Raw genomic sequence first — 72,089 nt, forward strand, 5'->3', positions numbered from 1 at the left:
CAAGTGAAAGACCTGTATGACAAGAACTTTAAGTCTTTGAAGAAAAAAAACTGAAGAAGATATCAGAAAATGGAAAGATCTTCCATGCTCATGAATAGGTAGGATTAGCATAGCGAAAATGACAATCTTACCAAAAACAATCTACAGATTCAGTGCAATCCCCAACAAAATCCCAAGAAAATTCTTCACAGACCTGGAAAGAAAAATACTCAACTTCATATGGAAAAAAAAAGGATAGCTTTAAAAAATCCTGTACAATAAAGCAGCTTCTGTAGGCATCACCATCCCCAAATTCAAGCTATACTATCGGGCTCTAGTAATAAAAAAAAAGCTTAGTATTGGCAAAAAAATCATCATGAGTACCAATGGAATTGCATTGAAGTACTTGACATTAATCCACACACCTATGAACACCTGATTTTTAAAAAGAAGCAAAAACTGCACAATGGGAAAAAAGAAAGCATCTTCAACAAATGGTGCTGGCATAAATGGATGTCAACATGTAGAAGATTACAAATAGATCCACACCTATCTCCATGCATAAAATTCAAGTCCAGTTGGATCAAAGACCTCAACATAAATCCAGTTACACTGAACCTGATATAAGAGAAAGTAGGAAGTAGCCTTGAATGCCAATGCACAGGAGACCACTTCCTAAATATAACAACAGTAGCACAGGCACTGAGCGCAACACTTAATAAAAGGGACCTCCTGAAACTGAGAAGCTTTCATAGGGCAAAAGACACATTCAATAAGACAAGACGACAGCTTACAGAATGGGAAAAGATCTTCACCAACCCCACATCTGACAGAGGGCTGATCTCCAAAATATATAAAGAATTCAAGAAACTATACAGCAGAACACCAAACAATCCAATTTAAAAATGGGATATGGAGCTAAACAGAATTCTCAACAGAAGAATATCAAATGGCCAAAAGACATTTAAATTATTGCTCAACATCCTTAGTCATCAGGGAAATGCAAATCAAAATTACACTGAGATACCATCTTACACCTGTCAGAATGTCTACGATCTTAAACACTGATAACAACTTTTGTTGGAGAGAGTGTGGAGAAAGGGGAAAACTCCTCCACTCTTGGTGGGAGTGCAAACTAGTACAGCCACTGTGGAAATCAGTATGGTGGTTTCTCAGAAAATTGGGAATCAAGCTACCTCAAGACTCAGCTATACCACTCTTGGGCATATACCTAAGGAACACTCAATCTTACCTCAAGAACACATGCTCAACTATGTTCATAGTAATACCTTTCATAATAGCCAGAACCTGGAAACAACCTAGATGCCCCTAGGTAAAGAAAATGTGGCATATATACACAATGGAGTACTGCTCACCAGTAAAAAACAATGACATCATGGAATTTGCAGGCAAATGGATGGAACTAGAAAATATCATCCTGAGTGAGGTAACCCAGACTCAGAAGGACAAACATGGCAGTTTCCAAACTGACCTTTGTCGATGCTTTCTTATAACACGATGGTCCTGGCAATTCTTCTCTGAAAGAACAGTAGTAAACCCTTCATCCCAGGTAGCAGCATCACCGCAGTCACCAACACAATGAGAAGCAGCCAGCAACTCAGAGCATCAGCCTCTGCCTCCATGGTGCCACCACTGTTTGTGGCTCGGCCCTGGCCAAAGCTTCTCCTTAGAGGCTTCCTAGGCCGGCCCCAAACTCGGGATTCTCCTGCCTCTACCTCCTTCAGCAAATCCTGCCAGTGTGCCACCACAACCAGCAATGTGTAGCTTGGGTCTGAGTTGGGGCCCAAAAGGCCTCAGACAAGTAGCTTTTTGGTGAATTCATACCACAAACGTTGGCATAGGCAAGACAGTTATGTGGTTTGATCTGCTTAAGGGGGCTCCTGACTGTGGAATCAGGATGCATCCCTAGTGGATGAGCAGGCTTTTTGGAGCCCACTGCTTATGGTGGGACACCTTACACAGCCTTGTTGCAGGGCGAGTGCCTTGGTCCTTACTCAACTGAGATCAGGTGCTGCTGACTTTCTATTGGAGGCTTTGCCTTGGAGGAGGTGTGAATGGGGTATGGTGTATGGCGAGATGGCTAAAGGGTGGGATTAGGGAGGTGAGGGAGATCTGCAGTTGGTATGTAAAATGAATAGAAAATTTCTTAATAATAAAAAAATAGAGTTCCTGCCTGCAGGAACTTGCTGTCTTGAGGATTTCATAGAAGTAAGAACTTGTGGCTTGCTTGCTCTGCTTCTCTGATCTTTCAAATTTCACCCCAATGTCTGCCTCCAGGTTTTTTATTAATAAGACCTTTTAAGATTCATGTTACATGGAGACTTCCTTGTAAGCCTTGAAAGGAGCATGAGAGAGTATTCAGTGTTAAAAACACCTCTTTCTCTTTCAAAGAGTCAGAATTCAGTACCAGCACTCACAAGAGAGCTCACAACCATATGTAATTTAAGTTACATGAGATCCAACATCTCTTGGGATCTTCTTTAGCTCCTGCTCACATGTGGTGGAGTATACATGCAGGCAAAAAACTCATACAAATAAAATAAATAAATTGAAAAATATATTAAAAACCAGTTGAGCAATTTTATTAAGTGACAGGTTAAAGTGAAAATAAGAAGAAATTACCATATTGGACAGGGTGGCAAAGGTGGAGTATATATAGAGGAAACCTGGTATTGCACAGTTTTTTTTCTTGTAAAAATTATATCTTATTAACATTTTGTGGCTTTCATGATGATCTACTTATATGTGTGTGTATGTGTGTCTATGCGATTATATTTTTTAATTAAAATATAATTTTATCAGTGTCCTCCTTTAGTGAAACATGGAAAAAATTACAAGGAGGAAATTTTCATATTCTTTTGAGGGGTAATGCACACAATTATACATAATCTTGTCTATAGATTTTACATTTTGACATGGTCTGTGGAGAAACAGTATACTGGGTATGGTCATGAAATTGGAGCTGCAAATCCACTGGTGGATTCTCTGACACATAGAACTGCAGAGGAGCACAGTCTAATGTTTTATGTATTGAAACTCTAAGAGTGACAAATGTATTGTCAAGCAGACCTATGATCCAGTATTTCTGACAAAGAGAGAAAAGGTTAATTTTGAAAGATTTGTGAAACAATTTTGAGAATCCTTTGGTAGTAATTTCCTTATCAATTTCATATTCTTGTTAGGTCTGAATCACAATATAGTTTGACTGTTTGTCCTAAAAGTTAGACATTTTTTGAGACAGGGTTTCTCTTGGAGCCTGTCTTTGAACTCACTCTGTAGATCAGGCTCACCTTGAGCTCCATCAGCCTCTGTCTCAAGAGTGCTGAGATTAAAGGCATGTGCCACCACTGCCTGACCCTAAATGTAAAACTTTTAAATGTACCTTTTTTAACTCGAGAACTTAAAGACATGAAGGAAAAGACAGAGTAGACCTGGTCTGTCCCTTGCTGAAGAGATAAGGAAAGGGAAATCAATGTTGTATGGTTGCACATTAACAGTCAGTACTAGAACCTGTCTGACAAGTTAATCTTGTTTGTCTAAACACTTACTTTTCTTCCAATTTACCCAAAAACATTTGTGAGTAACAGTTTGCCATGTTCTATTTTCCTCTTGTACAGTTTTTCCTGAATCTGCATATATTATGTTTTCAGGACCATTCATTTCATACACTGAAAAAGAGATGTCAGAAAAACACTAAAATTATTTAATAATGTGTCTGCCATGTTACTAGGCCATTCCCCCAATACACACATGGTTAAGTCTAATGGGAATCCTGTAATAAAAAGTCTTGTTTGATTAGTTTATAAAAGTAAAGTCCTGCTCAGGATAGTTTCATTCAATATATTTGGTGGTAGAAGACATTTAGATGCTTTTCTGCTATTATCTTTGATGGAGGAAAGACAAGAATTTCTCACATATCCTAATGTTATAAGGAAATAGTAAATGGCAATTGAACCCAGACCTCTAGATGCATGGATAGATTATGAGACCATGGCCTTCACTGGACATTTACCAAGAATGAAAGAAGACAGGTGTGGTACACAAGCTCAGAGCTCAGATTGTAAACAGGAAGCTTGATTTCTGCTCAGAGAGTAAAGGGTTCATTTGAAAGTGAAGAATACAAAAAATATGACAGGGTCATTCATTTTCCCAAAGGGAGAAAGAAATTGAGTTGTAGGCATCATGTTGATCTGCAGATGAACCTGTATCATAGAAGGTGATTCTGAGACCCATACAGACAATAGTCAGAGAAAAGTTACATAGGTGGTCATTGGTTCTGGAGAGCCTGAATACCCAATTATTTTTGACTGTATAGGCCCAGCATGGACCTTTTCTGGCCCTTTCCCCTAGAAGGCATGCTCTGATGTAACCTGTTAGCATTAGCCATGTTGTTTAACATGAAAAATTTCTTTCTTCACACTTGTGGTCAAATCAGCCCAAGAGGATGTTGTCTTGGCTGAAATCATGGTGCCTGTGGCTACAGACTAAGATCCACAAACATATCTCACAGCTTGTTTTTCAGATAAACACAGAGCCCCAGATGCAGAGCCTAAGGGAAGAGAGAGTTTCAGAATTCTCAATGGAAGTGGAAAGATCTTGGGTTGATAATTGTGACAGCCTCACTCATGAGCAAAGTTAGAAGCACATATGCCCACAACCATATTAGCTGAGTACAAACCTGCTGGACATTGAGATCTGCATCCATCAGATTTATGACTGTGTAGACACATGTATTAGTAGAATGTTCTGGATTTTTATTCCCTGGCTTCTGCAGATTCCTAATCTTTTGTGGGCCTATAGCAGCTCTGAGTGCTATTTCAGAATCACAGAAGAATTTCACCATGAAGGAGATGTGGTGATTGGTGCATTTTTTCCTCTTCATACATTTTACACAGGCAAAAATCTTCCTGATGACACTAAGCCAAATTTTTACGTGGACTTTTACCTACAGTAAGTGCTGTTGTTCTTTATTAATTCTTAGAGTTCAAAATTCCTATTTTGTATGGTATGCATAGATTCAAACTCCCATACTCTACATTTTTTATCATAACAGTCCCATTTAATTCTGATATGCTTATTTAACTATGTATTTTTGTTGATTTTCTCTCTCAGAGGGGAAGTGAGAATTTTTTTTTAATTAATCTTTGCTTCCACATGTGGCAATTGTAATCTCATAGTCTTAATTTGTCATGTGTATTGTGCCACATGCTTTATGTTTTGAATGCTTAGAAGAAGGGCGACTTAAATAAAGCTTCACCATTACTTCAGGGCATTCAAATTGGAATTGTGCTTAAGTAAGACAAGGTAATGCCACTAAAAGCAGTGGATTCTAAATGCCTGATGTGATGCTAGAAAGACAAATCTTGTATTTTCTATGCAGCTGATACCAAATCCCAAGTGTCAAAATTAGAATTTGTGAGTACTTCTCTGCTGCAAAAACACTTCACCTGTGTCAGAGTTTGTATCTAAATGTTTGTGTCTGATATTCTTTGGTTCTCAGGCAGGTTTTCATTTTACCTGCTTGCTCCATACATTTCTAACATGTCCTTTCTCATTTTTATAAATATAGTCATAAGATTTATCAGATTGATGGTCAACACTCTGGGCTATTTGTTAGCCTGTCCTAAGTATGCGAAATTAAGGGATAGAGTCATCCAAGTCTGGTTGTATTCCTTGGTCTAGTTAACAAGAAATAATCATAGGTGTTTTTTTTTTAAGAAACAAGTCATTCTTTATTCCATTAATATGTTTCCATAGTGGTAGGGTTCCATACAATTGGAGGTGAAATAATGATATTCACAATTAATTGTGTACACAGCATGGGAACAAAGAAACACATGATCAGAGCCATGCTGAGAACCAGTGGATGAAAAATTACAATAACAAACAAGTAGTAGGATGTATTCTGGTCAGTGTGACACTGCTATGTATTTGCTAAAACCTTGGTAGGATGCTAAGTCATCAGACCATGGAAAATTTAGGAGAGAAAATGTTCAGATGTAAACAGTCACAGGATGTTATAATTGACATAGCAAAAATCCAGAATTGATGTCTTCAGCTTTGTAGTTTGCTAAATAGAAGTATGGCTCCTCTTTTTCTCTACTCTCTAATGGCACCAGCTCACTCACCAATCTGCATCAATGTGCATTGCTTTCTTGATTGTGCAGCATGGAGTATATGACTGCAAAAGTAATAATTTCTATTACGTGAGTTTGAGTAGTTTTCTTCTTCTTCATATATAAGAATACAGTGATATGTCAAATGACTTGACTTCTTATGACATCAGAGATAAAAATCAAACTATGTTTATGGAAGGAAAATTTTTTCCTACAAATATTAACATATGTTTTCAGTAACAAATTCACTAAATATATAATTTTATACAGGATGAGACTCACAAAGGCATATATACTGCAAAGTTAAAACACTTCTGCCATGTTTCTAATTAAATGTATTGTTCTTACTTTTTAAAAGGTATTGTTCTCCCCCTCACACTTCCTGTATTCTCTCACCTTTTGCTTTTTGTCATATTTTCACACACATATAAATATGTGCTTTCATCAGTGGTTTTTTGTCATATTTCCTACATGCATAAGTATGTTCATCATGATCATCATAACTTCAAAAATATATAAGCTGTGGTTTAGCATTATGCTTCACAGCACTAGGTTTTATATGGTACAATTTATGTATAGTGACTCAGATCCTTGTAAAACAAAACTGAACAGCATCTTCTTTATGTATCCATGGTAGTATTTTTCTTTCAAATTTACAGAAATAAATGTGATTAACTTGATATTTCAAAGAGGATCTAATCACCTGTATATATAGTTCTTGAGTTAAGTGATTGATTAAAAATCCATGTGTCATAAGATTATCTTTGACAATTTAGATTTTAATAGTTTGTATATTTTTCTGTAGATACATCCCCTTTACGGACATTTTATACATTAAATGACATATGTATGTGCTTTCACGTCATTCAAAAATGTTTTATAATGCAATGCCTAATATAGATACATAGAGGAGAGAGAGAGAGAGAAAGAGAGAGAGAGAGAGAGAGAGAGAGAGAGAAAGAGAGAGAGAGAGAGAGAGAGAGAGAGAGAGAGAGAGAGATTGCAATGCAATTACAATTTCTTGCTTCTCATTTCTTCCTCCAAGCCCTCCCATATAACTTGCTTGCTTTCTTTCAAATTTATAGCTTCTTTTTTTCATGAATTGTTGACAGTTTCTGTTTAAGCTGGAAAAGCAGCACCTTGTACATTGATCAAAATTCATAATTTTTTGTTCTGATAGAGATGAAAACTTAATTATTTGAGAAGTGCAAATGGTTAAGGACTAAATTTATTCACGTAAGTATATGCTATATTATTTTCAGGAATAAAAAAACAGAATAAAGCAACTACCAATTTGCTAGAACATTGTTAATGTAGATAAAGCCATCCTGGATTCCTTTCTCCATGTTTCCCTTTGTGTATGTTAGCAATGAAAATGTCTCCACCCCTAAATTATGTTGACTAGCCCTTTGCTCCGCTATTGGTCATGTCATCATAATTGTTCTCCCTCTTTTCATAAATTGCAGGCCTGTAGCCTTTTCTCTGAAAATAGACAGTATGGTCTCGAATGTGCTGTAAATCTTTTGGGAGGGTTTCCTGGCCCTTTTTTAACTTTTATTTCCTTGAAATTTTTCCTTTCATGTCTGCCCTTAGCTACCAAACTTTATGCATGTCAGTTTGTCTTTTTATTTTCTTTCTTTTTTCTCTGATAAAGTTTTCCTTTATATGGCTTAGAAAGTTGCATCTTGTGATATACATAAAGTTCTTGAAATGTATTTTTAGATACCGAGATAAAAAATATTTTCTACTCAGAGTCACATGTGCTCACACACTAAAATTCATCCCCATTGTTGCAGCAAACCAACTGCTATAGACATTTGGATATGGAAAATCCCAATAAAGCATTAGAATGAGCAACAGCATTAGGATTTAAATCACACATATTGGAAAAATAATATTTATCTGAAACTGGATCTTGCAGAGTTCTACACATCACCTTGCTGACATAATTACATGACCATTTTTTCTCTTATTGAAAATAATTTTTTTCTCACATAATATATCCTGATTACAGTTTCTCCTTCCTCTACTCCTTGCAGTACCTCTCTACCTCTTCTCCCATTTGGACTCACTGCCTTTCTGTCTGTCATTAGAAAAGAACAGACTTCTAAGAGATATTATTGAATTATGGCAAAATAAAGTATAATAAGATAAAACAAAATTATCACATAAAAATTTATCAGGACAATCCACCAGAACACAAAGACCCCACAAGGATGCAGAAGAATTAGAGATCTACTTATTTGCACACTCAGGGATCCCATAAAAACAGTTAACTGGAAGCCATAATATGTATGCTGAGGACCTTTGGTCATGTTGTTTTAGAAGGCCTGTTTACTTAGTGTCCTTCATCAGCTCTATATCTTAGAGTCTTTCTGATTCTTCCTCCACTGGATTCACAGACCTTTGAGAGGACAAATTTGATGGTGATGTCCCATTTAATGGCTGAGTATTCAAGGTCTCTCCCTCTCTGTGTAATGTCTGTCTGTGGATGTCAGTATTTATTTTGATTTGCTGAAGAGGGAAGCTTCTCTAATAATGGCTCAATATAGCATTGATCCATGAGTATAGTAGAATACCTTTAGGAGTCATTTATCATTTTTTTCTTTTTTTGATAAGCATCTCATGGTTATACCCAAGATCCAAGAATTATCTTTTTTCTGGTTCCTGGTGACCTAAACAGTGAAAAGTACATGTTCTATCTCATGGAGTGTACCTAAAATCCTATCAGTTAATGTTCAATTATGCACAGCGGCTTTGTGCCATTATTGTCCTTAGCATATCTTGCAGGCAGTACACCATTTTAGATAAAGGGTTGGTGTCTGGCTTGGTTGCCCACATTTTTTTGGTAGCACACAGAGTAACTTCCTGTACCAAAGATGCTAGAACACATGGATGAAGGCTCTATGTGGGCACTATGTCAACTTCTGTATGTTCAACGATAAGTATAGGTGTTGTCTTTTCAATGGGACCTTGATGTCAGCTTATGGAAAACAGTCCACTGTCTTGGCAATAGCCCAGGTGACTTGTCAGTTCCCATGGATCCCCTTTGGGCAAACTACTCAGTTAGATGTAACCCAGCCCCAGTACTGGAGTTTCACTTGGTGACAAGCGATGGCCAGTTGGGACACTGTCTTCCCTGTTATTTGGTGATTTCATGTAGACCACATTTTCATATGTATACAGTTCAGGGATTTCTATTTTATTAGGCTTCTATACTTCTCTTCAATATTTTGCTGTAATTCACTATATTTCCTCCCTTACACCCCTGTCTCCTCCCCCTTCCTGCTTGATCTCCCATTCTAATGTCCCCATACATTCGTAATTATCTATTCTATTTCCCTTCCCTAATTCTATATGTTTTCTCTAAACCTTTACTCTGTACCTACTCTCTGTAATTCTGCAGATTATGGTTTGGTTATCATTGACTTAACTCCTAATATCAACATGTGAATACATACCATATTTGTCTTTCTGAATCTGGGTTACCTCACTCTAACTGATTTTTTTCTAGTTCCATCCATTTGCCTACAAAATTTCATGATGTCATTTTTAAAACCACATTGTGTAAATGTACCATATTTGATTTATTTATTCTTGTGCTGAGTGATGTATAGACTGTTTCCAGTTTCTAGGTATTATGAATAAAACCACAACGAACAACACTGTGAACATGTCTTGGTGGTAGCATGCAGTGTCTTTGTGGCATATATCTAAGACTGGTATAGCAGGATCTTAAGGTAGATTGACTCTGATCCTCCTGAGGAACTGCCATACTGCTTTCCATAGCAGTTGTACCATTTTTACTCCCACCAGCAATGGAGGAGTGGTCCTCTTATGCCACATCCTGGCCAGCATGTGCTGTCACTTGTTTTCTTGGTTTTAACCATTCTGACAAGCGTAAGATAAATTCTCAAAGTAGTTTTGATTTGAATTTCCCTTGATGACTAAGAATGCTGAACATATCAATCATTTCTCAGCATTCTGAGTTTTCTCTTTTGAGAATATGCTATTTAGACTGATAGCTAAACATTTTGTAGATAGAGATAGACCTTAGAACACACAGTTCTAAATGGGCTGTCTCCACCAAATCTCTCCCATTGGAGCTCATGGAACACTATGGAAAAAGAGACAGAAAGAGTCTAAGAGCCAGAGAGAATGGAGGACATCAAAAGAAAAAGGCCCTCTGAATCAACTGAGCAAGGCTCAAATGAAATCACAAATACTGCAGCAACATAAACTGAGGCTACATGGATCTGAACCAGGTCTTCTGTATAAATACTATAACTTCCAGCTTACTATTTCTTATACTCCTGATTGTGGGAATGAATGGGTATCTGATTCTTGTGACTACTCCTGGGTCTCTTTTCCTTCTGTTTGGTAACCTTGTCCAGTGTCAATGTGATGGTTTTTATTTCATCTTACCATATTTCAGTTTCTCATTTTTGTTGTTATCTCCTAGAAGTCTATGTTTGTTTTCTAATGAGAGACAGAATAGGAGTGAATCCTGAGGGGAGAGCAGGAGAGTAAGGGCTAGGGTGGGTAGAGAGAAGGTAGCCTATAATCAAGATATGTTATATGAGAAAATTATCCATTTTCATTAAATTAAAATGAAAAACTCAAAATGAGAGAGAATTCCCTGTTAGATTCTTATGACAATTTGTAATTGGATTGTTTCTTTGATATCCAGTTATTTTGAGTTTCTACCTCATGTGTAGTTGATAAAAATATTTCACATTGTATTTGCTGCTTCTTTGTCCAAATGATGGTTTCCTCTGCCTTGTAGAGGTTTTCAGTTTTATTACATACCATTTTATTAATTGCTCAGGTCTTCTCCTGTACTAAAGAGTTGAAGACTGTTCCTCACTTTCTCTTCTATATGGATCAGATCAGTGTATCTAATTTTAGATTGAAGCCCCTGGTCTCTTCTGAGTTGAATTTTGTAAATGGTGGTAAATGTGGATCTATTTGGATTCTTCAACATGCAGTCAGCCAGTATTACCCACATCATTGCAGTACTTTTTCCAGTGTGTATGTCTGTCCTTTATATCCAAAGCAGGTGTCCATACATGTGTAGAATTATGACTGAATGCTCAATTTTATTCAATTTATTATTGTGTCATTTTTGTTCCAATGCCATGTTGTTTTTATTACTATAGCTTTTAAGGCACTTTAAAATCTGGACAGTGACTATTCTTTTATTATTCAGAATTGTTTTAGCTATCCTGCTTTCATTTGTTTGTTTTCCCACATAAATCTTAGAATCATCCTTTCAAGTTCTCTAAAGACTTGTGTTGGACTTCTGTTGGATATTTCATTCAATATGTAGATTTCTTTTGACAGGATGTGCATTTTTACTATGTTAGTCCTACTGGTTAACAATCAGAGATGGGATATCTCTCCATCTATTGATATCGTCTTCATTTTCTTTCTTCAAGTGTCTTTAAGTTTCTACTATACACATCTTTCCCTTCCTTGGTTGCAGTTACCCCAAGATGTTTTGTGTGATTTGAGACGATCGTAAAAGATGGTAGTTCTCTGGTTTCCTTCTTATATCATTTGTCAATTGTTTATAGGATGGCTACTAAATTTTCTGTTAATTTTGTATGCATTTACTTTGATGAAAGAGTTTGTCAGCTGTAGGAAAAATTTCCATTTTAATTTTTAGGGTCCCTTTAATATACTGGCATATTGTCTGCAGGTAAGATAATTTGACTTCTTCCCTTCCCATTTATACCCCCTCAATGTACTTCTTATATCTTATTGGTCTAGCTAAGACTTCAAGTACTATATTGAGTAGGTCTGGAGGAAGTGAACAGCCATGTGTTGTTCTTCATTTTAGCAGAGTTCCTTTGAGTTTCACTCCATTTAGGTTGATGTTGGATCTGTGTTTGCTGTAAACTGCTTTTATTGTGTTTATGCTTGTTCCTTTTATTACTAATATCTCTGGGACTTTTGTTATGAAAGGATGTTGCATTTTGTAACAGGAGTGTTCTGCATCTAATAAATGATCTGCTGAATATTTGCTTGAGGGGTCTATGGGTCACAAAGTAAATGTGTAGAATTGGGTAGGAGAAGAGATTCACTCAATCTGAGGGTGAATCAGGATGGCTTCCAGCAGCATTTAATTGAGAAAAGAATACACCCTTTATGCTCTACATTTGCACATAGAATTAAATGGGATAAAAGGGGCATGTGAGCTAGGGTGTGGCTTGAGATCAGGGGTTGAGGTATCTAGCATTGATTGTAACAATAAGCACCAGTCATAAGTTAATGAAAGAGCTACATGTCCCCCTTACCAGAGGTAAGAGAATGACTGTTTTAGCAAGCAGAAATTTTCCTCAGGTGCCCAGAGAAATGTAGACCCTTATCCAAACTCCTGACTTTGGAAGAAGGGCTTGTGGGTACCAGATGCTATACTAAAATTGCTTAGTCTTACTCAATGGTCCTGTTATCCTCATAATATCCCATGGGGGAAGGTCCTGGTGTCTTACTCTTTTTCCAATATATGGTGCCATTCTGATTTTCTTATATTTATTAGCTGAACTCTTGCCTGTAATAGTCTCAGGGTCTGGACCTGAATTGTAGACATTTCATCCTTGCAAACAGGTGTGTCTAGTGAATCTCTAACTTTCCTGTTCTTGGTGTAATTAGGAGAGGTTTCTGGTTCTGAGGTTGTGGGGATTTTTTCCAAATAATTATTTTGTTTAGAGAGCTACCATTGTAAACATTTCCATCCTTTACCACAGTTTGCACAAAATGGAAAGGCATTAATAATGAGGATCATTAAAGGTGAAAGTAAAAAGGTGTTGGAGAAGTGTGGTCTACATTGTTGAAATGCTGGAACTTGGTCAAGCAACAATACTTTGCCATGGGTTCCATGCCAATGATCATGTGCTATTTTTCTGTTTATATGGTTCATTATATTTATCAGCTAATGTTTGTTGAACCATTTCTGAATCAAGTTTACTTGATCATGGTGAATGATCTTTTTGACATATACCTGAATTCTTTTTGCAAATATTTTATTGAAACTATGCGCCTCAATATTCGTAAGGGAAATGGTCTGTAATTCTCTTTCCTATTGGGTCCTTACATTGTTAATCACACCAATTAAATATAAAGCTACTACCACAGTTTAAAGCCAAATTTGAAGCAAGATTTAATACCCAGGTGGAAGGGCTCTGGCCAGGTCCATACCCATGTTCCTGGAAAATGGACCAGAATAAAGTATGGCAAGGGCTTCAGAATGAAAACCCATAATACATTTCATTTCCCAACAGGTCCAACTATAGGTAAACATATATCCTGACTATTTCTTGCCTATGTACCTCCCACCCACATGTGATCAAGCACATCCAGAGTTTATGGGTCAAAGAAACTTATTTAGGGGAGTGAAAATAAGAGGCTTGTAATCTTCCATAAAAAACAGCCTCTAGCATTTCAGGAATTATCTGCGCTTGGGCAAGGGGCTTGAAGATCAGAGGCACTTTTTGTTTAGTGTATCTCTAAAGCATAGTAAATAAAACTTAAAATGTAACTTTAGCTCTCACATTTCTGCTTGAGTTGTTTCTTGAGTCAAATCCTTGACTCTGTGATGGGTACCTGTCTATATTGTGATCTAGTAACCATCAGCTTAATGGTACCCAAACAGGAATTATCATTTAGTTAAAATATCACTGATGCAAGAGCAAATGGCAATCAGCAGAAGCAGAATGGCCAAAGGGCCTTGTGATGGCTGACAGAGAATGGGGACCAGTTATTTACTTCATCTCAGGTCCCCTTTTTAAAAATGATTTTATTTTAGCAAACTCAGGTTATTTCTAATGATCTCTGAGTAGTTTGTATAGAAACAATGATTTTCTCTTAAAGCTATATAATAACCTCTCTGTTTTAAGTAGAGCATGTTGGGTGCCCTATCATAACCCTACACAACTATTGAAACTAATGAATCCTCCTATTGACAGATCTGAGTCTACTTGGTTCTAACATATACCCTTTCTGTACACCAATGGGCACTATAGGTAGCTATTTTGTCCTTTATGCCAGGGAGTTTTCTTTTGATCTAACATTACAGCCTTTTGGGGCACAAGGGTTGATGTATTCTTTCTTGTAACTACTTCCTGCTGAAACTAGGACATTGTCATCAAGGCCCAGGAAGGCTGAAATGCTACTCAAAGCAAAGAGAGAATTCAAGCAATGGAGCATTTATCAGAAATATCAGCTTTTCTGACCCATCTGGAACAGGGAGCATTCACATCAGCTGGATTGGACCACATCAGATTTCAGCAAGTCCAGGGCTTGCAGTCATTTGGAGCAGGTTGCAGTCAGCATCTGATGTTTGGATGTATCTATCACCCAAGTGGAAATCTGTTGGAACACATATAGACTAGAGACAGAAGTTAAAATTTAGGAAATTAAAGGAAAATCTTATATTTGGAATTTTCTGGGCAATTAATCCTAGTAGTTGGAAAATGGGAGGCACCCCAGGACTAGGAGAGAGAGGGAGAAAAAGAGAGAGATTCCATCTTTGTGAATAGACAGGTAGGGAAAGTTAGACTTTGTTTATCTGGGGTTCCTTTGAACTGTGAAAGGTGTATGTAAGTCTTATCACTCCCCATATTCTCTGAAGCTTACATGATGTTTTCTTAGTTTACCAAAAGCCATACCAGTTTTAGACATATTAGCATTAACAATCTGTACTGAAATCCATATTGTAGAAAAAGCATGTATACCAATCTGTACTGAAATCCACTGTAGGCATATGGCTGTCTCTCAATTGACAATTCACCAATAACCACTCAGAGGCTTAATACTACTTACAAATGCTCAGCCCATAATTCAGTCTTATTAGTAACTAGTTCTTACACTTAAATTAACCCATAATTCTTAGCTCTGTTTAGCCAAATGGCTTGATACGTTTTCTCAGTATGACATTCTCATCTTGCCTCCTCTATTTGGCTGGTGACTCTTGACTCTACTCTTCTCCTTCCCAGCATTCTCAGTTTGGCCACCTCACTTATACTTCCTGCCTGGCTACTGGCATTTCAATATTTTATTAAACCAATTCAAATGACAAAACTTTCAGTGTACTAGAGGTTTATTCCACAGCAATCCACATTGTAGAAAAAGCTGGTAACTGGTGTCTGTAAAGCAGCTGGAGCAGACTCACACATTTGACTTCTAGCAAGAGCTATAAATTTGGGATAAAAAGCATGAACACTTATGCTCTGTCCAGAGAGCCAGATACAGATTGGAAAAAAAATGTCATTAGCCCAATAAAAAGCACCTTTAAGTTTATACTTACAAGACATCAAAAAGAAATCTAAAATCTTTTTTTTGGTTGCATATGTGTCTGCTTGAGTGACTTTATTATCAATTGCTGATGAATTACAGCTTTCATGGGATCATCCAAACAGACTGTCTTACTCTATGACTCTTTTTTTCTTGGCATATAGGTCCTTTGCTTATTTAGTTAGAGTTACCACAAGGTATTATATATCATTTGTGGCTAATGTAAAGGGTGATGTATCTCTGATTTCCTTCTCAGCCTGTTTGTCAGTTGTATATAGGAGGGTTACTGATTTTTTTAGTTAATCTTGTATCCTGCTACATTGCTGAAGGTGTTTATAATCTGTATGAGTTCCTTAGTCAAATTTTTGGGTCACTTATGTATACTATCATGTCATCTGCAAAAAGTGAAACCTTGACTTCTTCCTTTCCAATTTGTATCCCCTTAATCTCCTTATGTTGTCTTATTACTTTGGCTAGAACTTCAAGTACTATATTGAATAAGTATGGGGAAAGTGGACAGCCTTGTCTTGTTCCTGATTTTGGTGGAATTGCTTTGTGTTTTTCTCCATTTACTTTGATGTTGGCTGTTTTCTTGCTGTAAATTGCCTTTACTATGTTTAGGTATGTTCCCTGTATTCCTGATCGCTCCAAGACCTTTATCATGAAGGGGTGTTGGATTTTGTCAAATGCCTTTTCAGCATCTAATGAGATGGTCATGTGGTTTTTTTTTTCTTTCAGTTTGTTTATATGGTGTATTACATTGACAGACTTTCGTATGTTGAACCACTCTTACATGCCTGGGATGAAGCCCACTTCATCATGATGAATAATTGTTTTGATGTGTTCTTGGAGTCTGTTTGCCAGTATTTTTGAATATTTTTGCATCAATGTTCATGAGGGAGATTGGTCTGTAGTTCTCTTTCTTTGTTGAATCTTTGTGTGGCTTGGGAATCAGGGTAATTGTAGCCTCATAGAAGAAGTTTGGTAATGTTCCTTCTGTTTCAAATAGTGACATAACTGGATGTCAACATGTAGATGGCTACAAATAGATCCATATCTGTCACCATGCACAATACTTAAGTCCAACTGGATCAAAGACCTCAACATAAATCCAGTTACTCTGAACCTGCCAGTTCTGCAGCCACTCAGACCCAAATAAACACCCACATAGGCTAATACACCATTTGTAGCTGAAGTTTTTCTGTGTCCCACTCGGTCTGCAGCTGCTCATACTGAAGAAAACACACACAGGCTTATATTAATTAAAACTTCATGGCAATTAGCTCAGGCTTGCCATTGACTAGCTCTTATATTTAAACTCAGCCAATTTCTGCTAATCTGTATGTTGCCACGTGTTCTGTGGCTTTACCTGTGTGCCATTACATGCTGCTCCCTGGACAGCAGGCTGGCATCTCCTCATCTTGAAATCTAAAATCTTTAGCTTGGAACTGAACAATAAGTAGTCTCTGTGCTCTGTCAGCTTATCGGAACTTCAATGACCAATGTTCAAACTGTGAACTTTTGAAATTTTAGTCTAACAAAAGCCTAAAAGGAGAAAGAAATCTGAAACCTTTTGCATTTTACCATAACTTAAATCATGTACTTATACCCTTACATCTTGCATTTAAATCTTAAATCACTTTCTGTAACCCTCAGAACTTATTTAAGCTTTCAGATCCTCAGACCTTCATGCACCTTAGAACATTTTCTTAGACCATCCAAACTTGCATAGACTTTAACATTTTTTCTTTCCATCTAATTATTTATCAGAGACACAATAGTTATTACTTAGATCAGTCATTGCAAATCGTGTTACTTTATTAGAAAGTTCCATCTGAAACCTGTTTATCTTTTAATATGAAGCCTGTTAGTATGGCAAATATATCTGTCTTTTCTCTACAAGTTAACTAACAGCTTTAGAAAAAGCAAAGCTTGATTTTTGCATATGAAATTAACTAACATGATGGCTGTAGACTTTGGAAAGTACTGGCTTGCCTGCTACTGCAAAGCTGACAAAGCTGTAGTTAGCCTACCTGGCAATATCATCCGAGATCTGAGAAGAATAAATTATAGCAGGAAGTGTAATCCAAATGGCCCATGTATCACTTAAAATAACAGAGACAAGTCCATTAACTAGATTGTTATGTCAGGCTCCTGTGATCTCCATGACATTGGTGGCAGAGGTAGCAGGACAGAATCAGTCTTTGGCTGCCAGGTCCAGCAGGTGAGAGGTTTTCTTGTGGAGGCAAGATATGGGGAATGCTAATTACTTTGTCCAGGTATGGTGAGACAATCAACTCTTTAGTTTCCTACATGCCCACAGTTTGCCTGGGTACTGGCAGCAGATGCTGCTTTGGTGCAGTCTTTCCCAGTGCTTAACATTACCACAATCCAGGTGGAGACATATTGGTGTCCTGTCATTTTCTTTAGAGACCTCAGAGTAACTGCCAGGATCTGGGAGTCTCTGTCATAGTAAACCTTTTCCATTAAACTACCCTAATTTTCATCAGAGAGCCTTCATCCAGCAAGTGATGGAAGTAGACACAGAGATCCACAGAGATCCATAGCCAAGCACTGGGTCAAGCCCTGGGAGTCCAGTTGTAGATAGGGAGGAGGGATTTTATGAGCAAGTGGGTCAAGATAATGATGGAGAAACCCACAGAGACAGCTGACCTGAGCTAGTGGAACCTCATAGACTCTGGACTGACAGCTAGGGACCCTGCATGGGACTTACTGAGGCCCTCTGCATGTGATTGACAGTCTATAGCTTGGTCTATTTGTTGGGCCCCTAGCAGTGGGTTTAGGACCTTCCTCTGGCACTTGAGCTGGCTGTTTGGAACCTATTTCCCATGCTGCCTCATCTTGATATGCCATGTTTTGTGGACTCCCATGGGAGGCATGATTGTTTCTAAATGAAGGAGTGGATGGGAGGTGGAGGGAGGAATTGGAAAGAGAGGAGAGAATGGAAATTGGTATAAAAACATTTTAAATTCCATAGTCAACAGATCTCTGGCAAATATAAGGACCATAATCTATTAAGTAAATCTGAGCTAAACAAAACCAGGCTTAACCTTGAAAACATATCTAATATGACTACAAGTTTGATTATTATAGATAATTAACTACAAATCTGTATTTCTTAACTATACATTACATTTTTAAATGAGCTGCACAGGTATAATACCCAAAACAATATAGTATAACAAAAATAACCTTGAATTTGTATCAATATACAAAAATCTATACCAATGGGAAATATTTGAGACTAGTAGTTGTTCGTTTAGTTTAAAAGTAGATTCAATAATCTGTCCTTTCCTATACCCCCACTTTCTTAGAAAAAGATCCCTGAATCTAATCTCCTTTGTTTATTTTCCTCCCAGACCATGACCAATAACATCTTATAACCAAACCCCCTAAACAATGACAAACATCCACCAAATGTCCAAAAACCAGCCACCCTACCTCTTGGTAATGTGGGCTTCATGTTTTCTAGACTGCTTCCAGTTATCTGGGGGTGACAGCATCTCTAGGCAACCCTTAAATAATTAGACTAATGATCAAATCCTGGGAGAGTTAATCATAACAAAACTCTTATGAGGACTCTGTAACCAGCAAGATGGGTACCAAATATAGACACATTTTTCTTAATTATACTTACAGTTTATAATAAGTTATTAGCTTTCATAAAACTAGGACACGTGGGGTAGGAAATGAGGTAGCCTAGAGGCTAGCATTGCCCTTGACAAGTTAATAACACCACAGCCATGTGTTCATTGAAGGGCCATACGTTTTTCTTTTGCCAGAATTAAGGAGAATGACTCCCTTTATATAAAGTAGAAAATTTCCTCAAACCCCTGAGGGAACGGAGGCTTTTGTCTAAATGCCTGAATTTGGGGAAAGGAATTTATAACTTTATTTCTGTTAAGTTTGAGCTTTAAAAAATAGCATTTTCTGAAACTGAAGCTCTTTTTAGTATCAAAATAAAATTCTTAACGCATAGACAGAGTCCACAGTGAGGGAGAAATTTCCTGGTCCTTTTAAAGTACACCATTACAGAATACAACACTTTATTTTATGACTCAGTTTATCAAAAATAACTTAAGCTTAACAAAGTTAGAAAAAACAAGGAAGCTAGACATATATTCTTAAGCATAAATAGACCTTACGCAAGAAAGACATTCTCTGAGCCAGTGGTTCAACTTTCCCAATACTTTAACCAATCAATACAGTTGCCCAAGTTGTGGTGACTCCTCAACTACAAAATCCTTCCTGTTACTATTTCACAAATGCAATTTTGTCAGCATAATGACTCATAGGCTGAGAAGCTGCTCCAAGCACTTTGCCAGACTGCTTAGGTCATTGTTTTGGTGCATCATAAGATAAAAATATCACAGTTTCTGGTGGTTAGAATTTGATACTCCTACCTTTGGCCTTAATTTTAACATTTTATTTATTTTAAGTTCAAATATTACTGATATAAATTTTTACAAACTTAAAATATGCCATAGCCTTACAAATTTAAATATTTTTAAATCTGTTCCTTAAAAAATGTCCATTTTTAATTTAAATTTTTTGTAAAACTCTTGAATTTCTTCTTAAAAAAAGTTTGAAACCTTTCAATTGTGTGTTCCCACAACATCAGAAATAAAGTACCCTTTTTACCTCAAGAATGTGAAAACAGGGCATAACCACAATCTGCATAAAGCCAAATCCTACTCCAATAGGGTGAATATTCTATAACTCAATACCTGAGATTCACTCACAATTCTTTGAGTTTTCCCTCTTTGGTCCCATCCTCATCAACATATACATAACCTGCCTTCTAGATCTCTGTCTACTCCATTTCATTGCGTTTGTTGATTCTGGTGAATGTCACTTGGCATCAGCATTTCCAAAACTGCTTAGGTACACCATTGCAACTGGGCTCTCTTTAAGAACTCTAACCCTGCCTAATATTTGCAAAATTATTTTCCCATGATCCCCTCATGTATTTAAAACCATCACCTGCATGACTCATAAACTGTAAAGTTTCCAGAGCAAGGTACATTCTTGCATATGAAAACATGGAGGTGCAGTTTTAATACCTTATTAAACAAACATTATTTTTAAATCCTATCTTTCATAAACCTTGTTTTCAAGATAGGACAAGAATTATCATACAAAAATTCACTCTATTCCAAAATATCTCGGAGACTTGTTGGCTCCTTGATAGGCTCATACCACATAGTCACCTTTAATCAAGATAGCAGGGAATTGCCGGGCGGTGGTGGCACACGCCTTTAATCCCAGCACTCGGGAGGCAGAGGCAGGCGGATCTCTGTGAGTTCGAGGCCAGCCTGGGCTACAGAGCGAGATCCAGGAAAGGCGCAAAGCTACACAGAGAAACCTTGTCTCGAAAAACAAAAAAAAAAAAAAAAAAAAAAAGATAGCAGGGAAGTAAAATAACATCTGTCTTCCTAATCCCATCAAAGACAACTGACAATCATGTGGCTGCCCAAAGATGGTGAACTCACATGACATTTGCCCTCTCCAACCACAGCACAGATGGCTGCTAGACACTTGGCTGCCCAAAGATGGTGAAGTCACATGACATTTGCCCTCTCCAACCACAGCAGAGATCGCTGCTACACACTTGGCTGCCCAAAGATTGTGAAGTTGCATGATATCTACTCTCTCCAACACTAGCCAAGATGGCTGCCAGACACAAGACTGACCAATGAAGGTGCAACCACCTGAAATCCACCTCCAACACTACCAAAGATGGCAATCTGCCTTGAAGCGGCCAAACTATGGGAGTAATCTAAGATGGAATCATGCCCAAGTTTCCTTTAAAATTACCCATGCATAGATTTTTTTAACTATCAACTCCCAGTGTCACTAGTTTTAAGTTTTTTCCAGATTTTACAAATGTTTAACCATAACCAACAAAATAAACTTACAAATCTCGATGTACATAAAGTTCACACAAACCCAGTCAATTTTTTTTTGCTATTCTGCTTTTTTTTCTTTTCCCTGTCACTGTGACAAGCAGACTGACATAGGACATAGATGAAACTTTTAAATATGCTTGGGTCTAGAGAAGGTAGAGCTATAAACCAGCTCTAGAGCCAACTTTCAAATAAAACAGAATAGCACAAAACAATTTTAATGTTATCTACACCAAAAAAGTCCTGAATCCAGTGGTCAGAGGACTCAGAGACAAATTCTGAGCCCCAGCCATAAAAATAGCCATGACAGCAGTGGTGACTGGTTGCTGTTGGCAGCACAGAAAAAAAAACTATCAAATCTATTTCTATCTCAGCTTTATACTGACAATAAAACTTATAGACACACCAGAAAACACAGACAAAACTTTCCAACAACACATGAAGACACAACTCCTGAGAGAAATAGCTAAACTTTCCAACAAAACTTACAGACACACCAGAAAACAGAGAGACAAAACTTTCCAAAGAGACAAACAAAACTCTCCCCAGGAACTAAAACTTTCCAACCAGAGCCAGAACCAGAACCATATGGGCAGGTGGCATCTAGCTACATGCCCTGGATGGGAGAATATTGGAGTATTGGGGTATGGGGTATTGGGGTCCCATTGAATCCCTTCCATGTCCCAGATAGGGTTCCCACAAAACAGGACCAAACTATGATTCACCAGGAGGCATCCATGGATGTTTGCTGCTTTTCTCAGCATAGCAGTTCACATTGATAATCTGCAAATGGAAGGCAGCCTTGGAGCCTTAGAACATCTCAAGGCACATGCCTCCTGAAGCAGCCCCTTTAGCCCGGAGTTCTGGAGTGAAAGTCCAGCTTTAAAATTTGGGTGGGTAGTCTGAATCTAGCTGGTAGCCTCCAGAAAATGTTAACCCCACCGATAGAGAATAAGAGCATGACTTATGCCAAATTAGAAGCAAGCTTTAATTAAATGCTATCCAGGTAGATGGGCTTTGGCCAGGTCCATACCCAGGTTCCTGGAAAATAACCCAAAATCAAGTATGGCAAGGGTTTCAGAAGGAAAACCCGTACTTCCATGCATTTCCCATCAGGTCCAATCAGGGCTAAGTACATATCAGGATTATTTCTTATCTATGTACCTCCCACCCACGTGTGATCAAGAATATCCAGTGTTGCTGGGACAAACAAACTTGTTTAGGGGAGTGAAAATGTGTGGCTTGTTTTTTCCCATAGACAATAGCCCCAGCTCAATTTCTAGGACTTTCCATTCAGGTTTGTCCTCTCTCTTGTGCCCATACCCATAACATCTATGCAACTGCACACACACACACACACACACACACACACACACACACACACACACATGCACAAAAAGGCACACAACACATGCAAGCACTCTTGATACACACAAATCCCTTATATACCCAGAAAGATTTAAAAAAAAATAGTTTAGAAAAGACAAGTTGAGGAGATTATTTGAATATATTTGATGTTATTCTATAAAATATTATCTTAGAAAATGGGTGGCTAAAACAAGACTACTGTCTTTGGGGCTGGAGAGATGAAGTGGTTAAAAGACTTTCTGCCATCAGAACACTGGGTTTCAATTCGCTGTTTCTATAAGGCAGCTCACATTTCCAGGAGCCCAGCATCCTCTTCTGTCTTTCACTAACATAGCATATATGTGGTGTACATCACTCATGCAGTCAAAAAAAATTGACATATTAAATAAATCTTAAATCTGAAAGAAATATAGGGTTTTCATAATTGAAGTGGCTGAAAGACCATCCAACCAAAAGGAGATTTAATAACTCTAAGGGCCTGTTTCCTGATTTAGAGTAGAATTTTATTACTTCAAGTAATACATGGAAGACAAATAAAGTAAGCTCCTTGGAGCATTTTATTGAGATCGTTGGTGCTGGAGAGAGGGTTCAGAAAACCCAGGTTCAGTTGTCAGCATCCTTGAGACAGCTTACAACCATTTCTAGCTCCAGTTTCAAGGAATATACATTGTTTTTGCCTGCTGCTAGCAGGTATGTACATGTTACAGAGGCATACATGTCGATAAAACTCCTGTATATGTAAAACAAACAAAAATAAATTCATGAAAATAAAACAATAATGGGTATTATACCAAAAGCTCTTACTTAGTCTACATTATGTAGAATGCCTATTCTAATTCCAGGTATTCATGGGAATATACTAAAACATGATTTAGAAACACAGGCAATTTTGCATGAGAGATTTGTCTTTATTATTTTTTTTAAAAAATTATTCTTCTATCATATATTATGTCCTGACTGCAGTCATCTCCTCTCCTCCAGTCCCACCTCCTGTCTCCCTCCTTCTACTCCTCCTCTGTTTTCCTTCAGAAAAGAGCAGGTCTCCTGAGGATATTAACCAAAAATGGCATATCAAATTACAGTAAGACTAGGCACATTGTTTCTACTAAGTCTGGACAAGGCAACCTAGTAAGAGGAAAAGGGGCCCCCAACATAGGCAAAAGAGTCAGGCAGCCTGCTTCCACTGTTTGGAGTCTGACAAGAAGATTAAGCTATGAAACCATAACATACAAGAAGAGGACCTAGGTCAGACTCATGCAGGCTTCATGATTGTCAGGCCAGGTTAGTTGATTTTGGGGTTTTTGTTGTGTGTGGTGTCTTTGATCCCCTCATTCCTACAATCCTTCTTCCCTCTCTTCTGCAGGATTTCTCAAGCCCTGCTTCATGTTTGACTGTGGGTGTCTGCATTTGTTTCCATCGCTTGCTGGATAAAGCATATCTGATGACAACTGGGCTAGACACCACTCTATGAGTACAGAAGAATATCTTTAGGATCATTGCATTGACTTTTTTGACAGTCTTGTCTGGTTCTGTCCTACGTCTCTGGGCTATACAGCCTCTAGGTCCTGCCACTCCAGGCAGTATATTGGTTCTCTTTCATGTTATGGGTCACAACTGGACCAGCCATTGGTTGGTCATTCCCACAATTTCTGTGCCACATTTACCACAGCACATCTTGTAGGTAGGACAAATTGTAGGCTGAAGGTTTTGTAGTTGGATTGGTACCTTTGTCAGTCCAATGGAGGCTCAGACTCTATATCTCACTTACTACGTGTTTTAGCTTGGGTCAAACTCACAAATTTTGGGGGTCTCCATTGCACTTGGTTTCTACCTTGCACTCCAAATGCCTCCCAATTCCAGTTTTCTCTCCCAGTATTCTCTTCATCCATCTTCGTTTCACCTGATTCCTCCTGTTTCTGTCCCCACCCACCCCCAGTCAACCCATAATATCTATTTTATTTTCACTTCCCAGAGAGATTTATCGATTCCCCTGAGCTCTCCTTGTTATTTGGTCCTTCTGGGTCATGGATTGTTACATGATTATTCTTTACTTTACACTAATGTCCACATGTAAGTGAGTACATCCTAGAAACACAGACATTTAAACTAGAAAAACAATTGCATTAAATCCACACATGTGTGATATATGTATTCCTCCTGTATTTTTTTATGCCATCTATTCAGGTATAATTTTAAGAACTACCAGTTTGTTCTGGCCCTGATTTTTGCCATTGAGGAGATCAACAGGAACCCCCATCTTTTACCCAACACATCTCTAGGATTTGATTTTCGTAATGTACCATATGCTGAAAGGGACATACTTGAGAATGCCTTTATTTGGATAACAGGTCTAAAAGACTACATTGTTAATTACAACTGTAGAAAGAAGAGCAAGTCAGCTGCTGTACTTACAGGAACAACATTGGCAGCATCTGCACAAGTTGGGACACTGTTGCAACTCTACAAAACACCACAGGTGAGGGAGGGTGTTGTGTGGAACAGGGATCTTCGCATGCCTTGTAAACATTTCAGAAATCTCAAAGGTAAAGGAAAGACACTCATAGCATTCAGCTACCAAGGTACCCATTGATATATACATATTTTTATTGCTCAGAATGGAAAGGAAAGTGTGGTCCAGACAAGGAGGCTTATCAAAGCTGTTAACTTGTCAGTAATTTTCTAGAAACCTTACTCAGAGATATGCCACTAAAGCAGAATGCATCCATCTTCACACTGATCATCCCATCTGTTACCTCAGGACTGAGATAGTTTCTATTCCAGCATTCTTCCTATTGTGTCCAATTCTGTTTTCTCTTCAGCTTACTTTTGGACCTTTTGATCCTATCTTGGGTGACCGAAGACAGTTTTCCTCTCTCTACCAGATGGCCCCAAAGGACACATCTATATCACTTGCTGTTCTTGCTTTGATGCTTCATTTCAAGTGGTCCTGGGTTGGTCTGATTCTCCCAGATGACCATAAAGGGACTCATTTTGTGTCAGAATTGAGAGGAGAATTGGAGAGTAATAGAGTCTGCATAGCTTTTGTGGAAATGATTCCAGGCACCTGGACTTCATTTTCCAATAAATTCTGGAAAAATCTGGGGAAGATCCAAAATTCATCAGCAAATGTGATAATCATTTATGGAGATACTTATTCTCTACAAGGTTTAATGAGAAACATTGGGCAACTGTTAATGACAGGGAAAGTGTGGGTCTTGAATGCTCAGTGGGATTATACCAACCATGCTGATTATTTCCTTCTAGACTCATTCCATGGCAGTTTTATTTTTTCACACCACCTTGAGGAGAGTTTTGAGTTTACAAATTTTATCAGAATAGTTAATCCTTACAAATACCCAAAAGACAATTACCTTCCTAAGCTATGGTTTTTGTTCTTTAAATGTGCATTTTCTGAGCTTGATTGTCATCTTTTGGAGAACTGCCATCCCAATGCTTCCATGGATTTATTGCCTAGACACATTTTTGACATTGTAATGAGTGAAGAGAGCTACAATATATACAATGCTGTGTATTCTGTGGCCCATAGTCTTCATAAGATGAGTCTTCAGCAAGCAGAAATACAACAATACACAAGTAGGAAACAACAAATGGAATTTTTCCCCTGGCAGGTAACATCACTTCCATTGTTTTAGAGATTCTCAGATATGTTGTCAATAGCCACAGGGGATTTTGTCTGCCTATAAATTGATGCTGACCATTAGGATAGTATCCCTGATGCATTTGGTGCAAGTGGAAAGGAGGAAATGAGCTTAGTCAATTTTAAGTTTGTATCATAAAGAGCCTGATCATCTTCTCATGGCAAGAGATTTAATGAGAAAGAATATGAATTCCCTCAAATATTTCACAAAGTGAAATAGAGAAAATTACAGATTCTTAATGGTTTGGTAGCAATGATAACTACCACAATGATTTTATATCTAATGACCACATTTACTTAATCATTGCATCTAAATGTCCTCAATTTCCACACTGAAGTTCTGAATATATTTTGGAAGTAAATAGGTGTGACTAGTTTTCAAGTAAGTCTACAATTGACTCAATAAACACACACTGATCACTTACCTGACCTTGGTTCAGCATTTTCTCTTAAAGCTGACTGACCTTCATGAGCTAATCATAAAGTGATTCCTGTACCAGTAAGGGTCAATACCCAATCACTTCAATCAAAAATTCAAAGCACATTCAACTACAGCTGGAATTCCTCTAACCCTGCTTAAAAGGAGCCTGCGAGCTTCTCTTTGGGTCACTATTTGAAAATTTGTCATATGGTTTGACCTCAGAATGCTAGAATTTTTATTCTTGAGAAATTAAACATTTCTAATTTTTAAAAAAGCTGACTGTCTTATACACATAAATATTATATTTGTTATAGTTTATGCTCTATGTTTTATTTTTTAAATATTCATTTTATCATATATGTTTGCAAGTGCAAGAGAGTGAGACCTTACCAAGAAAGACAATAAACTTTAAAGAAATTAAAATAAAAAAAAGTTGACTGGCCTTTTGAGGCAGAATAGCATCTGACTCACCCAAGTGTTCATTGGCTCAACCTCACTAATATCCACATTGGTATCTGTCTTAGTTAGGATTTTTATTGGTGTAAAAAGACACTATGGCCATGGCAACTCCAATAATGGAAAATATTTGATTGAGGCTGGCTTGTAATTTCAGAGGTTTAGTCCGTTATCATCATGGCAAGAGGCATGGTAGCATGAAGGCAAAGAGTACTGGAGAAGGAGCTGAGAGTTTTAACATCTTGATCCTCAAGCAGCAGCAGGAAACTGCCACACTAGGTCTATTGAGTATGTGAGACCTCAAAGCTCACCTCCACAGTGACAAACTTCATTCAATATGGCCACCCCTACTGAAACAAGACCACATCTCCTATTAGTGCCACTCTTTGGGGGCTAAACATTCAAACTCATGAGGCTATGGGGGCCATTCCTATTCAACCATCACAGTACCACGTGTAAAATCAAAGATTTAAAACCATGAGAGGCTTTTGATAAAAACAGGTTTGTTCTACCCCTAGGATCCACTTCAACATAGATTCATGCATCTCTTTCAGTGTAGCTTTAACACGGATTCATACATCTGTTTCAATTTAACTTTAACATAGGTTCCTGCATCTCTTCCAGCTGCACCCTTTCTTGAGGAAAATTCATGCAAAAAATCATGTGGGAGGACACGTGGATGCAGACTGGAAGCAGAAATTAGGTTCAGACTATGATATATTCAATTTTTGGAATTTTCCAAAGGGTCTTGGACTAAAGGTGAAAGTAGGAACCTTTTCCTCTAATGCTCCTCAGGGACAACAGTTATCTTTAACTGAGCAGATGATAAAATGGCCTATAAGGTTTACAAAGGTGGGTTGTAATTTATCTCAATTCTTTGAACTTACCTTACTAAGAATATTATTTTTCTGGAGATAATGATTCTTTGATGGTCATTCATATCTACCACCATACAAAGGAAAAGAAGGAATGCCATGGAACCACTGCTAATATACAGAATTTTCTTACTTCCTAATTCTGATCAATGGACCCAGTCACTTTCTTTCATTTTTTCTTTTATCAGAACTAGTTTTTTTCTCATATAGTTTATCTTGATATTGATTTCCCCTCTTCTACTCCTCCCAATTCCTTCACACCTTGCAATCCATCTGGATTCACCCACGTTCAGTCTCTTATTAGAAAGTGAATAGGATTCCAAGATATAATAATGAAATAAAAAAGTCAAATGATCAAAACCAAAACTAACAGATTGTAATTGGGTAAAACAAACAGGAAAGAAAAGAGACCAAGAAAATGCACAAGAAACAGATATAGATGCAGACTCCCATTCACTCAGACACTCAGGAACCCCCTAAAATATTAAATAGAGAGCCATTATATATAATTGCAAAGTACTTAAAAGGTAAAAAGAGAAAAAATTATATATATATATATATATATAAAATCAAAAATTACAAATAAGAGTAAAAGAAGAGAAAAGCCCTGACATGACATTACATAACAAGGAACCTCCAAAAAGGTGTTTGAGTTTATTTTCTGTTGTTCATCTACTGCTGGGAATGCATACAACAATTAAGAGTAGTTTGTTTCCACCAGTGAAATTACAATAGAGAAAGCTAAGTTTTCATTGGCAAGTGGTTGTCAATTGCATATAGCTTTTGGGTTAGGGATGAGGTTATGTTTCCACTTCTCTTTTCAGTTCTAGGACTTCATCTGGTACAGGTGAATTTCCAAGGTCTGAGCATGCTATCTCAAGCCCTGTGATTTCAGATGTGTTTTGATCACCTTGATGTAGTGGGCTTTGTTTCTTTGGTGTTCCCCAACTCCTTTTGCTCTTACATTCTTTTCACTTTCTCTTCCACATGATTACCTGAGTCCCAATGGGAGGAATTTTATGGAGACATTCTATCTATACTTGATTATTGTAAGGTCTCTCTCTGAATATCATCAGGTTGTGGTTCCCTGTATTTGTTTCCATCAGCTTCAGGAAGAAACTTCTCTGAAGATGGTTGAACAAAGCACTGATTTATGGGTACAGCAGAAATTAGGGATCATTTTATTGCTAGATTGTTTTAGAACAGTAGTATTTGGTTTTACCTTAGGGCCCTATCAACCTGATCTCACATTCTTAGTCAGTCAAGAAGTATTAGGAATGACTTCCATTTCATGGTGTGGGGATTAAGTCAAATCAGATACTGGTTGGCCATTCTCACAGTTTTATGGCACCATTGTAACAGCAGATCTTGTAGGCATGACAACATTATAGATCAAAGAGGTTGCTGGCTGGTTTGATGCTTACTTTTCCTCATTTGGTAGCATACAGAGTACTTTATATACCAAAGACTAGTACCCAGGAGTGGAGTGAAAGCTGTAAAGTGGGGCACTCCCAAGATTTAAAATATTTGAAGAGTTGTGGTAGTGTTATCAGAGCAAAAGAGCCTTGCTGTCGGTTTGTACAGAGCAACCAATTGTCTTGGCAAAAGTCTAGTTTTGCAGGGGTAGGGGGGGAAATCCCATGGGATCCCTTTGGCCAACACCTCAATTTGAAGTAATCTAATCCCACTACTGGTAGCTTCATTTGGTGACAAGAGATGTTCAGTGGGGTTCTGTCTCCTCCATTAATTGATGATGTTACTTAGATCCCCTCCATATACATATATCTTTTTTAAAGCTTCTATTGTATTAGGTTTCCATACTATCCTTCACTTAATTTTAGCTGTCTCTCCTGTCTTCCCGCTCTTATTTCCCTGTTCCCTCCTCATTCCCACTTGATTACTGTTCTAGCCTCTTTCATCCCTGCATAGCTATTTATTCTATTTCCCTTTCTTAGGGAGATCTACCACTCCTAGTCCCTCACTCAATACATAAGCTTTGAGGTTCTATGGTTTCTATCTTGGATATACTTATTTAACAGCTAATATCCACATATAAGCAAATATAAACAATATTAGTCTTTCTGCACCTAGAGTCCTTCATTCAGGATAATTTTACTAATGTCATCCATATCTTTATGGTTTCCATGATTTCATTTTTTCAATGGCTTAGTAATATTACATTGCATAATTGCACCATATTTCTTTAAAAATTCATGTGTTGAGGGACATCTAGGTTGTTTCCAAATTCTGGTTATTATGAATAGAGATTCAGTAAACATGGGTGAACAAGTGTCTGTGTGGTGGGATGAAACATTCCTTGGGTTTGTACCTAAGAGTTGTATAGCTGGATCTTGAGGTAGATCAATTTTCATCATCCATAGGGACTGCCTCACTGATTTCCCTAGTGGTTGTATGAGTTTGAAGTCCCTCCATCAATGGATGAGTACTATGATTTTTCCATATCTCTGCAAGTATGAGCCATTCTGACTAGTGTAAAGACAAAATCTCAGAATAGTTTTAATTTGCATTTTCCTGGTGACTAAGGATATTGAACATTTCTTTAAGTCTTGCTCAGGCACTTGAATTTTCTCTTTTGAAAGTTCTGTTCAGATCTGTACCCATTTTTAAAAATTGGGTTATTTGTTTTGTAGATATCCAGTCTTTTGAGTTATTTATATATTTTGGATATTATCCCTTTATCTGATATGTAGGTCATACAAATATTTTTCCATTCTGTATACTGCTACTTGGTCTGAATGACCATGTTCTTTGCTGTGAAGAAACATTTCAGGTTAATTAATTGTTGATTTTACTGCCTGTGGTTATCATGTTCAGTTCACAAGGTTTTTTCCTGTGCCGATGAGTTCAAGACTATTTTCCACCTTTTATTCTCTATATATCTGGTTTTATGCTAAGATCTTGGATCCATTTGGATGTGAGATTTTTTGCAGGGGGATAAGCATGGATTTCTTTGCATTTTTTAATGCAGCCATCCAATCTGATCATAACCATTTGTTGAAGATGCTGTCTTGTTTCCAGTGTTTATATGGAAATTCTTCATCAAAAATCAGGTGTCCATCTCAGCTTTGGAAGTCATGAGTTCATGTGTGGAAACTCCACACTGGTTAAGCCACTTCCCAGTCCTTGTACACTGAGGTCACATTTTATATATTATAGCCAAGAGCAACACAGTGTATTTAGTGTTTATTTCTCAAATACTATGACATATTCCTTTGCTTTTTCTGAAAATGCTATTATTTTATAATTATTTTAATTTTGCATAAGTACTATATGTCTTGATGTTTTAAAATATTATATAGTCAAAGAATTCTTATTAGCAATTGGAGAAGTTGAGTTGAGTAAATATAAGTACCCTGCATTCTGTGTATTTCATTTAAATCCTATTAGAATTGTACCAATAAATATATTTATAATTCTCTTTCATGAAAAAAAAATCAAGTGTCCATAGGTGTATGGATTTAAGTCTGTATCTTTAATTTGAATACATTGATCAACATGTTTCATTTGTGTAAATTCCATGCTATTATTATTATTATTGCTCTGTAGTGCCTTCTGTGGTTGGTGATGTTGATGCCTCCAGCAATTCTTTTATTATTCAGAATTGTTTAGGTATATTGCATTATTTTGTATTTCTATGTGAGGCTGAAAATTGTCCTTCAATATCTTTGAAGAATTGTGTTGGAACTTTGATGCTAATTGCTTGAAATCTGTAGATTACTTTTGGTAGGATGGCCATTTTTACTTGATTAATGAGAATATGATGTCCTTTTCTTTTTTCTTTTTTTTAATTCATATTTTGGAAAAATGATTAATTTATTAATAGCGATGTCTTAAATTTTTTCTTTTTTTATTTTATAATTTAATTTAATTTTACATATCAGCTACAGATTCCCCTGTCCTCCCTCCTCCCGCGCCCCCCCCCTCACTCCCCCCAACCCACCCCATTCCCATCTCCTCCAGGGCAAGGACTCTCCTGGGGATTCAGCACAACCTGGTAGATTCAGTCCAGGCAGGTCCAGTCCCCTCCTCCCAGGCTGAACAAAGTGTCCCTGCATAGGCCCCAGGTTCCAAACAGCCAGCACGTGCACTGAGGACAGGTCCCAGTCCCACTGAGTGCCTCCCAAACAGTTCAAACTAATCAACTGTCTCACTTATCCAGAGGGCCTGATCCAGTTGGGGGCTCCTCAGCTATTGGTTCATAGTTCATGTGTTTCCACTAGTTTGGTATTTGTCCCTGTGCTTTTTCCAATCTTGGTCTCAACAATTCTCGCTCATACAATCCCTCCTCTTTCTTGCCAATTGGACTCCTTGAGCTCCACCTGGTGCCTGGCCTTGGATCTCTGCATCTGCTTCCATCAGTCATTGGATGAAATTTCTAGCACGACAATTAGGATGTTTGGCCATCTTATCACCAGAGTAGGTCAGTTTGGGCTGTCTCTCAACCATTGCCAGTAGTCTATTGTGGAGGTATCTTTGTGGATTTCTGGGGATCTCTCTAGCGCTTTGCTTCTTCCTATTCCCATGGGGTCTTCATTTATCATGGTCTCTTTTTCCTTGTTCTCCCTCTCTGTTCTTGATCCAGCTGGGATCTCCCGCTCTCCTAAGCTCTCTTTCTCTCGACCTTTGCCCTTCATTACCGCCCCTCATGTCCAGTTTGCTCATGTAGATCTCATTCATTTCTCTGTCATTGGTTGATCTTTGTGTCTTTCTTAGGGTCCTGTTTTCTAGGTAGCCTCCCTGGAGTTGTGAGTAGCAGTCTAGTCCTTTTCAATGCCTTAAAGTTTTTAATCATGCAAGCCTTTCCATTGCTTGAATAGATTTAACCCAAGAAATTTTATATTATTTGAGGTTATTGTGAAAGGTATTGGTCCCTGGTTTCTTTCTTAGTCTCTGTCATTTGTATATAGGAGGGCTACTGATTTTTGGTACTAAAGTTTGTATGAAGTTACTTTGCTCAAAACTTTTATCAGCTATAGGAAAACATTCCACTGGAATTGTCAGGATACTTTCAGTATACTGTCATATCATATGCAAATGACAATTCTTTGACTTCTTCCTTTCCCATTTTCATATCTTCTTAGTAAAATTCCTGTGTCTTATTGCTCTAGGTAATACTTCAAGTACTATATTGAATAGGTATGGAGAATGTGGACAACTTTGTCTTGTTCTTGATTTTAGTGGAGTTGCTATATATTTCTCTCCATTTAAGTTAATATTGGCTATAGGCTTTCTCTAAACTGTTATTATTATGTTGAGGAATGTCCTCTGTATCCCTAATCTTGCCAAGAAATTTATCATGAAGTCTTGGATCATGTGGATGATCTTTTCTGCGTCTAATGAGATGATTATACAGTTTTCCTCAGTCTGTGCATATGATGGATTACATTTATTGATTTATGCATGTTTACCATTTACATATATATGCTTCTCTGGTAGAAACCTTCTTGATCATAGTAGATGGTCTTTTTAATGTGTTCTTGGATTCTTTTTGCAAATATTTTATTGAGAATTTGTGGATCATCATTCATAAGGGAAATTAATTTGTAATCTCTCTTTGTTGGATCCATATATGGCATGAATATCATTGTTAAGTGTACCCTCACAAATTGAATTTGGCAAAGTATCTTCTGTTCCTATTTGGTGGAATAATTTGCAGAGCATTGGCATTAACTTTTCTATAAAAGTTTGGTATAATTTTACAGTAAAACTACCTGGTTCTGGGCTTTTTCATGTTAGGATAATTTTGATGACTGTTTCAATTTTATTATAGTTTATAGGGCTGTGTAAATGGCTTATCTGATCTTGATTTTACTTTAATAATTTTGGAGTATCAAAAATGATTAGTTCTTTTCAGATTACCAATATGATGGAATGGAGATTTTGAAAGTATGTCTTTATGTTTATCTTTATTTCCTCAGTATCTATTGTTATATCTCCCTCTTGATTTCTAATTTTGTTAATTTAGATATTCATTCACTGCCTGTGAGTTAATTTGTAAAAGTATTTCTGAATCTTCTTGATATTTTTTAAGAGACAGCTATTTCTTTCATTGCTTTTTATACTTTTTCTGTTTTGATTTCTGCTATGGGTTTGATTGTTTTTCTTGCCATTATTACTTTTGAGTGTGATTTCTTCTTTTTGGTTTAGAGCTTTCAAGTGTAATGTTAAATTACTAATGTGAATCTTTTGTGTAGATACTTAGGGTTTTGCTCTTGCTACTTTGAACTGCCTCAACTGTGTCCTATGTGATTGGATGTGTTGAATATTCATTTTTGTTCAATTATGTAAGTTGTTTGTAATTACTTTCTTGATCAGTCATTCATTCCATAGTAAGTTGTTCAATTTCCAAAAGTTCTTAAGCTTTCTGGGTTTTTTATTCTGAAAATGATCATTTATAGCTTTAATCTGTGTGGGTCAAAAAGGATGCAGTTTATTTCAGTTTCCTTGTATCTGCTGAGATTTGCTTTGTGTCAGAATAAGTGTTCATATTTTGAGAAAGTTCCATGAGGTGTTGAGAAGTCATATTCTTTTTTGTTTAAGTGAAATGTTGTGTAAATATCTGCCAGGCTCATTTAACTCGTCACAGAAGACAACTCCAGAATTTCTCTGTTAAATTTTTATTTTTTTCTTGTTCATTTGTTTTTTTGGTGAAAGAGTGTCATTGAAGTCTCCCACTATCAGGGTATGAAGGTCAGTATGTGATTTAAGTTGTTGAAGTGTTTCTTTTACAAACTTATGTGGCCTTATGTTTGGGACATAGATGTTAAGAATTGCAGTGTCTTCTTGGTGATTTTTCTATTCATGATTAAGTAGTGTCCTTTCCTATCTTGTTTAAAGATATCTTGTTCCAGTTTTGGTTTAAAATCTACTTTGACAGACATTAAAATGGGCATACCAGGCTACTTCTTCAGTCCATTTTCTTTTTTTAATTATGTAAAAAATATTTATTTTACATACCAACCCATATCCCACCTATCAACCCTCCACCTGCTCCTCCCCATCCTCCCCCAACAAATCCACCTCTCCATACCCTCCTCTAAAAAGGTAAGGCCTCCCATGGGGAGTCAGCAAAGTCTGGTACATTCAGATGAGGCAGGCTCCCTCCTACATTAAGAGTGAGCAAGGTGTGCCACCATAGGTAATGGGCTCCAGAAAGTCAGCTCATGCACCAGGGATAGATCCCAATCACACTGCCAGGGGCCCCTCAAACAGACCAAGCTTCAAAACTGTCTCCCCTATGCAGAGGGCCTAGTCTGGTCTGATGCATGTTCCACAGCTGTTGATCTAAAGTTCCTGAGTTTGGTTCATGAAAACTAGATTTCACCATCATGATCTTGACTGCTAGCTCATAATTCATCTTCCCTCTCTTTGACTGGACTTCTGGAGCTCAGCCTGGTACTTGGTTGTGGATCACCACATCTGCTTCCATCAGTTACTAGATGAAGGCTCTATGATGACAGTTAGGGTATTCACCATTGTAGGCCAATTCAGGCACACTCTCCACTATTCCTAGTAGTCTAAACTGGGGTCATCCTTGTGGAATCTTAGGAAATTCCCTAGCACCAGGTTTCTCCCTTACCCTGGAATGTCTCCCTCTATCAAGATATCTATTTCATTGCTCTTCTACTCCATGCCTCCCCCAGATCAACCATCCCATTCCCTCATGTTCTCATACTCCATCCTCTCCCCTCTCTTGCTCTCTGCATCCCCTGTTTACTGATGGAGATCTCATCTTTTTCCCCCAATCCAAGGTGATCCATGTATCCCTCTTAGGGTCATCTTTGTTTTCTAGCTTCTTCTGGAACTGTGGGTTGTAGTCTGATTATCCTTTGTTTTACCTCTAGTATCCACTTATGAGTGTAGATGTAACCAACCATCTTACTAAATAAGAAACACAGAACCAATGCAAAGAAGAAAGCCAAGAGGTCAGAGCTAAGAGCTAAAACCTTACCCTTCCTCCTGCAGTGGTCCTACCTCTCCGAAAGAGACCTACTTCCTGTGTTAAAGTCTTTATATAGACTTTCTATTCTGCCTTCTCATTGGTTGTAAACCCAACCACATACCGCCTCATCACTGCCTGTCTGTACAGACCTCCAGGTCTTCTATGGTTGGTATTGAGATTAAAGGCATGTGTCTCCAATGCTGGCTGTATCCCTGAACACACAGAGACTTACCTAGCTCTGCCTACCAAGTGCTGGGATTACAAGCGTATGCCACCACCACCTGGCTTTCTTATGGCTTGCTAATAGCTCTGACCCCCAGGAAACTTTATTTATTAACATACAAATAACATTTTAGTACAAAATAAAGTATCACCATATATGAGTGAGTGCATACCATGCTTGTTTTTCTGGGTCTGGGTTACCTCACTAAGGATGATATTTTCTAGTTCCATCTATTTATCTACAAATTTCATGATGTCCTTGTTTTTCTAGCTAGCAGAAAGGACCCTAGGAAGGACATGTGAATCACCCAGTAAAGAAGAAATAAATGAGATCTCCATGAGCAAACCTGGGGTAAGGGGTGGGGGTAATGGAGGGCAAGGGAAGGGGGCTGAGAACATAGGGGAACAGAAGGTTCAGGCTGGAACAGGGACAGAGTGGGAGAGCAAGAAAAGAGATATCATGATAAATTAAGGCATCATGGAAATAAGGAAAAACAGTGTGCTAGGTAAGTTCCCAGGAATCCACAAGGATAACCCCACCTTAGACTACTGGCAATAGTCAAAAGTGTGGCTGAAATGGCCTACTCTGGTGATCAGATGGCTGAATACCCTAACTGTCATCATGGAGCCCTCATCCAGCAACTGATGGAAGCAGATGCAGAGATCCACAGCTGGGTTCCAGGCCAAGCTCCAGGAGTCCAATCGATGAAAGAGAGGAGGGCTTCTATAAGGGACATTGAGATCATGAAGGGAAAATGTACAGAGACAGCCAGCCACACTAATGGAAATGCATGAACTGTGCACCAATAGCTGAGGAGGCCCTGTGATACTGGACTTGGCCATCTAGATAGGCAAGACAGTTATATAGCTTTAACTCTTTAGGGGGCCCTCAGGCAGTGGAATTGTGACCAGTCCCTTGTGCATGAGCTGGCTTTTTGAACCTACTACCTATTGAAGGACACTTTGCACAGCCTTGGTGCAGAGAGGAGGGGCTTAGATCTGCCTCAACTGAATGTACTGCTAGCACCCCATGGAGACCTTGCCTTAGAGAAGGTAGGGATGTGGGGTGGGTTGGGGGGAATTCTGGGGGACAGGGGGAGGGAGAAGAGGGGAATCTGTGGTTGGTATGTAAAATGAATAGAAAATTTCTTAATAATAAAAAAGAAGTTGTATTGGATTTGTCAAAGGCTTTTTCAGCATCTAATAAGATGATCATGTAGTTTTTTTTCTTGCAGTTTGTTTATATTATGAATTACATTGACAGGTTTTCATATGTTGAACCATCCCTGCATCTCTGGCATGAAGCCTACTTGATCATGGTGGACGATTTTTTTTTATGTATTCTTGGATTCGGATTGCCAGTATTTTATTGAGTATTTTTGCATCAATGTTCATGAGGGAGACTGGTCTGTAATTCTCTTTCTTTGTTGCATACCAGGGTAACTGTACCCTCATAAAAAGAGTTTGGCAATGGTCATTCTTTTTGTGTTGTAGGGAAGAATTTGAGGAGTGTTGATATTACCTCTTCTTTGAAATCCTGGTAGAATTCTGTACTGAAACCATTTAGCCATGGACTTTTTTTTGTGGGGGAGGCTTTTTTTGAGATTTGAAAAGTTTAATGAATGGTCTCTGCATCACAGAGAAGAGGAGATATACTTACAGGAAACACAAAATATATAAGACAATCTGTTAAGAGATTCAGCAATTTAAATTTAAGGAACCAAAGTCTCATTTTAATTGCAAATTACATAATTATATTTTCATGTTTTCCAATAAATGAGAGGAGATTCTTTCTAAATCACTTCTTAGAGCAGCTACTTAGTCTGAGAAAGTTCATATCCAGTTGGGAGGCTTTTAATGACTGCTTCTATTTCCTTAGGGGTTTCAGATGTACTTAAATTGTCTGATCTTGATTTAATTTTTGTATGTGATACCTATCCAGAAAATTGTCCATTACTTTCACATTTTTTGAATTTTGTGCAGGACAGGTATTTGAAGTATGACCTAATGATTCTTTGGATTTCCTCACTATCAGTTGGTATATCTCCCTTTTCATTTCTGATTTTGTTAATTTGGATGTTCTTTCTTTGCTTTTTCGTTAGTTTGGATAAGGTTTTGTCTGTCTTGTTGATTTTCTCAAAGAACCAACTCTTTGTTTCATTGATTCTTTGTATTGTTCTCTTTGTTTCTGTTTTATTCATTTCATCCCTAAATATGATTATTTCCTGCTGTCTACTCCTTCTGGGTGAGTTAGCTACTTTTGGTTCTAGAGCTTTTGGGTGTACTGTTAAATCACTAGTGTGAGATTTTGTAGTGGGTAGCCATTCCAGCTTTGATCTGGAAGTTCCAACCCCCATTGAGACTTCGGCAACTGTCATGCCTACAAGGCGGGGCCAAGGGAGGCGCCTGGGGACCCAAGATCTGGATCGGCGGGCGCTCTCTCTGTTGCAGGACCCTGGATAGTGGAGGTGGACCGAGCAGAGCTCCAGAGAACACCACTGAACACCTTCCCCAGACCCCGCGACCTACCTATCCCTTAATTTGTAAGTTATGCCATTAAATAAATCTCCCTTTAACTACATGGAGTGGCCTTAATAATTTCACCAATAAGATTTCTCCAGATTCTTTATGTAGGCAATTATTGCTGTGAACATTCCTCTCAGTAGTGCTTTCACAGTGTCCTATAAGTTTATGTATGTTGTGCATTCATTTTCCTTGAATTCTAGAAAGTCTTTAATTTCTTTCACTATTTCTTCCTTGATTCAGTGGTGATTCAGTTGAACATTGTTTAGTTTCCAAAAGTTTGTAGACTTTCTGTAATTTGTATTGATGTTGATTCTAACATTAAGCCATGGTGATCTGATAAGACACAGGGGCTTATTCCAATTTTTTGTGTCTGGTGAGATGTACTTTTTGACCAAGTATGTGGTCAGTTTTAGAGAAGGTTCAATGAAGGGCTGAGAAGAAGATATAGTCCTTTGTTTTTGGGTGAAATGTGTCTATAGATGCCTATTAAGTCCATTTGAGTCACAATATCTGCTATTTCCCATATTTCTCTGTTAAGTTTCTGTCTGGCAGACCTGTCTATTGGTGAGAGTGGGGTGTTTTAGTCTCCCAATATTAGTGTGTGCAGTTTGATGTGTGGTTTAAGCATTAGTAATATTTCTTTTACAATTTGGGTGCCCCTGTATTTGGGGCATAAGTGTTCATAATCAAGATTTTATCTTGATGCATTTTCCCTGTGATGAATACAAAATGTCCTTCTCCATTCTTTAGATTAGTTTAACTTTGAAGTCTATTTTGATAGATATTAGTGTTGTTTGAATCTTAGATGGACTTTTAATTTAAAAAAAAAGAGTCAGATATTAGGATGAAAGCTGAAAGATGAGAGAAGCTGAACAGCTGTCCACTAGATCTTAACTATGAAATCACCAGTCAAAAGAGAATGAGTTCCTGTTTTCTCATGCCTTGTATACCTTTTTCTGCCCTACCATATTACTTCCTGGGATTAAAGGTGTGTGTGCTTCCCAAGCAAAGGCATGGGATTAAAGGTGTGTGCTGGGATTAAAGGTGTGTGCCACCACTGCCTGCCCTCTATGTCTTATCCAGTGGCTGGCTCTGTCCTTTGATCCTCAGGCAAACTTTTTTTTTTAAATAGGCAAAAGATGCAAACATTTTATTAAAAATGAATATAAATGGGGCAAAAGAGTAAGGAAAAATGTTCAACATCAGTGCTCATTGAGGAAATATAAGTAAAATCCTTAATGAGATCTCTCTATGTACCCATTAAAATCAATTAAAAGGTGCAGCTGGCAATAATAAATGCTGATGAAAATCAGAGCAACTGAGACTTTTACACACAAATGATACAGCCACTCTGGAAAACTGTCATCTTATTGCAAACTATGGTATGCACTTCCTATGACATTATTATCCCACTACTGGATCTTTACCATAGAAACCTGGAAGTTTAGCACACAAAATCCAAGGCTCAAATATTTATGGCAGCTTTATTCATTACTGCCCCCAAATGGAGGCAATTCAAATGCCCTTCCAAGGATGAATGGGTAGATAATTAGTACCTCCATGCAATAAAAAGCTACCCCGCATTTACAGCTTGAATGAATCTTAGAGGACTTTGGTAAATAAGAAGCCCAACGTGGTTTTATTTTATGAGATTCTGAAAAGCTGGAACTTTAGAGACAGAAAACATATCCATGTTTAACAGGTTTTAGAATAGGCAGAAGAGGCTGTTAAAAATGGAGTAGTATAGAAGGGGACAAGTTATGGATCTGTGATTTGGTCATGGTGGTAATTACATGCATCTATAAATGCTTTAAAGTTCTTAATTGAACATTAAGAGATTAAACAGTCAATTTTTTTGCATGATGCTTAACTGTATGTATTTAAAAATGAAAAGAAGGATTCTATCTTCTATCCTCTAGTGCCTCCCCCTGTGTCATTTACATTTTGACAAGATTTCCTATTATTAGGCTCCCTTGAAATGGATCTGGTTTTTCGGTAACAAGGCACTCTTTGTGGTTATGTTCATTTCTGGCTTTGTCCCTGCAGAGTCATGTGCTTCTTTTGGTATTTTTTTCTTTCGAAATACAGTTCAGTTCTATATATCAGCCACGGATTCCCTTGTTCTCCCCACTCCCGACCCGCTCACCTTCCCCTCAACCCACCCCCTGTTCCCAACTCCTCCAGGGCAAAGCCTCCTCTGTGGACTGAGATCAACCTGGTAGACTCAGTCCAGGCAGGTCCAGTCCCCTCTTCCCAGGCCGAGCCAAGCGACCCTGCATAGGCCCCAGGTTTCAAACAGCCAACTCATGCAATGAGCACAGGACCTGGTCCCACTGCCTGGATGCCTCCCAAACAGATCAAGCCAATCAACTGTCTCACCAATTCAAAGGGCCTGATCCAGTTGGGGACCCCTCAGCCATTGGTTCATAGTTCATGTGTTTCCATTCGTTTGGCTATTTGTCCCTGTGCTTTATCCAACCTTGGTCTCAACAATTCTCACTCATATAAACCCTCCTCTTTCTCGCTAATTGGACTCCCAGAGCTCCACCCGGGGCCTAGTCATGGATCTCTGCATCCAGATCCCTCAGTCGTTGGATGGGGTTTCTAGCATGACAATTAGGGTGTTTGGCCATCCCATCACCAGAGTAGGTCAGTTCAGGCTGTCTCTCGACCATTGCCAGCAGTCTGTTGTGGGGGTATCTTTGTGGATTTCTTTGGGCCTCTCTAGCACTTTGCTTCTTCCTATTCTCATGTGGTCTTCATTTACCATGGTCACCTATTCCTTGTTCTCCCTTTCTGTTCTTGATCCAGCTGGAATCTCCTGTTCCCCCAAGCTCTCTTTCCCTTGACCCTCGCCCTTCATTATCCCCACTCATGTCCAGGCTGTTCATGTAGATCTCTTCCATTTCTCCATTATTGGGTGATCCCCGTGTCTTTCTTGGGGTCCTGTTTTCCAGGTAGCCTCCCTGGTGATGTGAGTAGCAGTCCAGTCATCCTTGTTCCACATCTAGTATCCTCCTATGAGTGAGTACGTACCATGTTTGTCTTTCTGAGTCTGGGTTATCTCACTCAGGATGATTTTTTCTAGATCCATCCATTTGCCTGCAAACCTCATGACGTCATTGGTTTTCTCTGCTAAGTAGTATTCCATTGTGTATATGTACCACATTTTGTTTATCCATTCTTCAGTTGAAGGGCATCTGGGTTGTTTCCATGTTCTGGCTATTACAAACAATGCTGATATGAACATAGCTGAACAAGTGCTCTTGTGGTATGATTGAGCATTCCTTGGGTATATGCCCAAGAGTGGTATAGCTGGATCTTGGGGGAGATTGATTCCCAATTTTCTAAGAAAGTGCTCAGGCAAACTTTTTAAAGTACACAACATATCACCGTATACTAGAATAGTTATACCAGCTTCTTTCTTAGGTCCATTTGATTGGAAAATCTTTTCCCAACCCTTTACTCTGAATGTCTGTCTTTTAAGTTGATGTGTGTTTCTTTTTTTTTCCTTTTTTTTTCCAGGTAGACCTTTTTCCCCTCTTTTACTGAAAATAGATTTTTTTCTTTTTTTAATTTTATAGTTTAATTTAACTTTACATATCAGCCACAGATTCCCCTGCTCTGCTCCCTCCTGTTCCTCCCCCTTCCCCCCAGCCCACCCCCCACTCCCATCCCCTCCAGGGCAAAGACTCCCCTGAAGATTGAGCCCAACCTGGTAGATTTAGTCCAGGCAGGTCCAGTCCCCTCCTCCCAGGCCGAGCCAAGAAGGTAGAGGTGTGTTTCTTATATGCAGCAGAATGACAGATCCTGTTTTCGTATCCATTCTGTTAGCTTGTGTCTTTTTATAGGCAAATTGATTCCACTGATATTCAGGGATATTAAGGACCAGTGACTGTTAGTTTCCGTCATTTTTTAGTGGTAGTATGTGTGTTTCCCTTCTTTGCAATTTGTTGGTGTGGGGTTATCTATTGCCTGTGTTTTTGTGGGTGCATCTAACTTCCTTAGATTGGGTTTTTTCTTCTAGTACTTTCTGTAGGTCTGGAATTGTGGATTGGTATTGTTTAAATCTGGTTTTGTCATGAATTATCTTGTTTACTCTGTCATTGGTGATTGAGGGTTTTGCTGGGTATAATAGGCTAAGCTGGCATCCATGATCTCTTAGTGTCTGTATAACATCTGTCCAGGACCTTCTGTTTTTCAGAGTCTCTACTGAGAAGTCAGATGTTATTCTGATGGGTCTGCTTTGATAAATTATTTGGCCTTTTTCCTTTGCAGCTTGTAGCTAGAGTTTTCCTGCCTGGCCCACAGTCAGGACAAATCTCTGACACCCACCAGTACCACAGCCATTCAGAACCAACCAAATAAACACAGAGACTTATATTGGTTACAAACTGTATGGCCGTGGCAGGCTTCTTGCTAACTGTTCTTACAGCTTAAATTAATCCATTTCTATTAATCTATACCTTGCCACGTGGCTTGTGGCTTACCGGTACTTTACATCTTCCTTGTCCTGATGGCGGCTGGCAGTGTCTCTCCCACCCAGCTTCCTGTTCTCTCAATTTTCCTCTCTGTTAGTCCCGCCTATACTTCCTGCCTGGCCACTGCCAATCAGTGATTTATTCATTGACCAATCAGCAACACATTTGACATACAGACCATCCCACAGCAGTAGCTCTTAATATTTTTTCTTTATTCTGTATATTTAGTGGTCTGATTATTATGTGATGAGTGGACTTTTTTTTTTTGGTCCAGTCTATTTGGTGTACTGTAAGCTTCTTGTATCTTTATAGGTGTTTCCTTCTTTAAGTTGGGCAAGATTTCTTCTATGACTTTGTTGAATATATTTTCTCTGCCTTTGAGCTTGTATTCTTTTCCTTACTCTATACTTATTTTTCTCATGTTTGGTCTTTTCATGGTGTCCTATATTTCCTGGACATTTTGTGTTATGACTTTTTGGTCTTTAATGTTTTCTTTAACCAATAAATCTATTTCTTCTATCATATCTTCAATTCCCAAGACTCTCTCTTTCATCTCTTGCATTCTGCTTGCATCTGTATTTCCTGTCTGTTTACTCAGATTTTCCATTTCTAGCATTCCCTCAGTTTGTGTCTTATTTACTGCCTCTATATCAGTTTTCAAGCCTTGAACTGTTTCCTTCACCTGTTTGGTTGTTTTTCTTGGTTTTCTTCACTTTCTTTAAGTGATTTATTAATTTCTTCCAATTTTTTGTTTGTCCTTTCCTCGGTTTCTTTAAGAAAAATTTTCATTTCCTCTTTAAAGGCCTCTATCATCTTTGTAAAGTCATTTTAAGGTCATTTTCTTGTGCTTCTTCTATGTTGGGATGTTCAGGTCTTGCTGTTGTAGACCCACTAGTTTCTTGTGGTGTCATATTGCTATTTATGTTGTTGAACGTATTCTTGCACTGGCATCTACCCATCTCTTCCTCCAACCAGTGCAAGTGGTGTTTATATCTAAGGCAGCTGTGCTTGGTCCATTTGACACTCTTGACCCAATTGGAGTGTCTGTGTCTCAGGAAGCAGTTGCAGTCTTGGGAGATGTGTGGGTTTGGGGGATGGAGTCGTGCTTGTAGATTACAGGGTCTGCTGGGCCCTAATCAGACCTGCCTTCAGGAGTCTTGGCTGTTGGCCTGCAACTGGGGCTGCCAGTGCATTTTCTTAGAATACCTTTTCTCAACGTTTTCCTGAAGTAATGTCTATCCTTGTTGTTAAGTTGTGTTTCTTGGATACAGCACAGGGGTGGAATCTGCTTTTGCATCCATTCTTTTAATCTCACTTTTTTTAAAAAAAGATTTATTTATTTACTATGTATACAGTATTCTGCCTACACATCAGAAGAGGGCACCAGATCAAATTACAGATGGTTGCAAGCCACCATGTGGTTGCTGGGAATTGAACTTAGGACCTCAGGAAGAGCTGCCAGTGCTCTTAACTTCTGAGCCATCTCTCCAGCCCCCCAATCTCTGTCTCTTTATTGGGCAAATGGGACCATGAATGTTGGATGTTATCAATGAACAATGTTTGATTATTCAAGTTATTTTTGTTTCATTTTGGGGTGCGCTTGTCCATGTGTATGTGCATATATCCCCTCTTTAGATTTTCTGTTCTGAGATTATTCACCTTTGTGTTTTCTTGGGACTAAACTTGTAGTTTTGCTTCTACCATCATCTCTAGGGTTAGATTCATAAGTAAATATTTCCTAAACTTGTTTTTATCATGGAATTCTACATTTTCTTCATCTATTGTGATTGAAATATTAGCTGGATATATGTTCTGGACTGGCATATATGATGTCCTTGTAGAATACCTGTTCAGGACTTTCTGGGTTTTAATTTTTCCACTGAGAAGTCAGGTGAATATCTAATATGTCTCATATTTTATGTTATTTAGTCCTTACCCCTGCAGTTTTTAATACTCTTTTTTACTCTATATGTTAAATGTTTTGATTATTATATGCCAAGTAGACTTTCTTTTCTCATATAGTCTATTTGATTTTCTGTATGCTCCTTGTATCTTCATTGATCTTTTTTATTAGATTAGAGAATTTTTTCAAATGGTTTGGTTGAAAATAATTTCTGTACATTTCATTCCTCTATCCCTAATATTCTTAGATTTGGTCTTTCCATGGTGGCTAAGATTTTCTGGATATTTTGTGACAGGATATTTTTAGATTTAACATTTTCTTCAATGTATCCATATTTTTTCTATTATGTCTTCAATCCCTGAGATTCTTTCTTCCATATATTGTATTCTATTGTTGAGGCTTGCCTCTGAGGTTCCTGTTTGGGTTCCAAATTTTTTTACTTCCAGATTTGCCTAAATTTGGGTTTTCTATATTGATTCTATTTCCACTTTAAGATCTTGAAATATTTTGTTCATTACTTTCCATTGTCTTATCACTTTGTGTGTTTTTATATGTTACTTTAGTTTTAGTTTGATAATTTTCTCTTTAAAGGCCTCTATTATATCAGGATACTTAAAGGATCTAAGTATAAAGGATATTTAAGTCTTTGTCCCATGCTTCACCTATATTGAAATTCTCAGGGCCTACTGTAATGAAAGTGCAAGGCTCTAATAGAGACATATTGTCCTGACTATTATTGAGAGTATTTTTATACTGAAAAATAGGCATCTCTGTTTGGGATGCTTGTAATTCTAGGTGCTGATATCTTGTCTTTATTGGCTAGGTGATTCCTTGATTTCTGTTGCTTTTTCTGGTTTTTAGCATGATGTTATGGGAACTTTGTGTTTCCTGCTAAATATTTGCTTTGGAATCCTGCTAAATGTGGCCACTGGGGCTTCAAGGCAAAATGTGTTCCTTGGTATTGGTACCTGATATTTAGAATGGGATGGACTAGGAAAGAGTGATATTGGAGGATAGCAGGATTTTCCACAAGGACTAAGCAGTCCTGGAGAATCAGGGCAGAATATGGAGAGGCTATACCAGACAATCTGCTATAAAGCTGGAGATGACCCAGGGTGGGGGTGTTATGTTAATAGGATAGGAGAGAGAGAGAAGATATGAAGTTTGCCTATCTGGTTCTGTGGCCTACTAACTTCTTAGACAGGCTTGTCTTGTAGAATTCCAGGGAACACCTGTTGAAGTGGGGGGGGGGGGGCTGGGATGACAGGGTGAGTAGGAAAGAATGTTGGAGCAGCTGATTTGTATTCTGCAGTGGACATGGGGAAAAAGAGGAGGTGTAGGCCCCTTGCGGTTTTTTGCTGAAGATTTTGGAGTGTGATGAGGGTTTTCTTTAAAGGATAGAAGGGAGAGGTGAAAATCCACAGTTAGACTATTGCTTTCCTGGCTGGAGGGACCTATAGTTTTCCAGGGAATGCCTGCTGGAGTTGGGGATTAGACTATAGCAATGACACTGAGGGAATAAAATTGAAGGGGAAGATCTATATGATCCACTTGAAGTGGATGCAAGGGAGGATAGGCCACAGCAGATGGTCTGCTCCAGAACTGAGGATGAGACTGAGGGGTTGGATTTAGAAGACAGGTGGGAGACATGAAGATCTGCAGTTTCATTACTGCATTCTTTGTCAGAGTGGCCTGGAAATACCCAGAGATTTACCATTAACTTTTCAATATGCTTTCAAATGTTCACTCTCCTGTTGGTAAGTTTTTGTCAACTTGACATAAGCTAGAGACACCTGGAAACAGAGAATCTCAATTCCAGAAATGCCACACAGATCAATCCAGTTCAGACAGTTATTCAGTTGATATTCATTTAATAAATATAATCAGAGGTATCAAATGTTGACTTTGATGAAACATTATGAGTAAAAACGACTTTTAGAAGAGGATTTGTTTCATTTTATTTTTGTTCTAATTGTTACAGGAGGATAAGAATTGATCACTGTAGGGGGATGTGAAAAAAATTGGCAGGTTTTGTGGTCGAAGCAGGAACCTGAGAAATCACATGTTCACCCACACATGAGAATCAGAGAGAGTAAACACAATGTGAATTATGCTTATAAAAACTCTCACCACAACCCTAGTGATGTCATTCTCACTCCAAAATGCCATATTCTAAAACTTTGATAGTCTCACTAAAAAGTACCTCACACTCAGCCCTAAGTATTCAGATAACCAAATCTATGGGAGACGCTTTTCATTCAATCAAGATTTCTCTTTTAGTAAGATTTGTATCATTGTCCTTCATCAGTTAGCATTTTGCTATCAGTTTATAACTAGGAGGAATAGTATGATCATGTCTGTCTGTCTGTCTGTGTGTGTGTGTGTGTGTGTGTGTGTGAGAGAGAGAGAGAGAGAGAGAGAGAGAGAGAGAGAGAGAGAGAGAGAGAATATTGTCTTCTACTACAACTAAACATACAACAAAAGAAAAGAAGGGTTCTTTTGGCTGATAGTGTGAGCAAGCAGTATAATAAAGCTGGGAAGTGGAAGGCTGAGTCAGAGAGACACTGCCAGCTGCCATGATGACAAACAGCATGTGAAGATGCCGGTAAGCCATGAGCCATGTGACAAGGTATAGATTTATAGAAATGGATTAATTTAACCTGTAAGAACAGCTAGCAAGAAGCCTGCCACGGCCATACAGTTTGTAAGCAATATAAGTCTCTGTGTTTACTTGGTCAGGTCTGAGAGGCTGTGGGACTGGCAGGTGAGAGAGATTTGTCCTGACTGTGGGCCAGGCAGGAAAACTCTAGCTACAAATGGCGTCCAACGTGGTGGCAAGAGTTTCCACCTAAAACCTGAGAAAAGATTCTAAAACAGAGCTAAAAACAGTTCCTAATTGCCTCTCTCAAATGAGGGGCAGCTGCCGGTTTGAGCTACTTGTGGGTTCCTAGTGTGCGCACTCGACCTCGGTATGGCAGGAATGAGGCCTCTGCAAGTGGCACATTAAGCTGCATGGTGGATTTGGCCTTTGCTGATACAAAACAAAAAAAAGAGGTTTCTGGCCTACACACTACTTGGATAAAAACATAGACCCACGATAGCTCCCAGAGCTGGTGGGAAACTACCACCGCCATGTTGGGAAGCTGAGGTGGGTGGAGCCAGCAGCCACAGCTGCTGCAGTTTAAAGCAATAGATTCACAATAAGACAGATTCAGATGTAATAGTTTACAATCTGTGTAAAATATATGTAGGCTTAAAAGAGACAAAAAAGGTGATATATACAGTTATAGAAACAAATACATGGTTTTAAAAAATAAAGTCTTTAAAGAGACAGTAAAATTAATATATAAAATAAGCCATGTAAAAATGAATATTACACAGAGAATCTGGATTGTGTTGTCTTTGGGATTCTTAACTTCAGAGAGATATTTGATTGTAAAGGAAGCTGAGTTAAACCAATATGCATATTTTAAAGATACCTTGACTTCAAAATTTGGATGTAAGGATATGTTACTTTGGAAAGGAGACTCTGCTTTTGTTCCCACAGAAAGGCAAAGGCTATGGATTTGTTTCAGATTAAGATACATCAGGTTTGACCAGCCAAGACCCCCTGAAGGTCTCCGATGACACCATGGCCCAGATGATCCAATATCCAGAATGGTTTGAAGGCATCTGGCTCAGATAATACAGCCTCATGGACTATTCTATAATTCTAAAATTTTCTTTGTGTCCCCATAAGATACAGCTCCCCCCTCCAGCAGGAAGCAGTAAGAGAAGCTACGCCCAAATTCCCAAATTATATGTAATTTTACTTTGTTAAGTTAAAACCTTCCTTTTTGAAAAAAAAAAAAAAGAAAAAGAAAAAAAAGGGGGAAGTGCTGTGGGATGGTCTGTATGTCAAGTGTGTTGCTGATGGGTTGGTAAATAAGTCACTGATTGGCCAGTGGCCAGGCAGGAAGTATAGTCGGGACAAGGAGGAGAATAAAGCTGGGAAGTGGAAGGCTGAGTCAGAGAGACACTGCCAGCCGCCACGATAACAAACAGCATGTGAAGATGCCGGTAAGCCACGAGCCATGTGACAAGGTAAAGATTTATAGAAATGGATTAATTTAACCTGTAAGAACAGTTAGCAAGAAGCCTGCCATGGCCATACAGTTTGTAAGCAATATAAGTCTCTGCGTTTACTTGGTCGGGTCTGAAAGGCTGTGGGACTGGCAGGTGAGAGAGATTTGCCCTGACTGTGGACCAGGCAGGAAAACTCTAGCTACAACCCTCCATTAAATTTATGTATAACACTCCCAAACAGAAATACCTAAAGAATTGTTTCCCTGATGAATCTAAATCTTGTCTAGATGGGAACAAAAATTCACAATTCTGCTGGAAGTAAAAGCTACTAAACCAGTAATTACTTCGTAGCAAGACAGGATGAATCTGGAGGGAACACTAGATTTTCTGGGATAGGTCCCCAGTGGACTAACTTCCTTATACTTGTCACAAACTTTTCAAGTTTCAAAAAACATTTCCAAACTCTGCAACATTCTTATAGTCAAGAATAAGCCAGGGATGCATGGGCCAGTGAAGTTCAAGTTCTGTCTAAATCATTTTCTGCTTTTGCAGATACTATATTTGAAAACTAATTGTTTAACATTAAAAATTCCATTTAGTCTTTCCATAAAACCCTGAACATTTTCTAACAGCTTTCATTTTTTTCAGATCCCTCATTCTGTGTGCCAAAAAAGCTGTGGGCCTGGATTCAGAAAAACTGCCCTGGAAAACAGGGTTGTCTGCTGTTATGGTTGTATTCCTTGCCCAGACAATGAGATTTCTAATGAAACAGGTAAATGTGTAGGTCTTACAGAGAACTTTTCCAACTCTCCACAGGATTCTGGAAATTTTAAAGCAACTGAGATGGTTGGAGAGAAGTCAGAGGGAAAATGTTTCTTTCCTTTGTTTAGGAATTTGGACGCTACACTTCATTCCATTTCTCCTTGGAATAACAAATTCTAAGCCTTAATAGTCACAAATATTCTCATATCCCCTTCAATAAGTCTTTATTATAAACTACAGAATTCAACAATGACTTTTCAAGTCTCAGAGAAGGATGAAAGGTAGGGGTGAGATACAGCTTAATGGTGAAACAATTGTGTAGCAACTATAAAGCTCTGAGAACAAGCCCCAGAATCAAATGGGAATGCAAAAACTGAAGAGGAATGTAAGTTGACCAAAATAATTAGGGAAAACCTAATGAATCTAGGAAAGAACTCTTACCTAATGCAAATCAAAGATTACAGACATTGTGTGATTAACTGACTTTAGAAATGTAGCATTACAAAAACTACTAAGGCATAAAAACTCACATGTGGACCAATGGAACCGAACTGAAGACCCTAATATTAATCTTCATATGTATGAACACCTAATTTTTGACAAAAAAAAAGCCAAAACTGTACAATGGAAAAAAGAAAGCATCTTCAACAAATGGTGCTGGCATAACTGGATGTCAACATGTACAATATTTCAAATAGATCCATGTCTATCACCATGCACAAAACTTAAGTCCAAATGGATCAAAGACCTCAACATAAATCTAGTTATTCTGAACCTGATAGAAGAGAAACTAAAAAGTAGTCTTGAATTCAATGACACTGGAAATCCCTACCTAAATATAACACCAGTAGCACAGACACTGAAAGCCTCAATTAATAGATGGGACCTCTTGAAACTGAGAAGCTTTTGTAGGGCAAAGGACATGGTCAATAAGACAAAATGACAGCCTACAGAATGGGAAAAGATCTTCATTAACCCCACATCTGACAGAGGGCTGATATCCAGAATATATTAAGAACTCAAGAAATTAGACAGCAAAATACCCAACAGTCCAATTAAAAAATGGGCTACAGAGCTAAACAGAGAATTCTCAACAAAAGAATCTCAAATGGCTGAAAGACATTTAAGGAATTGCTCAACATCCTTAGTCATCAAGGAAATGCAAATTAAAATACCTCTGAGATACCATCTTACACCTGTCAGAATGGCTAAGATCAAAAATACTGAAGACACCTTATGTTGGAGAGGATGTGGATCAAAAGGAACACTCGTACACTGTTGGTGGGAATGCAAACTTGTACAGCCACTGTGGAAATCAGTATGACAGTTTCTCAGAAAACTGGGAATCAACCTTCCTCAAGACCCAGCTATACTACTCTAGGGCATATACCCAAGGAATGTTCAATCATACCACAAGGACACATGCTCAACTATGTTCATATCAGCATTATTCATAATAGCCAGAACCTGGAAACAACCTAGATGCCCTTCAACTGAAGAATGGATAACTAAAATGTGGTTCATATACACAATGGAGTACTACTCAGCAAATAAAAACAATGACAACTTGAGGTTTGCAGACAAATGAATGAAACTAGAAAATATGATCCTGAGTGAGGTAACCCAGACTCATAATGACAAACATGGTATGTGCTCACTCATAAGTGGATACTAGATGTAAAGCAAAAGATAACCAGCCTGCAACCCACAGCTCCAGGGAGGCTAGCTAGTAAAGAGGACCCTAGGAAAGAGACAGGGATCGCCCAGTGATGGAGAAATGGATGAGATCTACATGAGCAAACTGGGGGTGGGGGGGTGGGTAATGGAGGGCAAGTGTTGGGGGAAAGAGAGCTTAGGGGAGAGGGAGGTCCTAGCTGGATCAGGAACAGACTGGGAGAACAAGGAAAGAGATACCATGATAAATGAAGACACCATGGGAATAGGAAGAAGCCAAGTGCAAGAGAAGTCCCCAGGAATCCACAAAGATGACTCCACTATAGACTACTGGCAAAGGTCAAGAGGGTGCCTGAACTGACCTACTCTGTTTTATCGGATGGCCAAACACCCTAACTGTCATGATAGAACCCTCATCCAGTGACTGGTGGAAGCAGACACAGAGATCCACAGCCAAGCCCCAGGTGGAATTCTAGAAGTCCAGTCAATGAGAGAGAGGAGGGATTGTATGAGCAAGAGTTATCAAGACCATGATTGGAAAAAGTACAGAGACAACCAGACAAACTAGTGGAAACACATGAACTGTGAACCATCAGCTGAGGAGCCCCCATGGAATTTGACTAGGCCCTCTGGATAAGCGAGACAGTTGTTTAGCTTGAACTGTTTATGGGGCCCCCATGCAGTGAGACCAAGACCTGTCCTTATGTTTTTGGAACCTAGTGTCTATGCTGAGACACTTTGCTCAGCCTTGGTGCAGGAAGGAGGGGATTGGACCTGCCTCAACTGAATGTACCAGGCTCTGCTGACTCGCCAGGGGACACCTTGCCTTGGGGGAGGTGGGAATGGGGGGTGGGTTGAGGAGTAAGGCTTTGGGTGGGAGGAGGGAGGACAGGGGATCTGTGGTTGATATGTGAAATGAATAGAAAATTTCTTAATGAAAAGGAAAAAAAAAGAAGAAAAAACTACTGAATTCAAAAGTGTTACAAAGAAGCACATTCTATCCCTGTTTCTATATTCTTGCCCAGCCTGCTTGTGCTCTTCTGTATACTTAACTGTGATTAGAGCTTGAGTTCACTAATGGAAGAAGAATAATCAGTCTACAAATTAAATAACTTTCTATTTTCTAGATTCCAAAATGTGTTCACTCCAGTTTTTCTTCTTCATATTATGCTTTTATTATTTAAAATAATTTTAAATTTAAATTATTTTGATCATATTCTCCCACTCCCCAAGTTTTCCCTGATTTTCTCACCCCTCTCCTCACCCAACATTAAGTTCTATCGAAAAAAAAAGACAATACAGAAATAACAGCCTCCCAATCCAAGAAAACAAATAAAACAAGACACACACACCCAAAACTCACCAAACTATAACCAAATAACAGCACACCAAAAAACTGTGGAGTCTATTACATGCTGGTCTGTCCTGGAGTGCTTGATATATTAGTATCACTCTATAGAAAAAACTGATTTTACTTCTCTCAGCAGGTATACATGGCAGTTCAGTCATTAATCGTTGCCTTAGTGGCTAAGTTTGCATTAATTCATTTTTAATTTAATTATTTTAATTCATTTTAATATACCAAAATAAGATATAATAAGAAAAAAACAATAATTACTACATCAAAGTTGGACAAGACAAGCCAACAGAAGGAAAAGAAGGCAAAAGAATTTGAAACCCACTCTTTGCACTCTGGGGAATCCCATAAAGGCGCTAAACTGAAAGCCATAATATATACAAAGAGAATGTGGCACAGATACATGTAGGCCCTGTGCATGCTCCTTCAGTCCCTGTGAGCTCATCTGAGCATTAATCATGTTGATTTTGAAGGGCTTGTTTTCTTGGTATTCTCTGTCCTCTCTGGTTCTTATGCACTTTGTGCATCCTCTTTTGTAGATTTTTGTCATTGTATCACTACATTTTTTTCATGTCTTAAATGACTATTATTTAGTTTTACCCTAGGACGCTGGGCTATCTAGTCTCAGGTTCTTGGTCACCCAAACAGTTTGGGGTTTTGGTTCTACCTCCTGGAGTGGGCCTTATTTCTTTTTTTTATTTTATTTCACAATATAATTTAATTCTACATATCAGCCACGGATTCCCTTGTTCTCCCCCCTCCCGCCCCCTCACCTTCCCCCCAGCCCACCCCCTCTTCCCACCTCCTCCAGGGCAAAGACTCCCCTGAGGATTGAGATCAACCTGGTAGACTCAGTCCAGGCAGGTCCAGTCCCCTCCTTCCAGGCCGAGCCAAGCGTCCCTGCATAAGCCCCAGGTTTCAAACAGCCAACTCATGCAATGAGCACAGGACCCGGTCCCACTGCCTGGATGCCTCCCAAACAGATCAAGCCAATCAACTGTCTCCCAATTCAGAGGGCCTGATCCAGTTGGGGACACCTCAGCCATTGGTTCATAGTTCATGTGTTTCCATTCATTTGGCTATTTGTCCCTGTGCTTTATCTAAACTTGGTCTCAACAATTCTTGCTCATATAAACCCTCCTCCTTCTTATCAACTGGACTCCCGGAGCTCCACCTGGGGCTTGACCATGGATCTCTGCATCTGGTTCCCTCAGTCATTGGACGGGGTTTTTAGCACGACAATTAGGGTGTTTGGCCATCCTATCACCAGAGTATGTCAGTTCGGGCTGTCTCTCGACCATTGCCAGCAGTCTATTGTGGGGGCATCTTTGTGGATTTCTTTGGGCCTCTCTAGCACTTTGCTTTTTCCTATTCTCATGGGGTCTTCATTTACCATGATCTCCTATTCCTTGTTCTCCCTCTCTGTTCTTGATCCAGCTGGGATCTCCCACTCCCCCAAGCTCTCTTTCCCTTGACCCTCGCCCTTCATTACCCCCACTCACATCCAGGCTGTTCATGTAGATCTCATCCATTTCTCCATCATTGGGCGATCCCCGTGTCTTTTTGGGGGTCCTGTTTTCCAGGTAGCCTCCCAGGTGTTGTGATTGGAAAGTCTTTTCCCAGTCTTTTATTCTTAGGTAGTGTCTATCTTTGAATTTGAGATGTGTTTCTTGTATGCAGCAGAAAGATGGGTCCTGCTTTTATATCCATTCTCTTAGCCTATGTCTTTTTATAGGTGAATTAAGTCCATTGATATTAAGGGATATTAGTGACCAGTGATTGTTCATTTCTGTTATTTTTTTGGTGGCAGTGTGTGTGTACTTCTCTTCTTTGGGGTAAACTGCTGTGGCTTTATCTATTGCCTGTGTTTTTGAGGGTGTATCTGACTTCCTTAGGTTGGAATTTTCCTTCTAGTACTTTCTGTAGGGCTGGGTTTGTGGATAAGTATTGTTTAAATCTGGCTTTGTCTTGGAATGTCTTGTTCTCTCCATCTATGATGATTGAAAGTTTTGCTGGGTATATTAGTCTAGGCTGGCATCCATGGTCTCTTAGTGTCTGCATTACATCTGTCAGGTCCTTCTGGCTTTCAAAGTCTCCACTGAGAAATCGGGTGTTATTCTGATGGGTTTGCCTTTATAAGTCACTTGGCCTTTTTCCTTTGCTGCTCTTAATATTCTTTCTTTATTCTGTACGTTTAGTTGTTTAATTATTATGTGGCAAGGGGATTTTTTTTTAGGGGGTCTAGTCTGTTTGGTGTTCTATAGACTTCTTGTATCTTCATAGGCATTTCCTTCTTTAAGTTGGGAAAGTTTCCTTCTACGATCTTGTTGAATATATTTTCTGTGTGTTTGAGTTGGTATTCTTCTCCTTCTTCTATCCCTATTATTCTTAGGTTTGGTCTTTTCACGGTGTCCCAAATTTCTTGGACATTTTGGGTCATGACTTTGTTGGCTTTAGTGTTTTCTTTGACTGATGAATCTATTTCTTCTACCATACCTTCAACACCAGAGATCCTCTCTTCCATCTCTTGCATTCTGTTGGTTATACTTGCATCTGAAGTTCCCGATCATTTACTCAGATTTTCTATTTCCAGCATTCCCTCTGTTTGTGTCCTCTTCATTTTTTTCTATTTCTCTTTTCAGGTCTTGGACTGTTTCCTTCATCTGTTTCATTGATTTTTCATGATTTTCTTTCAGGGCTTTATTGTTTTCTTCCAGGGCTTTATTGTTTTCTTCTACTTTATTTATCCTTTCCTCTAGTTTTTTATAGCATTCTTCCCATTTTTTGTTTGTCTTTTCTTCTATATAAGCCTCTACCTTCTTCATGACTTTATTCATAAGGCTGTTTTCTTCTGCTTCTTCCAATTTTTGATGTTCAGGTCTAGATGTTGGAGGAGGGCTAGGTTCTGGTGATGCTGTATTGCTCTTCATTTTGTTGTATGTACTTCTGCCATGATGTCTGCCCATCTCCTTGTGGTTCATTCTTGGTCTTATCAGTGCACTTGGTCCAGACAGAGCTGACAGATTCAGGAAGTCTCTCTCTCTCTCGTCCAGATGGGAGCTCTCTTGTCCAGATGGGAAGTCCGGGGCAGGATGGGAGCTCTTGTCCAGATGGGAAGTTCGGGGCAGGATAGGAGCTGGGGGCTGGTCTCTAAGTCTCAGGAAGTGGCTGGGGTCTTGGGCAATGATGGGCATGGGGGCAGTACGTGGAGATTGCAGGGTCTGCCGGGGGTCTTGGAGAAGGGGAGCTTTCCCGGTGGGGGTGGGGGTAGAAGGGATCCTGCCTGGTGGCCAGAACCTGGGGCCAAGTTGGGCAGGTCTTCCCTGGAGTGGCTGGTGCCCAGGGATGGGATCTAGCCCAGGCACTCACCTCTTGTCCAGAAGGGAAGTCCGGGGCTGTGGGCTTTATTTCTAATCAGTCATTGGGTGATTATTCCTACAAGCTTGGTGCCACCATTGCTCTAACATATTTTGCAGGCACTACACCATTCACAGTAAATGGTTTGTGGATGGCTTGGTTTTGAGTTTGTCTATTGATAACATGCAGAGTACCTTACTAGGAAAGACATAGGGATCGCCCAGCAAAGGAGAAATAGATGAGATCTACATGAGCAAATTGGGAGTGTGGGGGTAACAGAGGGTAAAGAATGGGGGATGAGAACATAAGGAAATAGGAGGGTCGAGCTGGAACAGGGACAGTGTGGGAGATCAAGGAAAGAGATGCCATGATAAAGGAAGACATCATGGGAATAGGAAGAGCCAGGGTACTGGGGAAGCTCTCAGGAATCCGCAAGGATGACCTCACTTTGGACTACTGGCAATGATCGAGAGGGTGCCTGGACTGGTCTACTCTGGTGACTGGTCATCATAGAACCTTTATCCAGTGACTGGTGGAAGCAGATGCAGAGATCCATAGCCAGGCACCAGGCTGAGCTCCCAGAATCCAATCAATGAGAGGAGGGATACTGTAGGCAGGAGATGTTGAGATCATGATGGGAAAACATGCAGAGATGACCAGCCATAGTAGTGGAAACCCATGAACTGTGTACTAACATCTATGGCATATATAGACTAGATAGGATGGGATATATAAACTAGACTAGGCCCTCTGAATATGGGAGACAGTTGTTTAGCTCTAACTGTTTAGGGAACACCCAGGCAGGGGGATTGGGATCCATCCCTGGTACATGGGCAGGCTTTTTGGAGCCCAGTGCCTATGGTGTGACACCTTGCACAGCCTTGGTGCAGCAGGGAGGGGCTTAGAACTGCCTCAGCTGAGCATGCCAGACTCTGCTGACTCCCCATGGGAGACCTTGATTTGGAAATTGTGGGGATGGGTGGTGGCTTGGGAGGGAAGGCTGATGGGTGGGAAGAAGAAAGAGGTGGGATCTATGGTTGGTATGTAAAGTGAATAGAAAATTTCTTAATAAAAAATGAAAAAAGAGAAATGCTATGAAAGAGATGATATCAAGAGTTAATGGGGACATTCATAAACAGGGAATGTATTAGAAAAATAGAAACCCACTATTCCCTAATTTCTAATAACTGTGCCAATACTCCAAGAAGTTAAGGGACATAGACATAAGGACAAGAGACAAGTAATGCCAGCTATTAAGAGTAAGTTTTTAAGTTATATTGCCTATAAGATAAAGGAAAAACCCTGATATGCCCCCCAGAGGAAATAGAATCATCCAAAATGTAGAATGGATTCATCTATCTTTGGCTGGTGAGTTGATTGCTAGAACACAGACCCAACCTCCTCTGGTAAATATTAACCAGAAGAGACAAAACTGCCTCTCAACCTGCATGATGCTGTAACTGCACTTGTTGCCAACGTAGAACACTGTTCCACCTGTAGATGTGCCTAGTTAGAAAAGTTCCTGTGTAGCTTGCAAAACTGCTTATACTTCTGATCATGAAGATATAGATCAAAAATATCATGGCTAAACATGGACAAATAGGGAGACAGAAGGGAAAACAGACAGGGAAAAATCAGTAACTATTGTAATGACTTTTAGAAACTTATGGAGTAAAAACAGTTTGTAAAACTGTTCAAGCAAGCCATTGAAATTGAATAAATAAAGATGGCTCAAGAAGTTTGTAGCCACTTGTTTGAACATCAACAAGTGTTCACAATTCTGCCTTGGCACTAAATGAAATCACTATAGAGTGCTTATTTCTTTGACTATAAGAATACAGATGAAGATGAATTAGCTAGCAACCCAATGAGCAGGCACTGAGACATGGCTTTGTATAAAAAGAAATAAAGCAGCAATGCCTCACAATTATCTTCATCTCTGACCAGATGTAGATCAATGTGTGAAGTGTCCAGAAAGTCAATATGCAAACACAGAGAAGAAACACTGCATAGAGAAATCTGTGAGTTTTCTAGCCTATGAAGACCCCTTGGGAATGGCTCTCACCACCACAGCACTGTGTTTGTCTGCACTCACAGCTATGGTTCTTGGGGTATTTGTGAAGAACAGAGACACTCCCATTGTCAAAGCCAATAACAGAGCTCTCAGTTACACCTTGCTCATCACACTCACCATCTGTTTCCTCTGTGCCTTGCTCTTCATTGGCCGTCCAAATACAACCACCTGCATCCTTCAGCAGACCATATTTGGAGTTGCATTCACTGTAGCTCTCTCCACTGTGTTAGCTAAAGCGATTACAGTGGTTATTGCCTTCAAGGTCACCTTTCCAGGGAGAATGGTAAGGTGGTTAATGATATCAAAAGCTCCAAATTTAATCATTCCCATCTGTACCCTGATTCAGCTGGTTCTTTGTGGAATATGGATGGCAACCTCTCCTCCCTTCATTGACCAAGATGCTTATGCTGAACATGGATACATCATCATTTTATGCAACAAGGGTTCAGCAGTTGCCTTCCACTGTGTCCTTGGATACCTCTGCTCCTTGGCACTTGGGAGCTACACCATGGCCTTCTTGTCCAGGAATCTGCCTGACACATTCAATGAAGCCAAGTTCCTGTCATTCAGCATGCAGGTGTTCTTCTGTGTCTGGGTCACCTTTCTACCTGTCTACCACAGCACCAAGGGGAAGAACATGGTGGCAATGGAAGTTTTCTCTATCTTGGCTTCCAGTGCAGCTCTCCTTGGCTTGATCTTTGCCCCCAAGTGCTACATTATTTTGTTAAGGCCAGATAGAAACTCTCTTAATCTCATAAAGCATAAAACACATTCTCGAAGAAATAAGCATCTTAAACATTAGTAAAATAAACTTCATTTTTATGTTAATAAATTGAAGAAAAGTATAGAAATTAGTCCTCTATCAGTATGTCCTGTAGTCTCTTTCTGAGATTGATAAGAAGACACTTTTTTTAAGCCTACCAATGTGAAAATGGTTTCAAAGTCCTTATTATCCTGAGTTATTCTGGACTTCAATGATAAAGCAAGAACACCAAGAAATTTAGCTGTGTTATTTGCTCTATATGAAAAGTAGGAGGCTATCTCTGCTACAGAGCTACAATATGAGTTTGACTTCCTCGGTTACCATTTACTTATCCAATCACATTAGAGTCTCTTTTTCAGAAACTCTCTATGGTGAGATTTTGTATGTGCTTTAACAAATAAATCTTGCCTTAAGATCAGAGTGTAAAGCTAGCCACTGGAGAAAACAGGAAGTCATATTGTTGGATGGAGAGGGGAAGTGGTAGGGCAGGCTGGAGAAAGGAGCTTGGCCTTTTCAGGCTGAGAATTTGGTAAAAGTAAGAAGTAGCTATGGCTTGCTCCTTTGTCTCTCTGATCTTTCTACATTTACCCCTATATCTGACTCTGGGCTTTCTTTATGAAGACCAATTTGGATTCATGTTACATTTGGCATCCAATTTGGGGGCCATAAATTCACAAAAAAAAAAAAAAATTTGCTTGTGACTTTGCAGCCACCAGCACAAGCTGGAGCTTCATGTGGCCAGAGTCAATACCCCACAGGCTAAGTTTTTGTTGCAGCCTCTCTGCAACAAACTCCACAGGTGCACAGGCTCAATATGCTGCCAGAGTTAATCCCTTACCACCAGCCAGCTCTGCCTTTAGGTAACTCCTGATGCATGTGTTTCTTCCCCATCACCTCCTGTGTGAATTTTTTAGACAATGGGTTCCTTCTCCTGGTGCATTGTGTGCTTTCCTTGGGTCCCTTTCTTGGGCTGCTACCACAGTAGGTAGCTGCCTTGACAACTGCTCAGACTTCTACTGTTCTACAAACTGCCATCAGCCTCACATCTTTACCATCACCTGAATCCTCATGGTTGGCAGATTTGATGAGACAAATGGGAATTTTTAAAGGGAAGAATTAGTTAAAAGAGAGTTTTTCCCACATTAAAAGTGGGAAACACTATTAGGATAGAGAGTTAGATCTCTGTAAGATAATACTCTGGAAGGTTTGAAAATGGAGTCATTAAATGAAACGATAATTAATTTAGATGGAATTGATGTAATGTCAATTATAAATAATATCTGTTTGATCATTTTTGTTTTATTATTAAAAAAGTTTTTTAATATGAGTATGAAGATAAAAGTTTTAGAAAAACTTAATAAAAGAGATGATAGAGATATTCAGAACAAGACAAAGGAACTTAAAAGAGAACCAATATCAGCATTGCATTATAAGGTTACAGAGGAGCAGCCTAAGGTTTTCAAACAGGCAACTTCAATTTATCCACAAACCTTACAGAAACTGCCAAATGATAGATAACCCCAAGACTGTGTAAGACCTGAGTGGACTACTGTGCAAATGTTAAATATGAGGAGATTCAAGGAAGTTAGTCTCATATCACAAGCATTCACCTTTTGTGAAGCAGATGTTAAACTCCTGGTCAACTTTTAATAGAATTATTCCTCAAGACTGGAGAGATTTGGTTTCAGCAGTCTGCAGTCTGGTCCTCAATTAAAATGGAGGACATAGTGGAAAGATGAGGCTAAGGCCATTGAACAGTGAAGTAGGGCTAGAGCTATGGAAATCTCCCAAAACCAACTTCTTGGAGAGGGAGATTATGCTAATGTAGAATGGCAATCGCTATGTTTTGACCACACTCTAGCTTTATGCTAGGAAGCATCCTTGAATGCTTGGGGGCAGAAGTGAAGAAGTAGAAAAGAAAATTGAGTCATTTACTGAAGTTATGCAGGCCCCAAAAGAAACTTTCACTGATTTTTTTTTACAAACATTGACTGCAGCAATAAATAGAATGGTACAAAATTCAGAAGCTAGACAAATAATAATTGAATCTCTGGCTTTTACAAATGCTAATGCACAATGCAAAAGGGTAATTAGGCCATTAAAGACAAGATCAGCACCCTTGGAGGAATGGACCAAAGATACAATAAATATTGAATCTCATAACCATGATAATGCTTAGATAGGTAATGGAATTTTCCCTGGTCCCTGCCCTGAGAAAATTCCCTCCCAGAGTCCTGGGAAACATGCTACATCCAGCATAGGATTATCTGAGGGAAAAGAATCTATGTACACCATGCTCCTATTCCATTTACTTTATTCCTCTGTGACAAAATTCTATCTATACAGCTTCAGCTGCATCTTCACATTAAGCTCCTCTCTGGGCCTATTTTTCCTGTCCTCATAATTTTAGTAAACACCTATGCCTTTGACCTCATCTTCATCCTCTGTTCCTTTGTCCTGTATCTTTCTTTCCTTGCACCTTTCTCCTGGATCTGAGAAAACTCTACAAGAGAGCTGCCTTACATCTACAGAATATCTGCCTTTCTCTCCTCTCTCTGGCCATGTAGCTCTGTCCACCCTCTACAAAATACTGCCTTCTTCTTCCTCTCCTTGCCACACAACTCTCTGTGGCTGGGAATTCTTCCACACTTTTCACTACAACTAGATATGAAAAATCTCCTTTGTTCTGAGTCAATAGCTCTGGAATGCCTCTAAGTCTGAAAGCAAGGGATGGTCTGAGCTTAATTTGCACAAGAAACAAAGTTATGCATCTACAGCTTCCTTGTCTCATAGGCTCAGTAGGGGAGTTAGTTAGTTTCCTAAAGGATAAGGAGGTTTGAGAAGCTGAACTGTTTGCCAAATGGTCTAGTAGTATATGGGCCCACAAGAATTTCATAGCCAAATACAGATGAAATGTTAAAAACTGAATAACACCAAATATTCCATAATAGATGACTTCCTCTAGAAAAATGCCTTGCAATTTCTAGGTATACCTTTAATACATAGCTGAATCTTGATAATATATTCTTGCAGCCTGCAAGAGATAGGAGAGGTGGTTTCCAGAGGTTTGGAAAAAAAAAAAGAATGTCAATTGTTTCAATTGCAGTAAACAAGGTCACCGAAAAAGTGATTGTAAACAGGGCATTCCTAGAAACAATATTTTTGCTAAGAATAATCCCAACTGATCACCCTTCCTTTCTAGAGTATGCAGAAAGTGTGGTAAAGGCAGACACTGGGCTAATGAATATAGATCAACAAGGGAGAGTCAAGGTAACTCTTTGCCATTAGGAAACACTTTGATGGGCCCCCATGTCAAATTTGGTTCAGTCATTTCCTGTCATTGTGAAGGAAACCCCTTCCAAGAGCAATTAAACAACCTAATGCCTATTGTAAGAGACCATACTGCTCTGCATGATAGAATGGTTATAGAAAAGAGAACAAAAAATTCAGGAGAAATCATAAAGAAAATATTTTGGCAAGCTTCTATAAATGAACAAAGACCAAAATTAAAAATACAAATAAATGACATCATTGAAGGTCTTATAAACACAGGTGTGGATGTAACAATAATTACTACAGAATCTTGCTATCCAAATTGGCCTTTTCAGGATGTAAATATTCAACTTTTAGGGATTGGAACATAATCTCAGCTAAAACAGAGCACAAGAAGGGTCAAATGCATAGGGCCAGAATGACAGAGAGGAAAATTAAAGCCATATGTGGTTCACATAGCAATGGACTTTTGGGGAAGTGATTTGTTACAACAATAGAATACTCAGATTAACATTCCTCCAGTCTCAGAAATAAACCATTAGATAACATATGTTTCCGAGAAAAATATTAGACAGTATTATAATGAACAATTACCAACCATTCAGGTTATACAAGAACAGGCCACAACAGCTGCTAATCTGTAGCTAGAGTTTTCCTGCCTGACCCACAGTCAGGACAAATCTCTCTCACCTGCCAGTCTCACAGTCACTCAGACCCAACCAAGTAAACACAGAGACTTATATTGGTTACAAACTGTATGGCCGTGGCAGGCTTCTTGCTAACTGTTCTTATAACTTAAATTAATCCATTTCTATAAATCTATACCTTGCCACGTGGCTCGTGGCTTACTGGCATCTTTACATGCTGTTTCTCATCGTGGCAGCTGGCAGTGTCTCTCTGACTCAGCCTTCCACTTCCCAGCTTTATTCTCCTCCTTGTCCCGCCTACACTTCCTGCCTGGCCACTGGCCAATCAGTGATTTATTTATTGACCAATCAGCAACACACTTGACATACAGACCATCCCATAGCACTAATCTTTCAAAGGCATCAGCAGTTCGACCTTTAAAATGGTTGACAGACAAACCTGTAGGGGTTGAGCAATGGCTTTTAATATTAGAGAAATTCCAGGCCTTATAACAGCTGGTACAGGAACAGCTAAATGCTCAATATTGAAGAATCAACCAGCCCTTTAAATTTTCCTGTATTTGTTATTAAAAAGAAACCTGGAAAATGGAGAATGGTAACAAATCTATGAGCTATAAATAAGGTGATTCAGCCAATAGGCTTTCTACAATCTGAAATTTCTTTACCTTCTCTTTTACCTAAAGAATGTCGTCTAATATTTATAAATTTAAAAGATTGTTTGTTCACAATGTTTTTACAAGGAAAAGAAAGAGAAAAATTTGCCTTCATGATACCTACTTATAATTCCCAGCCTGTTAGGAGTTATCGATGGAAGGTTCTCCCATGGGGAATGTTAAATAACCCTACTCTGTGCAACTATTATGTAAGTCAGCCATTGGAGATGAGACGTAAGCAATTCCCTCAATGTATAGTTTACCATTATGTGGATGTCATCTTACTAGATGATTCAAATGTAGATACTTTGAGAAAATTATTGAAAATGTAAAGAAAATTTTGCCTTGTTGGGGATTACAAAATGCTCCTGAAAAAAATGCAAAGAGAAGATTCTATTAATTATTTAGGATATAAAATCAGTCTATAAAATTTAGACCCCAAAATATGAAACCTAGGAGAGATCAATTGCAGACTCCTAATGACTTTAAAAGATTTCTAGGAGACATTTCCCTTCTAGGACCCACTACTGAAGTAGAAAATCAAGAACTAATTAATGTGTTCAAAACCTTTGAGCTTGGTTCAGTTGTCTCTGTAGATTTCCCTATTATGCTCTTGACCCCCCCCCACTTGTTCATATAATCCCTCTTCCCTCTCTTCAACTGGACTCCCAGAGCTCAGCTTGGTTCTTGGTTGTGGATCTCTGCATCTGCTTCCATTAGATACTGGATGAAGGATCTATGATGACAGTTAGGATTTTCAGTAATCTGCTAACCAGGGTAGGTAAGTTCAGACACCCTCATGAATATTGCTAGTAGTCTAATCTGTATGTGGATTCCTGGGAATTTCCCTAGATCCTGGCAGTGTGATCAGTATCTATCCCAGGTCTATGAGCTGGCTTTCTGGATCCCATTACCTATCGTCAAACACTTGTGCTCACCCTTGATCCAGCAGGATGGGGTTTGGTCCTTCCTCAACTGAATGATCCAGGTTTAGCTGCCCCTCCGTGAGAGAACTTACCCTTTTGGATTAGGGGATGAGGGGTCAGGGGTGGGGAGTAGGAAGAGGGATAAGAGGGAGATATGTGGTAGGTATGTAAAATGAATAAAAAAATTTACAAAGAAAAGAAATGCACTTCAAGGGGCTGGAGAGAAGGGTCAGAGGTTAGGAGCACTGGGTGCTTTTCCAGAGGTCCTGAGTTCAGTTCCCAGCAATCACATGGCTACTCACAACTATCTAAAATGAGATCTGGTGCCCTCTTTTATTACACTTGAATAAGCTACATGTAGTCCCTATTCAAATGTAATAAAATGTGTCACATGCCTGGCTGTTTGAATCTATCTGACTACCCACATTTTAATTTAAATGGAGACAGTTACACATTTTTCTCTGGTTGGTTCTATCAATTCTCTAGTTTTTCTTATATTGATGTATATTCTTCCAATTAAAATTATGTACTAATTAAAACTTTCAATTCTATTCTATACATTTTCCTATAATTTATCATCATTTTATAAAAATATAGATGATCTATTAAGAAAATTAAGTTCTTTCACTTTTTCATAGTTGTGTGAAAACAAATATTAAATTATAAGATACTTATTAGTATATGACTTTTGTCCTAGTAACTGTCACTATTTATACCTCAATAACTCACCAAACTCATCATCCTCCCCCTGACCAAACATCCTCTACAATATCATCAGTCCCTAGAGGCACAATAACCACCTGCACCAATTGGAAGAAAAGGTGAATAACTGGTATGCCAGCTAAATTGCCCCAATCTCTAGGCCTTAAGCACCAGGGCACATGCAGTGCCCCTTCCCCTTCCTTCTCAGCCCCAGCAATGGGCCAGCAGGTAAGAGTCCTGCAGGCAGACCACTCTACCACTGCTGCCACCCATTGGACTCTGTAACTTACAAAACCTACTCCAATGCCCAAACACACTGAAACCATCACACTCACCTAGGCCAAGCAGCCCCTGCAATATCAGCAGCCCCTATAGGCACAAGCACCACCTGTGCCAATTGGAAGAACAGGCATAGTCAAAACCTATACAGTTTGGAAGAAGAGACTCCATAGGCACAGGCACAACCCACCAGTTGGAATAACCAACCCCTTAGGAACAAGTAAGCCCACACTACCCAGAAAAACTGGACAATATACTGGATCTAGGCACCCAAAGCCCCATAAACCTCAGCTGAGACAACCCTACTCAACCCAACAACAAGCCAATCACCAAAACCCTTGGCCATTCAGGCCAAAAGACAATAAAGGAAACAGACAACAAAGAAACAAAAGAGCCATCCAGCAAAGATATCACAAGAAGCAACACCTGTACCCATAACTATCCCAAACCCAGACGGGTAAATGGCAATGTAAGAATACTTTTAACAACATAAATATGATACCATCAGAACCTGGTGGTTCTGCAACAGTAAGACCTGAGCATCCTATCACATATGAGTCAGAAGAAAATGGCCTTAAAAATACATTATGAAGATGATAGAGGCCCTTAAAAATAAAATTTAAAATTTGCTTAAAGAAATTGAGGAAAAGACAAACAAAAATTTGGAAGAAATCAAAAAAATCCTTAAAGAAAACCAAGTAAAAAGAACCAAACAGGTGAAGGAAACAGTTCAAGATTTGAAATTTTAAATAGAGGCAATAAAAAAACACACAAACTGAGGGAATTCTGGAAATAAAAATCTGGGTCAATGAACAGGAACTACAGACGCAAACAAGACCAACAGAATAAAAGATCAAAAGAGAATCTCATGTGTTGAAGATATGATAGAGGAAATAGATTCATCAGTCAAGAAAATGTTATATCCAACAAATTCTTAACACCTAACATTCAGGAAGTCTGGGATACCATGAAAAGACAAAATATAAGTGTAACAGTAAATGATGGAGATATTGGTCTGTATGCTGTGAATATGTGTTGCTCTGATTGGTTGATAAATAAAGCTGTTTGACCAACGGTGAGTCAGAATAAGATTAGGCAGGACATTCTAACTGAAAAGATAGGAGAGAAGAAAAGAGGGCAGGGAGATGCTGCTAGCTGCCTCCAGGAGAAACAAGATGAGAAGATTCTAGTAAGCCATAAGCCATGTGACAAAGTATAGATTTATAGAAATGGGTTAATTTAAGATATAAGGGCTAGATAGCAAGAAGCCTGCCATGGCCATAGTTTAGAAATAATATAAGCCTGTGTGTGTTTATATGGGTTCAAGTGCCTGTGGGACCACAGGACCGTGGGAGCCAGGCAGAGCCAGGGAAAACTTACAGCTACAAATGGCACCCAATATGGGGCAAGAATCCATGACCCTGGAATTAAGAGTCAAGATAGCTTAGTCAGTACAGCATGGGACTCACAAAACCAGGAACAAGACGGGGCTGTCCACTCTCCCCACATCTATTCAATATAGTGATCAAAGTTCTAGCTAGAGCAATAGGACAACAAAAGGTGATTAAAGGGACACGAATTGGAAAGAAGGAAGTCAAATTTCACTATTTGAAGATGATATGAGAGTATGCATAAGGGATCCTAAAAATTCAACCAGAGAACTCCTACAACTGAGAAACACCTTCAGTAATATGGGGGAACATAAGATTAACTCAAGAAAATCAGTATATTTCTATATATGAATAAAAAACGGGCTGGGAAAGAAATCAGAGAAACATTACCCTTCACAATAGCCGCAAATAATATAAAATATCTTGGGGTAAATCTAACAAAACAAGTGAAAGACCCGCATGACAAGAATGTTAAGTCATTGAAGAAAGAAATTGAAAAAGACATCAGATAATGGAAAGTGTGTTTATCATAATGATTAAGTATTAATCTGTATTTCTTAATTATCCACTACAATTTCAAATGAGCTGCACAAACATAATCCCTTAAACAAGAGTAGAAATATACACACAGTATAACAAAATTAACTTTAAATTTGTATCAATAAACTAAAATCCATAGCAATGTAAAACATTTCAAACAAGTTGCTGCTCTTTAAAAGTGGGTTCATTAATCTACTTTTCACCTTATCATATCTATATCAAATCCCCTTTTTTGTTTAGAAACAGATCACATTTATAATCAACCTGTTTTAAATAAAAATATTGGTTTTGTTCTGTCCCGTACCAGAGGGCTCTTCTAATATGGGACAGAAAAATCTCTCAACTTTTTTTTTTTTTAGCAATATGCTTGGGTTAAGAGAAGTAGTGAGCCAATTCCATCCCCAAAGCCAGCTTAGTATATATGGGAATTTGGGCATAGTTTCTCATACTATTTCCTGTTGGATGAGGGTGCTCTATTCTTACAAGGACATAAAGAATATTTTAGGATTATGGAGTAGTCAATGAGGGTGTATTTTCTGAGCCAGTTGCCTTGAAACCATTTTGGATGTTGGATCATTTGGGCCATGGTTTCATTGGAGACCTTTTATGGGGTCTTGGCTAGTCAAACTTGATGTATTTTAATCTGGAACAAATCCATAGCCTCTTGCTTTCTGTGGAAACAAAAGCAGAGCCACCTTTCCAAAGCAACATATCTTTAGATCCAAATTTTGAAGTCAAGGTACCTTTAAAATATACATATTGGTTTAAGTCATCTGGCTTTACAATCAAATGTCTCTCTGTAGTTAAAAATCCCAAAGACAGCACAATGTAGATTCTCTGTGTGATTCTCTTTATGTGGCTTATTTTTTATATTACTTTTATTGTCTCTTTAAAGACTTTATTTTTAAAAAACTATTTTTTTATAAAACTGCATATATTTTTTTCTCTTTCAAGCCTATGTATATTTTTACAAACATTGTAAGCTATTTCATCTGAATCTGTCTTATTGTGAACCTACTGCTTTAAATTGCAGCAGCTAGTACTGAAGCAGAAGCCTTGGATGTTAGCTCCACCCAATTTAGTTTTTCAACATGGTGGAGATAATTTACTGCCAGTGCTGGGAGCCATGGTGTCCACTGACTCTGAGAGGCAGTGAGTCTATGTTTCTATCCAAGCAACGTGTAGCCCAGAAACCTCTTTTTTTTAACTAGCAAAAACTATATCCAACACACAGCAATGTGCACAGCTTGGAAACACCTCTGTGTAACATAGCATAGGTCAAGCCTGCACACCACAAACCCGCCATGGAGTAGCTCAAACCCGCAGGCTCCTACTACTTTGAGAGAGACAACTAGGTGGCTATTTTTAGCTCCCTTTTAGAATCTTCTTTTTTTTAAGCTTTTTCAGATTTTAGGGGGAAATTTTTGGCCCACATTGGGCAACATTTGTAGCTGGGGAAATCTCTAGTCCCACCCAAGCCCACAAATACTCAGATCCAAATAAACACAGAGATGCTTATACTATTTAAACTGTTTGAACTAATGGCTCAAAGCTTCTTGCTAGCTAGCCCCTACATCTTAAATTAACCCATTTCTATAAATCTATACCTTGCCACATGGCTTGTGGCTTACTGGTATCTTACATGTTGCTTGTCATGGCAGTGGCTGGCCGTATCTCCTGACTCAGCCTTCCCCTTTCCAGCCTTCTCCTCTCTCTTTGTCCTACCTATGCTTCCTTCCTGGCTACTGGCCAATCATCACTTTATTTATTAACCAATCAGAGCATACAGAACATCCCACAGCACAGTATATTCTAAACCATTTCTACCACTCCTGACAATCACTTTTAATCTTTTGATGATACATTCCACTTAGTTTTTTGGGGGGTATGGTCTTATTTCTTGCTTTTAATATTCCATGAACCCTCAGAGGTAAATATAATCAGAAATAATTTGGGTTATGTTAAATTTTTTAATGATTTATTAGGAAAATTATAAAAGTGGTAGCAGCATTGTAAGTTGGCAAATAGGAGTGGTCTTGTATATCAACCTCAACTTAAACTTGTAGGAACTCAGTTAATGATTTTATTATTTTGGTTTTATGTCAAAGTAAAAAAGACACTGAGTCAGGACTTCCAGAACCACAGAATTAGAACTTCCATGAATCAGTGCTTCTAGGATAGGAGCACAAACTCTGACAATGTCACTAAAGACAAGTTTTCATATTCCTAGAAATTATCCAAAGTCTATAATAAAACTGTTGATATCCATAAATCTAGTTCTATTTTGGAATATTAATTCTGCTACTCTCATTCTATGTGTTCCAGACCTACATTGATGTGGTAGTTTGAATGTAACTGTCCCCCCATAATCTCATAGGGAGTGGCACTATTAGAAGTGGCTTTGTTGGAGTGGTATGGCCTTGTTAGAAGAAGTGTATCCCTGTGGGGGTGGGTTTTGAGGTTTTCTATACTTCAGAATACCTCCCAGTGTCTTAGTCAAGTTCCTGTTCCCTGCAAGACATAGGACTCTCACCTACTACACCAGCACCACATCTGCCTGCACACTGCCATGCTCACCATCATGATGATAAAGGACTAAACCTCTGAAACTGTAAGCAAGCCATTCCAATTAAATGTTTTCATTTATAAAAGTTGCCATGGCATAGACTCCACCAAATCCAAATGGACCTAGAAGTGATGATTTGTTCTCATAATCGATCACCCTAGCCTCTAGTCTTTGAGCCCAGGGGCAACATCTGTGTCCCCTTACTCCTAACTACTGCAGCCCCAGTTGCATGCAGCAGGCAGGACTCCTACAGGCGGGCCTGACTAAAATCACCCCCAACTAGAACCTACAAGCCCCACTCCACTGCCCAAACCCACCCATGCCCCAAGACTGTAGCTGCTCTCTGAGACACAGACTCCACCAGCTCTGATTGTACCAAGACATGAGTCTTTGTTCTCCTAGTCAATCATCCCAGCCTCTAGGCATTAGACCCAGTGGCATAACCTGTGTCCTATAACCCCCCATTGCAGCCCTAGTTGTAGACCAGAAGGCAGGACTCCTGTAGGCAGCCCTGAGTACCACCCCCCACTGGATCCTGTAACCAACAAGCCACACTCCACTGCCCAAATCCACCCATCCCTCAAGACATAAATGCTCCCTGAAACACAGACTCCACCAGCTCCTATTGGACCAAGAGCTCTGATCAGAACAAGAGTGCCCATTGGTCCAAGAGTAGCTCCCTGAGACACAGACTCCTTTTGCCCTGATTTGGGGAAGAGATGGGTAGACACAAGTGCAAGAATAAATTTAACATTGTAAAGAGCAATATGGCACCACCAGAACATAGTTGTTCTACATTGTCAAGACCTGAACATCCCAAAGTAGAAGAAGGAGAAAAAAACAATCTTAAAATAACTTTACAAAGATGATAGAGAACTTTAAAGAAGAAATGAAAATTTTCTTTAAAGAAATCAAAAAAAAAGACAAACAAAAATAGGAAGAAATTAATAAAACCCATAAAGGAAGACAAGAAAACTCATAAAAGCAATCAAACAAGTGAAAGAAACAGTTCAAGACTTGAAAAATGAAATAGAGGCAATAAAGAAGACACAAACTGAAGTAATGCTGGAAATGGAATCTGAGTAAATGAACAGGAACAACAAATGCAAGCACAACCAACAGAATGCAAGAGATGGAAGAGATAATCTCTGATGTTGAAGATAGGATAGAGGAAATATATTCATCAGTCAAAGAAAATATTAAAATCAACAAAGACAGAACACAAAATATCCAATAAATCTGGGACACCATGAAAAGACCAAACCTAAGAATAATAGGGATAGAAGAGGAGAAGAATATAAGTTCAAAGGTAGAGAGAAAGTATTCAACAAAATCATAGAAGAATACTTTTTCAACGTAAAGAAGAAAATGCCTATGAAGATACAAGAAGCTTAAAAAACAATAAATAGCCTGGAACAAAAAAAGGCCCCTCCCCACATAATAATCAAACCACTAAACATACAGAATAAAGAAAAATAGTAAGAACTGTGAAGGAAAAAGGCCAAGTAACATAAATGTAGACCCATCAGAATAACACACAATTTCTCAATGGCTACTCTGAAAGTCAAAAGGTCCTGGGCAGAGGTTATGCAGACACTAAAAAACCATGGATGCCAGCTCAGACTATTATACCCAGAAAAACTCTCAATCACCATAGATGAAGTAAACAAGATATTCCATGATAAAAATAGATTTAAACAATACCTATCCACAAATCTAGCCCTACAGAAAGCACTAGAAGGAAAAAATCCAACTTAAGGAAGTTAGATACACCCATGAAAACACAGATAATAGATAATCCTATACCAACAGATCCTGAAGAAGGGAAACACAACACAACCACCAAAAAA

General features: G+C 38.7%; 1 protein-coding gene across 1 annotated transcript; it reads left to right on the forward strand.

The window, feature by feature from the left end:
• The first annotated feature begins 4,741 nt into the window (after nucleotides 1-4,741).
• LOC128125737 (vomeronasal type-2 receptor 116-like) lies at nucleotides 4,742-59,301 on the forward strand. The gene is made up of 6 exons (XM_052763388.1): nucleotides 4,742-4,950; nucleotides 24,890-25,181; nucleotides 25,525-26,334; nucleotides 27,865-28,092; nucleotides 49,924-50,047; nucleotides 58,373-59,301. The coding sequence occupies exons 1-6, from the start codon at nucleotides 4,742-4,744 to the stop codon at nucleotides 59,299-59,301; spliced, it is 2,592 nt and encodes an 863-aa protein (XP_052619348.1).
• The last annotated feature ends 12,788 nt before the right edge of the window (nucleotides 59,302-72,089 follow it).

This window comes from Peromyscus californicus, unplaced genomic scaffold (genome assembly GCF_007827085.1).
Source record: "Peromyscus californicus insignis strain IS unplaced genomic scaffold, ASM782708v3 Scaffold_4__1_contigs__length_199733344, whole genome shotgun sequence".
Lineage (NCBI taxonomy): Eukaryota > Metazoa > Chordata > Mammalia > Rodentia > Cricetidae > Peromyscus > Peromyscus californicus.

Bases quoted from the DNA above. Each gene is read 5' to 3' on its own strand.
- LOC128125737 (XM_052763388.1), top strand. From the start codon at position 4,742: ATGTTCTGGATTTTTATTCCCTGGCTTCTGCAGATTCCTAATCTTTTG. The intron at 28,093-49,923 runs GTGGGTTGTAAT...CATTTTTTTCAG, and splicing joins GGCCTATAAGGTTTACAAAG to ATCCCTCATTCTGTGTGCCA. The intron at 50,048-58,372 runs GTAAATGTGTAG...ATCTCTGACCAG, and splicing joins TGAGATTTCTAATGAAACAG to ATGTAGATCAATGTGTGAAG.